Source organism: Sorex fumeus, unplaced genomic scaffold (assembly GCF_029834395.1).
Source record: "Sorex fumeus unplaced genomic scaffold, SorFum_2.1 ptg000007l, whole genome shotgun sequence".
Classification (NCBI taxonomy): domain Eukaryota; kingdom Metazoa; phylum Chordata; class Mammalia; order Eulipotyphla; family Soricidae; genus Sorex; species Sorex fumeus.
In genome coordinates this window covers 29,917,184-29,989,272 of record NW_026606064.1, presented here as the reverse complement: position 1 = coordinate 29,989,272, position 72,089 = coordinate 29,917,184, and positions in this window count along the sequence as shown.

Below are 72,089 nucleotides of genomic sequence, written 5' to 3'. Positions count from 1 at the left end.
TTTTTAATCTTATTCCAAACACAAGTATCTATGATAAGGCTTAATTTATAAGTCAGAAAAGTAAAAAAAAAAACACTGTTAATTATAATACCATAAAAAATAACCATATAATTTAATGGAAGCTATCAATATTTCAAGATATATTGACATTTTATTTAAAGATACTTATTGTTTATTTGAATATTTACATATGCATAATATTTTACATTTTACACACTGTTTTTGAAGAACATCTAACCACTGCTAAATAAAACTTCAGGAAATGAAACCTCAGCTGAGAGGATTGTATTTTTTATTTGTTACTATGTCAGCATTAACTTTCTGTTTTTAGAATCATTTTAATTTTGCTACCCTTTGTATCTGTGTTTTTCTGTAAATATATCTGTTTAATAGTATAACACACATCTTTGATTTTCTGTTTGAACAACAGAGAATTCTGGGGTTTTTTGGTTTTGTTTTTTCATTTTTATTTAGTACTGTAATTTACAAAGCTGTTAATAATATTTTTTTCAGGCAAAGTTCCAACTGTAATACCACTGCAAGTCACAGTTTTTAATCCATCAATATCCACAGATTTCTTCAATCTGCCTTATGTTTAAAGTTTGGGTCCCTTCTTACAGTAATGTTGGCTCTTGTAATTACAGCAAATTTATTTCTACATCCACATTGAAAATTTCTGGTTTGTAAGAAAAGCTGTTGTAGGCAGTGTAAGCTCTTGCTTTAGACTGCCACAAAACTATATTGAGTGCTACCTTGGGCTTCAGTCATCTCAAAGTTTATTATTTTCCAATATATAATGTGTTCTATGATAATATTAAGTCCCTAGAAAACCATTGCATTGAGAGTATCTTTTGTTTACTGACTCTAGGGCCAGCATACATCATCTCTTTATAAAATTCAGCATTTCACAAAAACAGAGACATAAAAGGAGAACATGAGGCAGACATCTACCATCCTCATTGATAACCTGCCATCAGAATGTATTTTTCATCATTTCTTCTAGATAACAGTCAGTAGAATTGAGTCAGATCACACAAAGGTAGAATATTATAAATTCCAGGGATAATTGGAAACAACCTGAAAAGTTGTCACCCCATATGTACATCTTGACCTGATTTTTCTTTTACATAAAGTAAACATAACTATGTACATAGAAAATTATGTAGAAGCAATAAAAACTTGCTGTAATTACAGATTTCAATAGGTTTATGAAAAATAGAATCATTATAAGAAGTAAAAAATGTTTTCCTATTGAACACTAATATTAATATGTAAATTATCTTTTGAAATAGCATGAAAATAGTAAAGTCTAACAAAATATTTCCACCATTTATCATTAGTAACTGAAATGTGTGCTAAAATCTTAAATAACTTTAAAATAAATGGAGAGATACACCATATACATTAATTGGGATATTCAATAAAGGTTATCTGTCCCAAATTCAATCCGAGTAGGCCTGGAGATCTCAGCCCTGGGACCCACGTGCCTTTGTTCCTCTGCCGATACTTTCATGTGTACAGAGAGTGGTCTCAGCATGGTGGTGGCTGGTTCTGGAGGTCGTCAGCTGCTGGAGCCCTGCTCGGGGTGGGGAAGAAAACTCAACTCGCTCGCCTTCAAGGGGCCCGGTGAGGACAGCCAGGCACGGGGGCAGGAGACTCTGCAATGTTCTCTTCCGGGAGCTGGGTTTTATAGTCTCTGAGTCTTGGCCGTTGATGGGATTACATGGCGCCAGGGGGCCAGTTGGTGGGTGTGAACCCTGCCTACTGGAATTTGGAGGACCTGGGTGGAGGATGCTCAGCCCCGATCCGAGTAGGCCTGGAGATCTCAGCCCCAGGACCCGCGTGCCTTTGTTCCTCTGCCTCTTCATGTGTGCCGAGAGTGGTCACAGCATGGTGGTGGCTGGTTCTGGAGGTCTTCGGCTGCCAGAACCTTGATCAGGGCTGAGCATCCTCCACCCAGATCCTCCAAATTCCAGTAGATGGGGGTCCCACCCACCAACTGGTCCTCTGGCCGTGTAATCCCATCAACGGCCAAGACTCAGAGACTATAAAACCCAGCTCCCGGAAGAGAACATCACAGAGTCTCCTGCCCCTGTGCCTGGCTGTCCTTGCCGGGGCCCCTTGGAAGGGAGAGGGTTGAGCTTTCCTCCCCACCCCGAGCAGGGCTCCAGCAGCCGAAGACCTCCAGAACCAGCCACCACCATGCTGAGACCACTCTCTGTACACATGAAGGTATTGGCAGAGGAACAAAGGCACGCGGGTTCCAGAGCTGAGATCTCCAGGCCTACTCGGATCAGGGCTGACATCCTCCACCCAGATCCTCCAAATTCCAGTAGGCGGGGGTCACACCCACCAACTTCCCCCCTGGCACCGTGTAATCCCATCAATGGCCAAGACTCAGAGACTATAAAACCCAGCTCCCAGACATCTTATTATCTCATTTCTACTTTGGACAAACTGGCAAGCTACCGAATTTAACTGCCCACACGGCAGAGTCTGGCAAACTCCCCGTGGCGTACCCAATATGTCAAATACCAGTAACAATGATGGGTCTCATTCTCCTAACTCTGAAAGAGCCTTGAATATGGCACTTTTTAAAAAATCTCAGGGCTACGACAAAGGAGACGTTACTGGGGCCTGCTCGAGGCAATTAACGAATAAAAGGATTGTCGTAATTGTGATTGTGATCGTCCCAAATTCAATCTTAAAACTTACTATAATATAAAAAGTTGTAGTTATTGGGAGGAATTAGCAGAGTAATTTGAAATAGTACACAAAGTACAAATAATATTGTTTTTAAAAATATTATTTTAAGAAAAATATTAGAGATTGCATTATTACTGGGCTGGAGCTATAGCACAGCCGGGTAGGGCGTTCGCCTGACAAGCGGCCAACATGGCCGACCCGAGTTCGATTCCTGCGCCCCTCTTGGAGAGCCCGGCAAGCTACCGAGAGTATTCGATATGCCAGACACAGTAACAACAAAGTCTCCAATGGAGACGTTACTGGGCCCGCTCGAGCAAATCGACGATCAACAGGAGGGCCTTTACCTTTACCTTTACCTTTTTACCTTATTACTAATTGAATTAAAAATTACTATTATGCTAAAGAAGTTTTCCAGCACTTACCCAAGAACATAGTTAACAATATATAGTATTTAAGTTTCTTAATTTTTGCTAATTTTTTAAAATACAGATAATCAAATGGTAAAAATAAAACTTTTTAAAAAGTTCATTGTATCAATTATGTATTCACCTATTGAGACATTTAAAATTAACTAAAACCTTGCCTTATACTATTCATAATATTACTTTTATGCATGGAACTAAACACGTAACCTAGAACAACAAACTATTAGACAAAATATGTAGAAAAACTACTTTTACATCGATTGGTATAAGAAACAAACTATTAGACAAAATATGTAGAAAAACTACTTTTACATCGATTGGTATAAGAAACTATTTATTAGGACATAAAAACCATAAACCACAATTAATATTTATGCATTCAATTTCTTTTAAATTGAAAGATTCCATCTTTAAAAGATAGTACTAAGGAAGCTCAAGGCAAGACATAATTGGATGCTTGATGTGCATTAAGTGTGTTTAATCAAAACATATTAGCAAAATGTATCAAATTTGTAAGTATAGTAACAGGAAGTCAAAAGTACTCAAAAGTACTCATTTAAGCATTTTATACAAAAGAGCATTTTATGCAAATACATTTAAGCATTTTATACAAAAGAGATCAATGGCCAGTAAGCAAAAGACATATGCAAAAACCGTTATCATAAAATTCAAATTAAAACTGAAATGTAGGCATCTAATATTTATTAAAATAGATGATTTAGGACATTGAGGATATCATGAGCTGGTAATGATGTAAACTAAGTGGATTATTTATCTATATTGGTTGGAAGAAACAATGGTAGTTATACTTTGAGTTTAAAATTTTCTTAAATATTAACCACAAGCATAATTTGTGCTATTACATTTTTTTCCCAAGAGAATGAACTAATTTAGTATAGAAAAAATATTGGTTCACTTGAAGAATTTATATAACTATTTTGCCTTGCCTGCTCTTACAGTTCTTCCAAACTGGAAATAAGCAACCTAAATTCCTTGACAAATGAAGCATAAAAAATTGTGTATATAAACATGTCTACAAATATATATGTGTACATATATATACATGCATATACACATAGAAAAATTCACATACATAATGAAATTCTTACATTTTCTAGAACAACCAGACTAAAATACTGTAGCCTATAAGAAACATTCACTTTATTGTCTATTTATCTACTCAGGCTTAAAATTTATAAATGTTAAGCTAGAGCTGACTCACTTTGCTTAAACTTAAACTGTCCTTTAGAGGAGTAAGATAATGGCTTCTTCAATGTGAAGTATTCTCTCCAATAAAACTTAAAAAAAAAATTTTTTTATTGGCTGGAGCGAAAGCACAGTGGTAGGGCGTTTGCCTTGCACGCAGCCAACATGGCTGACCCGAGTTCAATTCCTCTGCCCCTCTCGGAGAGCCCGGCAAGCTACCGAGAGTATCTCGCCCGCACGGCAGAGCCTGGCAAGCTCCCCGTGACGTATTTGATATGACAAACACAGTAACAACAAAATCTCCAATGGAGACGTTACTGGGCCACTCGAGCAAATCGACGAACAACGGGAGGGCCTTTACCTTTTATCTTTACCTTAGTAGATCACCATGAGGTACAATTACAGAGTTATAAACTTTCGTGCTTGGGTTCCAGTCACACAATGATCAAGTACCCATCTCTCCATCAGTTCCCATTTTCTACCACCAATAATCCCAGTATCCTTCCCAATACCCGCAGCCTAACCTTTGCCCCACCCTCTGTGGCAGGGCATTCCCTTTTGTTCTCTCTCTCCTTTTGGATGTTGTGGTCGGCAATAGAGGTGTTGAGTGGCCATCATGTAAAGTCTATAGTCTACTTTCTACAATAAAACTCATTTTAGATAATCCTTCACTTCTACGACCACAACTTCCTGTTTCAATGTTATGTATTCCAACAGTTGTAATGCATAAATTTTACTTGGCTTGCAAGGGCAACTGCTGTCAAATGTTCTGATCATGATGGATTATATTTCTAATAAAGCAGTGGGCCACACTGTCCTTAATGTTTTGTCAAACTGTCATTAATGTCCTTAATATTTGGAAATTCTTCTATAAGATTTAGCATTATAAGAGAAAGTTTTTCTAAAGACCTTTTTCAAGGCAAGTAATTATTATGCGTGGCATCAAAAGACATTGAAATATTTTCAGGGAACCATTCCTCTGTCTATAGCATCTTCTCAATGAGCTGTGTCATAAACAGACGGTTGACAGTGCATTTTCCCTATGGCCTATACAGATCAAGGCTTCTTATCTTTATTTTCAAACAGAATTAATTGATTCAGAGATTATTCTCAAATAATGAATTCATTTCTATATCTTTACATTTTAAAAAATATCCCAAAGCATAATATATTACCCATATTTACTTAATTTACTTGCTGAGAAATGTTTTGTAAGTATATTTAAATTAAGATATTAAATTCTGTTGTAATTACAAAAATTAAAATATTTTTTAATTTGGAAAAAGTCAGCTAATAATTCAAGATTACTAGATACATGGCCACTTTTGCTTATTTTTCTCTGTCTAACAAAAGGTCTGAATTAGAACACAGGATAAATGCTGACTCCTGTATAGCACATATATCTCTATTCTTCAGGAACACGTAGAAATTCTATATATACAGTCTGACCTAAGAGAAAACTTAATTAAATTGAGGGGGATTTAGGAATGCATTCAGTTGCCATAATTTACATGAAGTGTCAGTGATATCCTGCTATATTTAGAAAAGGGATGTATTATACTACCATTCAGCCACATCACTTTATATATTTGAGAGAAACCATGAGATTGGGAAAAGATAATAAAAAGACATGCCTTTCATTTTTTAAAAATAAAGAAAAAATAAATAGACAACACCTCTTTTTGAAAAGACAAGTAGACTAATAACATAATAGTTAAGATCACCGACATAATTAACCCTGAACTGATTTTTCTCTGCTAGAGTATTTAAGCAGTGACTTAAATACGTTCATCTGATGACCAGATACTCTTTCTGCTTGAAAAATTCAAGCAGTACTGATGATTATGTTATGCTGATTAGTGACGAATTTTAAAACTGCATGAACTTAAAAAAAATTTAGTGATATGTGCAGAAAGGCAATTTTTAGCAAAGACCAAATTGGAAGGACATGCATAGAACACTTTGACTAGGATGGTCAAAAATGGAGTTTTAAAAGATCCAAACTTGCTTGTCTAATGCATTTTCTCTGATGTATATTTCTAACTGAAGTCACCCTTAGAATGTTCAATTATTTATTATTTTTTAATTTTTATTTCTTTCTTAATTGAATGACTGAGAGATACAGTTACAAAGTTGTTCATAATTGGATTTTAATCGTATCATTTTCCAACACCCATCCCTTCATCAGTGTGCATTTTCCACCACCAATGTCCCCAGTTTTCCTCCCAGTACTTAAATTCTCTGTCTTTCTCTGTCTCTCTCTGCCTCTGTCTCTGTCTCTCTCTCTTTTGGGGCATTAGGTTTGCAATATAAATGCTGAAAGACTTTTATTTACTCTATTTACACTTACATCAATTCCTCATAATTATGGTTAGATTATCGGTGTAACTAGAAAGAGAATTTTTGGTTCCTTTGAGATAGTATGCACTTGTCTTACATGCAAATGACCCAGGTTTAATCTTCAGTTCCCCATGTGGTCCCTGAGCATCACTAGGAGTAACACAAAGTGTAGAGTCAGGAGTAAGCCCTGAGCTCAACCAGGTGTGATCAACCCCCAACATAAATAAATAAATAAATAAAAACACAAAGTAAATATTTTTATTCTTCATTTTCAAGTGAGTAATTTGTTTTCCTTTGTATTGCACTATGCTTAATTTTATATAAATAACCCGAATTTATACTGATTTTAATTGCAAAAAGCAATTATTTTAATTTCATAATATATGTATATTAATTGACATATAGACAAGAAAGACCAGCTATTTTGCTACACTATAGATATAAATGAAAGGGTACCATGCTAGGTGAAATAATTCAGAAGGAGAGATAATTACTCAACAATCATTTGTATGTGGAATAATTAGAAACAAAGTAAGGTTACATTCAAAACCAAATGAATAAAAACAGTTGTACTCTCTCTTACTCTTGGATTTCTAGAAATTAATAGGTAATTTATATTTAATAACAACCTGACCAAGAATGTCTGAGTGTCTGATGAATCATGCTATGGCAATTGAAGATGACAAATTAATACACTGAGACAAAATAGTTAATGTTGCTACCTTGGTAAAAAATTCATCATGTTCCTTTAAAACTAAGTAATTCATAGACTGAGAGGGATATGAGATGCTTAAGTTTAAGAAAAATATAAAATGAGAAAGCATCACTTCTAATAAGAGGGGTGATAAATACACTGTTGAAGTGCCTAAATATAAACAGGTGTTTAATTTAGATTTTATTACTAATAAAACATTTGGTGTCTAATGATCATTAAATACTAACATAAATATACAGATTGCATATAAATACTTTTGCTGACATTTCTAGCCTATAAAATAGCACTGTAGCACTGTCATCCCATTGTTCATAGATTTGCTTGACTAGTAACGTCTCCATTGTGGGACTTGTTATTACTGTTTTTGGCACATCGAATACCTCTCTGGTAGTTTGTCAGGCTTTGCTGTGCAGGCGGGATACTCTCAGGAGCTTGCTGGGCTCTTCAAGAGGGGCGGAAGAATCAAACCCGGGTCTTCCCCCATCTGCCACATGCAAGGCAGTTGCCCTACCCACTGCACTATCACTCCAGCCCGCCTATAAAATATTAATAAAATTTTATTAATGTTATATTTTAAGCATAGTATTTAATGGTTGTTTTCTACAAACTAATTTTTGATTATCAAAAAAGTAGTTCCTTATTCTCAAAGTATATTAGAAAATAGCAGACTTCAAAATACACAATCTCAAACATTTTTCTTTTTGTAGTTTTTAATTTTGAGAGTTATCTTTTTGTTGATATGGTTACTGGAAAAGTTGATGAATATTTTCCTTCAACTTTTTAATTTATATAATGTGATTTACAATATTGTTACCAGTTATGACCCAGTTATGCTATGTTTCTATACCACACCTGCCTCCAGGCTGTTAGCGTCCCTCCACCATAATCTATGATTCTCCTACCAACCACTCCTAAACCTTTTGCTTAGCAGAATCAGTTTTATATCCTGATTCCCAAAGTCTGTTATTAGTCTTTTTTTTCTGTTTCCTTCTTTAGTTATACCCCTGTAGTAGTAAATTAAAAGATTTAAGTTTTTCTTATAGTTGAATAAGTATTCCATTTTATATGTATATATATATGTTTATATATTTATGTATTTAAATATATATTTCTTTATTTTATATATTATATTATATTATATGGAAATATATTTATATAGAATGCATATAAATACACAAATAAACATTTATACACAAATGTATATATAGTATGTATTACTTAAAATATTTTTAAAAATTAATTCAGAACATTCACTTTATACATTTACACCAGATCATTCTCATATTGTTTATAAAAATAGTTAGCACATTAACTATTTAACATAAATAAATTTCTTGTGACTTTAAAATTAAATTCATGGAATTGTATTTTAATGTCCCCTCAAAATTTTCTGTGAATTATGACAATTTTCCAAACATCCAAAATTAAGATTCATGATTGGTATGTAATACAAAATACAATTCTATTACTGCATCATGTAAGCGCCTGAGTTTCTGATTTTACCAAGGTAGCTATTGTGCCTGAATCATCTCTCTCTGTTCATATGTATATATGCACTCATATGCATATATGTGTATTTATGTATGCATATGTATAGTCTCCTTATGTTATATATATATATGCCAAAGTATATATAAAGTCTATCTCTTTATGTATTTGTATCAATACATATGTTGAGTGCTCACACACATGCTCTGATTGTCATCAGACTTTATTTATAAATTCAAGTGTAAATATAGAACTATAGTATTAAAAATTCTAAGAGAATAGAGATGGTATGATAGAACAGCAGGTAGGAAGCTTGTCATTCATGTGGCTGTTCTGGGTTCGATCCCGGCACCGTATATGCTCACCTGAACATTCAGGAGTGAATGCTGACTTCAGACATGAACAAGCCCGGTGCATCACTGGGAATACCCACATCCCCATCCCATCCTTGTAGACAAAAATTCTAAAACAATTAGAACAAAGAAGCATGAAACATGACACTCTTCTAAAATTGCTGGCTCTGAAAGAGTATCTAGCACCCAGGCCATTGAAGTTAACTTAGGTTTCCAGATTGCCGGACCAGCCGACAGTCGAACGGGTCAAGAGGAAAGGTGGGAATCAAATAAACTATATACAAGTCGTTGAGAGAGCTGAGTTCTCATGCAATAGCCACATTGATCTTTATTTCAGACAGCCTCTTATACATCTCTATCAGGAACTTGGTAGGTAAAATCATCCACTGTAACTGCAAAAAAACATATTCCCAAGATCATACATTTCCTTGATCATAACAAATACAGAAAGCATAAGATAATGAAAACAATGTTACTTAGATGAGTAACTGGAAATAAGAACAAAGTGGAAATAATAACAAAGTACACTGAAGAACACTCTGACCGTTCCTGTATTCATATGTGATTTGTCAAAGGTGTAATTTCCTACATATGCCACAAAATCACAATACATCCATTTCTCATTAACTTCTCTTGCAAACTGGAAGTGGTGAAGTATTAACTTCTCTATAGGCTTGGGTTGGCAACATAATGACTACTCCACGTACTAGGGATAGTGGGACAGAGAACTATGCCAAGTATTCTTGGCCCTCTGTCTGAGGCAGCTCCTAGGGCTACATCCACTTGAGGACCCTGTATAAGCAGGCAACTCCCCGCACCAGATAGAGGAATTCCTGATTTTAAATATAAGGTGCTTTAAAGCTACAAATGTGCCTAGACAGATAAGTTAAGAAAAGTCAAGAGGCCATATACTGTATGCTTACAAATGTATAAGAAAAAATTGTAGAGAATAATTCAATCTCTTAAAATAAGGCCTTAGGAGAATTTACAATTGCAGAACTGAGGTGATTAACTGGATGTTCCACTACCTCCAAAACTTATTGGGACAGGTAATAGTTGAATGAAACCTTATCAGAAATTATATTTTAGAGAATTAGTTTAGATAGTTTCCATCCCATAAGAAGGAATTAGCGGCTTACATATTATAAAGCAAAAATGAAGTCAAGTATTAAATCTAATTATCTCCATATTCTAATGTCAAAGTAATGGCAAAATGACAGCAACCTTTGTTAATTGAATGAGGTTATTAAACTACATCGTACTGATATAAATTAGCAACAATGGAAATAAAGTGTTTTCTATTTTCTGTTTTAGGAGGGTTATATCTGTTAATGTTAGGAGTCATTCCCAAAAGTACTTGATGGAATAAATAGTTTGGGATTGAAATCAGGAGTCCTAGAGACAAAGCACACATTCCAGTCCTTTGAGTTATATTCCAAACCTTAAACAGTGCCTTCAGGAGCAAGGCAAAAATGCTCTGTTAGTATTTGTGGTTCTTTCATAATCGAATAATCAAAAACAAAATAAAATGTAAGAAAATCAGACTGGAAAGGAAGTGCAGATAGTGTTACTTTATGCAGATGTATTATTTAATACATAGAATCCCTAAAGAACACAGTTAAAAGAACCAAAAAAATCAGTTTTAATAAATTAATTTGTACAAACTGCAGGGGCTGGAGCAATAGCACAGCGGTAGGGCATTTGCTTTGCATGAAGCCAACATGGCTGACCCAAGTTCGATTCCTCTGCCCCTCTTGGAGAGCCTGGCAAGTTACCGAGAATATCTTGCCCACACGACAAAGCCTGGCAAGCTACCTGTGATGTATTTGATATGCCAAACACAGTAACAACAAGTCTCATGATGGAGATGTTACTGGGCCCGCTCGAGCAAATCGATGAATAACGGGAGGACCATGGACCATGGACAGTGTACAAACTGCAAATATATTTCATTATTTCAAATTAATGTAGCAAAGTTTCAAGATATGACACAGAAAATATTACCACTTACCACAGCTTAAAAATAACAAAAAACCTGAATATATTTCAGTATAGGGTAGACACTTTAGGTACTGAATACATCAGAAAAATAAATACACAAATTAGATAGAAGCAAATAAAAAGTTCTTATTTACAAAAGAGTGGAAATTAAAATATTGTTAAAACCCAAGCTAGCTAAAGTAATCTAAAAACTCAATGAAATCCATAAAAAACCCAGTGACATTTTAAAAAACAGCTTTCTGTCGACAACTTTGAGCATATCATCAAACTTATGTCACATATGTCAAATTCAGAATCTTTTTCTGAATTTTAATAAGAAATACTATTGACACCTTTGCCTTCATTCAAAAGAATGAAGAATTCATGACATTTAAAATGTCTAGTATATAATTGTCAATCTGATAAGGCAGGTTTTCCTTCATCTTCATAATAAGAAATATTATTAGAGAAGGAGAAATAAAAATATATTTCCCCCTTATCTTCCTTTCACATTATCTCTTGACTCTTTTTCTGCATGTTTTGGGGGTCATGGTCAGTGATGCTCAGGACTTACTCCTGGCAGGCTTAGAATACTGTATGGGATACAAGCAATTATTTTGGGTCAGCATTTGGGAATAATGGGCCGCACTCAATGATTCTCAGAGCTTACTTCTCACTGTAGTCTAGATAAGGAATCATTCATGATAGATAGCTGAGAAGGATTGAACCCTGGTTGGGTGCTTGAAAGGCAAACACCCTGCCTTTTGTATTATCTTATGGGACTCTAGGAATGTTAGGGGTTAAACTTGGATCAGCAGAGTACAAGGCAAGCATCTTACCTACTGACCTCTCTTTCATTTCTCTTACTCATTACTCTCTTAGTCTTCATTTCTCATATCTCTTAATAATTTTCTATAATTCAAATTGCATTGTGTTAATATTTTCCAAAATATTACTTGTGGAAATTAAATTTACTCATTCAATCCTGTACTTGATAAAGATTAGGTTTGTGCTATTTCCCACTGGGAACCAGATATCGGACATCAGAAGATTTTTCCTAGCTACTAATATGTGGCAATTTGTGTGGTAAATATGTGGTAAACATGTGTGTAATTCGTACCCCTAACAACAACAACAACAACAACAACAACAAAAATCCAAGAATGAAATTTCCTTAGGTAAAATAGTTTTGATATTAGAATGCAAAGGGTTTCTGAAAATGCATCGAGGGAAGAATAATATAGCAGGAAAGAATAAAATAGATGACAAATATATGTTGGCCATAAAAACATACCGGGAAAATATAGAGAAAAAATGTTTAGTTTCTTTTAGATGTAGGGACTAGATGAGCAAGAATAAACTATTTTAAGCATATCCTCTGATAGCTATGTAAAATATCCCTGTCTCAGATCTGTGTGTATCTATGGAATGTTGATATTCTTATTGACAGTCCTTAATGTCTCTGCCAAGAATGGCTCACCTGTAGGGGAAAGTGTAGGGTAGTGGATAGGAGTCAGGGGAGGGTGAGGAAGCAGGTGTAAGTGGCCTACTGAGAGACCACTCATGGCTTCCAAGGCTACCGAAAGTCTGAGAAATGTGTGCATGTGCTTGGCTGTCTCCTTTTATCTGCTATTGACGCTGACCAGATTGCAGTTGAAAGTGCCAATCGGGTTGGCTTTTGGTTGACATTTTCAAACTGTACTGTCTCTGTGAGTTTCTAACTTTTTGTCAAAATGATCTTCTTTTGTACATATACTTATAATAGAATTCAGATACATCTTAAATATTTCGTTTGCTTGTTTGCTTTTATAATATTCTGTCTTAAACAGGGTTCAACTCTCAGATACTGGAAGTCAATGTTTTTTATAAGGGGGGGTCAATATTTCAATGCATAATAAGCACTGATTTTATTTGAGACACTTTTTAAATTTTTTTTACTAATAAAAGACATACAACTGTAAAAGCATAGATTCATTTAATTAAAAATGCAACAGTTTTATTGGGAAGCATAATTAAATAAAATGCATTATATGATAATGAATCTTACATATATGTATCTTAACCTACTTGTTTTGATTCTGTTACTGACAAATTCATTTATTGTGGTTAAATTAGCATTTAGTTCTTGCTTCTCTAAAATATGCTCACTACTTAAAATGTCTTTATAACATAATTTTCTTTCATTTATGCTTATTTAGTATATAGCTTCATTAATTTTAAATTATTTCTTACATTTTAATTAGCTGATTTTTTCCACTTATCTATTTTAAGATAAATAATACTCCTTTTATTTTCAAATTTATATTCAAATAAATTTAAAACTGCTGTTATGACTTTCTTTATGTCAAGCTAAAAGAAAGAGCAGTACACCATATAATTTTAGCAATTACTTTTCTGGATACAGTTCTAGAATTTGAGTGGATCCTTGATGCCAATATTATACAGACCTATAAATCCTTGTGTTTAACAATCTACTTAGATATAATAACAAATTCAAATGCAGTTTTCAAATATCACTTCAAAAATAAATTTAGGCTTATTTCCATAATGCTATCCCCACTTACTTCTGAAATTTATTTTTCATCATGTTTCTCATATTTGCTATTCATAAATAGCACTTTGTTATTTTCATATTTCATCTTGTTCATCACTTTATTCACTTTTGAATCTAATCATAAAATATGTTATATTTTATATTCACTTTCTAAGATATTATTTCCATTTGTACATATTTATGCAATGGCTCATAGGAATTAAGTATAGTTTTATCAGGCCAAGTGTCTTACAACTATGAAAACTGTGATGATTATTTTATTTTACATATAATAACAAAGTATTTCTCATGTACCCATACAGTGTATTTAGTCAAAATTTTAGGGACCTCAAGTGGAACTCAAACACTTTTTAAAGACAATTATTTCCAGAATGACTTCCCTTAATAAAATCTAATGAATAAATTAAAGAACAGTTACTGATTGTGGGCCTAATTTCTTCTTTGGTTAGCATTTAAAGACTGGCAGAGGTTGAAAAATGAGAGAAAAAATTAACCTACAGTTGCAGACTGTCCATATATTTAATTTACGTGAAGACTCCACGCCAGGCTGTGGGGCAGGTGAGAGCCCTCCCCACCCCAAAGAACCCAGTCCTGGCAGTCGACCTCCACTGCCCAACCACTGCTACACTTTAGGACACATTATAAGACACTTCTTACCCATTTATGCCACTAGAAGAGCCCAGCAAGCTACTGAGAGTATCCCGCCTGCACAGGCAGAGCCTGGCAAGCTCCCCATGGCATATTTGTTATGCCAAATACAGTAATGACAATAGGTCTCATGCCCCTGACCCTGAAAGAGCCTTGAATCATTGGGAAAAGACAAGTAAGAAGAGGCTGTTAATGAAATAATTAAAACAGCATGGTACTGGAACAAAGGCAGAACTGCAGACCAATGGAACAGGGTTGAATACACTGACATCTCCCCTCAATCATATGATCATCTAATCTTTGATAAAGCTGCAAGTAATGTGAAGTGGAGTAAGGAAAGCCTCTTTAACAAATTGTGCTGGCATCACTGGATGGCTACATGCAAAAAAATGGGCTCAGAACTCTGCCTAACACCATGTACAAAAGTAAGATCAAAATGGATTAAAGACCTCAACATCAGACCAGAAACCATAAGGTACATTGAAGACAAAGTTGGCAAAACCCTCCATGACATTGAAGCTAATGGTATCTTCAAAGATTCCACACCACTGGCCAAGCAAGTGAAAACAGAGATAGATAAATGGAACTATCTTAAACTAAGAAACTTCTGCACCTCCAAAGAAACAGTGACCAAAATACAAAGAGAGTCTACAGAACGGGAAAGGATATTCGCAGAATACACATCTGACAAGGGGTTGATATCCAGGATATACAAAATACTGGTTAAACTCCACAAGAAGAAAACATCCAACCCCAGCCAAAAATGGGGCAATGAAATGAACAGAAACTTTCTCAAAGAAGAAATTCGAATGGCAAAAAAGCACATGAGAAAATGCTCTACATCATTAATCATCAGGGAGATGCAGATCAAAACCACAATGAGATACCATCTCACACCTCAGAGACTGGCCCACATTCAAAAGAACAAAAGCAACTGATGCTGGCGCGGATGTGGCAAGAAAGGGACACTCCTTCACTGTTGGTGGAAATGTCAACTGGTTCAGCATCATTTGCAGCTGCCCAAGACTTGATATAACACACCCTACCCATACTCTGTGCCATATTTGATGGAGTTCATAGTAGAAGGCAACCAATCTTAGAGGATTTATATATATATATATATATATATATATATATATATATATTCACACAAGGTTTAACTTTTAACATTTTAGTGATCTCTTATAGCAGGACTAGGTGGCATTCCTAGAAACATTGAATGACAGTTCATTTCTCCTGCATCGGTGCTAGCACTGGTTGTTCTTCATTTTTTGGTGTTTTCTTGATGTGTACCAGTCTCTGGTATAAAGATGTTGTCTCATTTTAATTTTGATTTGTATCTCCCTGAAGATTAGCAATGTGGAGGATTTTTTATGTGTCTTTTGGCCATTTGCATTTCTTTTTTTAGGAAGTTTCTATTTATTTTTTTCTCCCCATTTTTTATGGGATTGGAGTGTATTTTTTTTCTTGTAAAGTTCTATCTAGTGTCTTGGATATTAACCCCTAATCTGATGGGTCACTATCACTGTCACTGTCCTCCCGTTGTTCACCTATTTGCTCAAGCGGGCCCAGTAACGTCTCCATTAGAGACTTTGTTGTTACTGTGTTTGGCATATTGAGTACATCACGGGTAGCTTGCCAGGCTCTGCCGTGCGGGCGAGATACTCTCGGTAGCTTGCCAGGCTCTCCGAGAGGGGCGGAGGAATCGAACTCGGGTTGGCCATGTTGGCTGCGTGCAAGGCAAATGGTAGGGAGTTTGCCTTGCACGCAGCCAATATGGCCGACCCGAGGTCAAATCTAATGGGTATTGCGTAAATACTTTTACCCATCCCATCCCATCGTCTATCTCTGTATCATGGCTATTGTTTCTTGTGAGGCTCAGCAGCTTCTTAATGTAGTCCCATTTGTTTATCTTTGTTTCCATTTGCTTGGTCAGAGGTGTTCCAGCTTTAATGATGCCTTTAGCTTCAATATCATGGAGGTAACAGCCTGTGTTTTCCTCCATGTACCTATGGATTCAGGTCTGATATTGAAGTCTTTAGTCCACTCTGACCTAACTTTTGTGCATGGCATTAGAAAGAAGTCCAAGTTATTTGTTTTTTGCATGAACCTGTCCAGTATCTCAACTAGTAGCTCAATTTGTAGTTCAACCAGTAGCTCAACTAGAAATTGAGATTCCATATGACCTAGCAATACCACTTCTGGGAATATACCTCAGAAGACAAAAACACACAGCAGAAATGACATCTGCACTCGTATGTTTATTGTAGCACTGTTCACAATAGGCAGAATCTGGAAACAACCTGACTGCCTGAGAACAGATGACTGGTTAAAGAAACTATGGTATATCTACACAATGGAATACTAGACAGCTGTTAGAAAAAAATAAAGTCATTTTTACAAGTGGATGAACATGGAGAATATAATACTATTGAGTGAAATATGTCAGAAGGAAAGGGACAGACATGAATGACTTTACTCATTTTTAGGATATAAAGTAACATTGTCTGAGAGTAATACCCAAGGAGAGTAGAAGAAAGGGACAGCAGGATTGGTCCACATTTGGAAGACTGTATGAAGGGCTGAAGGAGAAGGGTACTGAGATAGAAAAAGGGACTATTATGCCAATAGTAGTTGGAAGGGACTGATCTCTACGAGAGATGTATTTTGAAAGTGAATAAAGGACTAAACATGAATGCCTCTCAGTTTCTGAATTGCAAACCCTAATTCTCCAGAGAAGAGAGGCGGGGGAAGAGACAGGGACAGAGAGAGAGAGAGAGAGAGAGAGAGAGAGAGAGAGAGAGAGAGAGAGAGAGAGAAGAAAAGTGTTTACCATAGAGGCAGGCTGGGGAGTGGGAGAGGTGGAGAGAGGGAAGGATACTGGAGATATTGATAGCAGGAAATGTATACTGGTAGAAGGACAGCTGTTGGAACATTGTATGCCTGAAATTCAATCATGAAATCTTTGTAACCACATTTCATGGTAATTCAATTAAATAAATGAATGCCTGTTAAGAAAGTTATGCTAATAAAAATATCCCAATTAAAAATAGATAAATCCTGAGGCTATTTCACAGTTTGATGACCCTAATTTGCTAAGGTATGATAAGGGTGGAAAATTAGAAATTATTCCAAAGTACTTTTTCTCTCTCTAGAATTGTCATACTTAGTGACATAGCCCTCATTCACTGTGCAACTTTGAAACAGTCACATATAGTCTTTCACTCAGAAACTCTGAAAGACTATGCCAGTTGCATATATCCTCCTAAGATTGACTGACTATGGTAAGGCATCTGTTTTAAGGTTGATTATTACCTCCAATAGTTAATTTCTTTTGGAGGTGCTTTAGAAATACTCATTCCTCATAATCTTGTGCAAAATATTTCAGTTACACTTCCAAGGAAGATAAAAGCTATAGTTTTTATTAAATTTTAACATACATAACATACACATATTTATTCTCCTGTGCTACCTAAGAACATTACTGCAAGAAATAGAATTTAGTAATATACATTAATTTAATGGCAGTTTATGTAAGATGAAAGAAAATCAAGAGTAAGTTAATCAGTCAAAAATTGACTGTGTAAGCACAACAAAATTGAAATAGCATCTTATTTCAAATTAATTCTGCTCTACTGACTCTAAATAGCCAGCCTACATTTCAAATACCCATTTTGACCTCAACTCAATTAAAGATAAACTCATACCTACGACCAATTGATTTTCACCTAAGGAGATAATTTAACTGTGGTGAGAAAGATATCCTTTCAAGAAATTCAACAGGCTATGCAAAAGAAAAATATATTGGACCCTCATCTCGAAGTCAAAGTAAAATTAATAAAATAAAGTGACCAAAAATAAATCAAAGTCTTAAATGTAAGTCTGAGTGTCTAAAAATATTTTTAAAATGACGGGGTAATGGTTTACATATATTGGGAAATACATCAGAGGGCAAAAGATCAAAAACAAGTTTTAAAAAGTCAAAATAAAAACTTTTTCTTTATAGAAAAACAGTAAGAAAGTTAAAAGAAAAAATATAAATTAGAGGTATTTACAACCATCATATATAATAAGGTCCATACATCCCAATTATATAAAATTTTAAAATTTCATGCGTATAGAAGCACAAAATATTAAAAATATAGCTTCTAAAAATAGACAAAAATATACAAAGATGTTTTTGAAGAACAAAAATCATAAATATGCAAAATAAAATATGATTGAAAGTACTTGTAATTTGGTAGATGAGAAAATAAATTGCACAAAATTTTTAAAAACTACCATTCTTAAAATAAAGGAGCAGAAAGCAATTATTAATTAGAGTAGATAAAATTACCCTCTCGGAGAGCCTGGCAAGCTACTGAGAATATCTCGTCCGCACGGCAGACACTGGCAAGCGACCCGTGACGTATTCAATATGCCAAACACACTAACAACAAGCCTCACGAAGGAGACGTTACTGGGCCTGCTTGAGCAAATCGATGAACAACGGGAGAACCATGACCGTGACCGTGACCATTATCTTTTAAACTGATTAGAAGTTTCAAAGAACTAGAATAAGAAAGAGAAATGTTGGGAATATGGTGCTGCCATTCAGGGGTATGGTGCTGCCAACAGGTCAATCTGTACCTGTGAGGCGAGTGCATCAGCGGCCTGATGGCGCCTTCAGACTTCCAGATACTCCAATATTGCTGCTGTGCCTTTGGCCAGACCCAAAAAACTTGGGGCAAAGTTTACCAAGAAAGTAAACAGCCAAAAGTTAGGTATGTGGGAGACCTACCCACAAACCACCTCCGTCTCAGCTATATAATTGGAGGCATGGCCTCTCTGGTTCCTGATCAGACTGCTTAATGGCCGTGATTCCAGAGACTCAAAACAAATCTTGAAACTCAATGGCTTTTGGCAGAAGTGCATCTGGTCCCTGCAGTAGGTTACCAGCTCTGGACCACCCCAGGTCGGAATAGGTTTCATACCTTGGCTGTTTCCCCTGGCAACTGGTGGCCACCATCCTCCAGAGGCCACTGGACAGTCAGGTTTGGGCCCGCAGTGACGAGACATGACATGCAGGGCCTCACAGGATGGGGGTGGAGCCGGCCCTTTCCTCCCCATCTAAATGAGACCCCAAGTCACCGTCCACAAATAGCCTCTCTGCCTCCTGATCAAGCTGCTTAATGGCTATGATCCCAGAGACTCAGAAACAAATCTCAAAACCCAGCAGCTTTTGGTAGAAATGCGTCCAGACCCCGCAGTAGGTTACTGTCACAGGGCCACCACAGGGGGGAAAGGGTGCTGTCCCTCCACCTGCTCCCCCTTGGCGGCTCAGTGGCAATCATCTGCCAGAGTCCACTGGACAGTCAGGTTTGGGCTCGCAGTGATGTGACATGTGGGCCCTCACAGGATGGGGGTGGAGCCAGCCCTTTCCTCTCTACCCCAACAAGACCCCAAGTTGCTGCCCATGAACCACCTCTCTGGCTCCTAATCAAGCTGCTTAATGGCCATGATCCCAGAGACTCAGGAACAAATCTCGGAACCCAGCAGATTTTTGGAAGAAATCCCTCCAGATTTAAGTGTTAAAATATTAGAATTTCAAAATTCTAATATTCAGCTGCACGACATCATATGTTATTCATAACCAGCAATAGAAAACAAATTGTCTACTATTGCCTTTTCAGCAGATCTGAGTGTTGGGGTAAAATCCCAAACAATAATGGTGGGTCTGGTGTCAAAATATTGAATATAATCAAAGTAGAGAGAAAGAGTAATGTGGAAATCATTTCCAACACAGGTAGGTGGAGGGTGTGGAATGGGGGTATACTGGGGTTTTTGGTGGTGGAGAATGGGCACTGGGTGTTTCAATGTATGAACGAGACTTAAACCTGAAAGCTTTGTAACTACTCTCACGGTGATTCAAGCAAATGAAATTATAAAAAAATGGGAAAAAAAAGAGAAATGGAGAATAACTAATAGTCTTACATTTGTTTCTTTTTTTTATTAGTGAAACACCATGAGGTACAGTTGTAGACTTACAAACTTTCGTGCTTGGGTTTCAGTTATACAATGATGGAGTGGAACTGTGGGAGGAGCCCATCCCTTCACCAATGATCCTAGTGGCCCTTCCTCCTTCCCACCCCATCCACCCCTCACCCCACTCCGTCTATATGGTAGGGCATTCCCTTTTGCTCACTCTTTCCTTCAGGATCTTGTAGTTTGCAATGGAAGTATTGAGTGGCCATTGTGTTTGGTCTATAGTCTACTTTCAGCATGCATCTCACATCCCGAGCAAGTCCTCCAAACATCCTTTACTTGATGTTCCCATCTCTATCTGATCTGCCTTCCCCCCCCCACCCCCCACCCAGCATGTGCTGCCAGCTTCCAAGGCATGGAGCAGACCTCTTGGTACTTATCTCAACTATTTTTGGGTTTCCGACTCCCATTCTGTTACTTTATATTTCCCAGATGAATGCAGTATTTCTATGTCTGTCCCTCTCTTTCTGGCTCATTTCACTTACCATGATACTTTCCTTGTAGAGCCACATTTGTTTCATAAGTAAATTTAACGTAATGTTTTTACATCTCTGTTAAAGAGCTAAAATACACTGATTGACTCAAAGTAAAAATTTGATGATTTTAGACTTCAACTACATTTTTGTTTCTGTTTTGTGGGCCACACTGGTGCTCAGAGGTTACTCCTGACTGTACTTTGGAATCACTAGGGGGAAACCATTTGTGGTGCCTGGCATTATAACTGAGTTTTGTAAAGCTTCTATTGAATGGGAAACTGTTAGATTTTATGAAAATACTGCGATAACCTGTGTAAACATTTACAGAATATTCATGCAGTGAATCACAGTAGTTTAGGAATGTTTTTAATTTGATGGTGATTAAATGTACAGTCAGGAAATAAACTCAGAGTACCTAATGAAATAATGAATGGTAATTTAACTGTTGAGGTGAAGTTATCTTTTTGATACAGTGTTTTGTTGACTAATTATTTGGATGATTGTGCAATGATTAAAGTGGAATTTAGCAGCTAAATTTCCCCTATTTTTACAACCTTATCTCTTTTTACATATCTATTTTATGTATTACAAATAAGATCATTAAAACTGATTAATTCTAGGATAACATAGAAGTAACTGAAGATTCAAAAATAATTAATAAAACTAAGATGAGCTAATCTAATATACTCAATTAGCTACTACACATTTTATTAAAATTTTTAAAATGTTAAATTAAGGATTTTGACAATCTTCCAATGACTAAAAGTCACATTTTGATCTAAGTAAAATTTTATTTCCAAATACATAGTTGTTGTAATATTCCAAATAATTGCTTCTCACATTATCATAGTTACTTGTGAAAATAGCAATTAAAACTAACCATAAGTAAATATCTTTTTCAGGACCCATACCACATTACCATTTTCTTATATTCCATTTTTATGGCTGTCTAATGTTTGAAACATATGAAACATCTTCATATTGACAGAATTAAGGATAGTATTGTTTCAATTTGATCCACCTACTAGAGCAGCATGATACCTTGCATATTCTAACTGGATTTCTAGTAATTTTATTGTTTTAATATATTTTTGAGGTAATAGTTTACAAGAGCTCAAATGTTTGTTTTAAGAATACCAGGTCACCACACCAAGCCCACAGCCAAACTGACTTTCTCTACAGGTGTTGGTAGACTCATTTCTATCAGTGCATTCTAACCTCTTATTCTCAGTTCTACAGTGAGAGAATAAGGACATAATTTCACTGGACATTAACCTTAAAATTTTGTCTGTTACCTTGTTTTGCTTCTTTATAGACCACATATAAAAAAGATGACCTGGTATTTATCATTCTCTTTCTAAGTTGTTTTGCTTAGAATGCCACCCTCCAGTTTCTTCAGTGTTGCAGCAAAAAGTAAGCTGATCTTTTATATAGTAAAAATGAGTGAATTTCTTTACATATATAATATATATTATATATACATATAATATATATATTATATATATACACAAAATTTTTATCACCTCATCTGTTTGTGGGGAAAGTGGGCTAGTTTCAGATCTTGGATATTGTAAACAGTGCCATACTGAATTTGAGTGTGTGTTTGTGTGTGTGTAATGCCATATGTGTATATATAGATATATAGGTACATATATAGTGGTTTTGTGCTTTTACAATAAATACTATAGTGGTTTTGTGCTTTTACAATAAATACTTTGAGATAATCTCACTGAACAATACAATGGACTTTGAATTTTTTGAAGATTGTCCATACTGTTTTACATAGTGGTAGGTGGAATGAGTTTACAGTCACGTCAAAAAATAATGAGAATTTCTTTTTCTCCACTCTCTAGAGATATCACTTGTTTCTGTTTCTGTCTTTTTAAAAAAAAGTTAAGACACTCTCATCATGTGATTTGCTGAATTTCCCTCATAATGAGTAACAATGAACTTTTTTTATGTGCTTGCTAAAGATCTGTCCTCTTCAGAAAAACTTCAAACCATTTTCTTGAAGAAACTATTTATTACTGACATTATTTTAAGAGTTTTCTATCTCCTATATATTAAATTTTTGTAAGAATTACAATGTAACTATTTTTCCCATTCAGATTGCTGATATTTTTTTCTCAGTGATAGTTTCTTTTGCTCTGTGCAATCTTTTAACTAAAATATAATACTATTTCTCATTGTTTTCTTTGCTAAAGGATTGAATCACAAAAGATACCACTAAAACCAGTAGGATAAAACTTATGCCCGAGATTTATCTTAGTATTTTATGCACTTAGGTCTAACATCTAAGTTTTTAACCCATCTGAGTTAATTTATGTTCATGGATTGAGATAACATTCTTATGTGCGAACAAAGAAATGGTATAATATATTTTCATCCTGATAACTGCAAAAGTAAATAATGAAAAGCACTGTTGGAGTTCTGTCTCAGATGGTGAAGATCTTTGGTGAAGGGATGGGTGTTGAATCATTGTATTACTGAACTCAGTCATAAACAAATTTGTAGATGTATTCAATTCAAACTGTGATTCAATTAATATATATAAATATATGTGAAAATATTTATATTTATATATGAATACAATTTTCCTTCTTCCCTGAAATGTATCCTTAATCTCCTCAAATATATACACATTATTTTTATAGCTGAGATCAGCACCAGGAGGATTACTCCATAACTTAGAGGCCAGCTGGGTATCCTAGAGGAAAGGGCAGTTCAGATAGAGAAGGGAGCACCAAATAAAGGATGTTTGGAGGATCCTCCCAGGAGGGGAGATGCATGTCGAAAGTAGACTATGGACTGAACATGTTTGCCACTCAATGCCTCTTTTGCAGACCACAACACCCAAAAGGAGAGAGAGCACACAGGGGATTGCCCTGCCACAGAGACAGGGGGGATGGGGGGATGGGGGTGGGAGGGATATTATCCATGGTGGTGGAAAATGGGCACTGGTGGAGGGATGGGTATCTGATCATTGTATAATTGAAACCAAAGCACAAAAAATTGTAAATCTACAACTTAAAAAATATATATATATACACATTATTTTTAATACTCCCAAATATTTATACATATGTTTACTTCTCAAAATATAAAAATCTAATGTCTATCCTGTGGTTTGTAATGACCTGATTTAAGTAAAACAATTTTCTTCAGGAAATTGCATCCTTGCTACTTAGTATTTCTTTTTCTACCAGGAAATTGTGTTTGTGTCTTTAAGCTGTACACACACATATCACACCTGTTAATATTTACACAACACTGTGAGCAATCTAATTAACTTTAAATAATTAGTATACCATTGCCTTTAAGTACTATTAACATCTATTTTCTTTACTACTATACACAAGATATTAAAATTTATTCTTACTAAGATGCTTTCATACCAATACTGCTTTATCTTCATGTTCACATAAGTGCAATGCCAATGCTAGTCACTTTGTATTAAAAGGTTTTAGAACTTAAAAATAGTTCAGGATTTTGGTGGTTCCAGAGCAGCAAAAACTGCTGGAACTTTAACCTGGGTCCTTCACTCCAAATTAATTTTTTTCATTCAATGTATAGATTATGAAGATTATGTCCTAATTTTAAGTTATTACTAATGTAAATCAGAGGTAGAGCACCTGCCTTGCATTTAGATGACCTGGATTCAATTTCCAGCTCTGCAAAGCAAGTAATCATCAGTCCTATACTTCTGTGAACAACACCAATTAACCCTTTGAATGAAACAAAACAAGAATCATACTTATACAAGATATTTATATAAATAATTATTTTTGAGACATGGAATTTTGATGGGCGCTACTCCTAGCTCAGTTTTCAGGAGTTGTTCCCTGAATTGCTTAGAAGACTTCACAGTGCTAGGAATTGAACCTGGGTCTCCTACATGCTAAGGAAAACTCAGCCCTTTGATATATTTCTTTGTTTCCAGGATATTTCATAACTTTATATTAATGCTGGCATTAGCGATGGAGGTGAGAGTGGGAAATGAGGATAGTATCCTAGAAAGACGATTTTCTAATTTGTCTGCAAACCAGAATCACCAAAGAGAGTTTTTCCATTTAAAAATTTTGATTGTACTACATACACAATTAGTAACTTGTAATAGTAATTTTAAAAAATATTTTATATAAATATAAAAGAAGAAATATAAAATATTTCTTATATAGCAACGTAAAGCAATATAAAATATAAGAAGAAATTATATGGATTTTTAATGTCTCTTTCATAGTTTCACTTAAATTTTAATTCCAACTTTTTTTTTTGCATTTCAACACAAAACACCATGTATCATATAATTGTGCTTCTTTTTATTTGTTTTCCTGTAGAAGTCTCATAATTGAAGGTGTCTCTCCCAACAGTGTTCTTCCCAGTAGTCCTGATAATTCAGTTCTTAGACCTGAAAATGGTACTAACGTTCATTGGGGCTACTCACAGTGGTAGTGGTGGTGGGAGGGTCATACTTTTCTAAGCATCAGATTCAGAGTTTCACTTTCGCAAGTCATCTACTCCACCTGCTTGAGCTATCACTGGCACCCTAATATTTCTTAAATAATTAAAAAAGTATAGGGTATATTTATTGAATGTTACATGATAGAAAATCTAGTCATTCCTTTCCAAAATTGTCATGACTTTATCTATAAATAACAGTCAACAAATGTGTAATGATCTTATATTAAATTTTAAACTATCAATTCAGTCCTGGAGCGATAGCACAGCGGTAGGGCGTTTGCCTTGCACGCAGCCAACATGGCCAACTCGAGTTCGATTCCTCCGCCCCTCTCGGAGAGCCCGGCAAGCTACCGAGAGTGTCTCGCCCACACGGCAGAGCCTGGCAAGTCACCCCGATGTATTCGATATGCCAAACACAGTAACAACAAAGTCTCCAATGGAGACGTTACTGGGCCCGCTCGAGCAAACTATCAATTGACTATCTACTCCTCATCATCTTCTAAACTTATGTTCCCTACATCCAACAACCATAAAATGTAAAGCTCTAGCACAATCTATTAATTGACTAAATAGAAATGTTAGATGTCAAATTTTTGACATTCAGAAAGGCTTGCCATTCTACCCAACATTATAAAAGCCAAGTTTTTTATTTTTCAAAAGTGGTTCAATCTGTAGAAAACGTGTACTTTCTCACTTTTAAAAAATCAACTGCACTGTATAGTACCAGGCAGAATCACTCTAATTACTATAGTTTTAAGAAATGGCAAAATGGTTTTGTGATTCAAAAATATGCTCTGAGATGGAGTTTCTAGCATTTGTTCTCAGAGTCAGCTCTGGAAATTATATATTCATAGCAAATGCTCTTCAGACCATAAATTCTAAGAAGTGATTTCTGCTTCTCTACACAAAATCACAAGTTACAGAAGTGCTAATAACATTTGTTAGCTGATTCTGCTTTAAAATAATTTTCATTCTCATGGCATTAATAGCAAAGAAACAGTTTTGCTTTTGTTTTTATAGGACTCTTATGAAGAGGGAATTTCACATGTTCTTCTAGATATTTTCCTTTAATGTTCTTTCAAATATTTGTACAAGATCAGGAATAATTTATTGTTCACCTAGGCCACAGTATTGAGCAAATTTAATATACCATAGCTTGGAAGAGATAGGAAAAATGCAACACTTTTTTCTCTAAAGGATAATAAATTGATAATACAGGGTCCCATGAGATATATAAGTAATTTCAAGAATTTTATTCTACATATGTGAACAAAACACATTTATTGATCCCTCCTGATCATGCTCAGAGAACCATATGCAGTGCCAGAGATCCAACCTGGGTCGTGTGTGTACAAAACAAATACCCTGACATTTATATTATCCTTCAGGCCCCAAATTATTAAAAGCAATAGTAGTTCATGTGGGAGAAATTGTTGTTTACTATTTCATGTAGTATATTTCCATAGGGATCGCACCCAACAGTGTTGAGGAGTCATAACAAACACCGGTAGCACTTGGAATCAATCTCAGTGTTTCAATGTTCAGCCTGGTAGAATGGGTGGGAACCATGCATACTGTGAGCAAGTTTAAGCCTCATAGTTATGCATTCTGTCACTTGGGTTATTGCACAAGTCATTCATTCATCATTCATTCATCATCCTGTTAATCGTCGATTGCCTCGAGCAGGCCCCAGTAACGTCTCTTTCATCCTAGCCCTGAGATTATATTCAAGGCTTTTTAGGAGAATGAGACCCATCATTGTTACTGGTATTTGGCATATTTGGTGCGCCACGGGGAGTTTGCCAGACTCTGCCCTGTGGGCAGGCTATATTCGATAGCCTGCAAGTTTGTCCAGAGGAGGAATGGGATAATGAGATATCATAAAAAGATGTTTTGATAAGATGTCGCGCGGCCGCATTTGTGGCCGCGCGGTTCCGGGAGCTGCATTTTGTAGTCTCTGAGTCTTGGCCGCTGATGGGATTACACGGCGCCAGGGGGCCAGGTGGTGGGTGTGACCCCCGCCTACTGGAATTTGGAGGATCTGGGTGGAGGATGCTCGATTCCAATTCCCCTGCGCCTGGCTGTTCCTCACCGGGGTCCCTTGGAGGGGAGCGGGTTGAGCTTTCCTCCCCACCCCGACCAGGGCTCCGGCAGCCGAAGACCTCCAGGACCAGCCACCACCATGCTGAGACCACTCTCCGCACACATGAAGGTACTGGCAGAGGGACAAAGCCACGCGGGTTCCGGGGCCGAGATCTCCAAGCCTACTCGAATTGGAGTCGAGCATCCTCCACCCAGATCCTCCAAATTCCAGTAGGCGGGGGTCACACCCACCACCTGGCCCCCTGGCGCCATGTAATCCCATCAGCGGCCAAGACTCAGAGACTACAAAATGCAGCTCCCGGACGAGACCAGTGCAGTCAGTCTCCTGCCCCTGCGCCTGGCTGTTCCTCACCGGGGTCCCTTGGAGGGGAGCGGGTTGAGCTTTCCTCCCCACCCCGACCAGGGCTCCGGCAGCCGAAGACCTCCAGGACCAGCCACCACCATGCTGAGACCACTCTCCGCACACATGAAGGTACTGGCAGAGGGACAAAGCCACGCGGGTTCTGGGGCCGAGATCTCCAAGCCTACTCGAATTGCACAAGTCATTATAATGCATATGAAGGTAAAAGTTGACCCATATACTGAACGTTTTCTCACTCACCACTTATTTGAACTATAACAGGTTTGTGTTGAAAGTTTTAAGGAAGGTTTGGGGAAGAAGAAAAGAGAGGGTTTTCAAGAGAGAATTCAGACTTCTCCAGACTAGAGAGAGAGAGAACCCCAGAACACATCCCAGCATTAAAGCACGAAGGTGTGAAAGTACACACCTAGAGAGGGGAGGTGCAAGTGACACATAACCTCGGGCACTACCTGCACTAGGGCCCCACACCTGCTCGTCCACAACAAATTAACAAAGGCAGCATATTGTCTTGGACAGTATATGTTCTACACTCACAATTTTTTAATATAGTCTGTGTCTAAAGTCAGTGTGACTCAATGACTTCTAGCTTCGGTTTGGGGTTTGTCAGAAGAACATCAAAAGCAAACAGAAAGGGAGAAGAGACAACCATATTTATATGCCCAAGGACAGCCTGGGAAAACCTTATTAAAGCATGATCACTCATTTATCAAAGACCACACAAGTTTTCAATTTATTATCTTCACAAATATATATAATCATCATGCTCTGATTATTGCTATCTTCCTTTGCCCATTGGCATGATGATCATGCCCTGCTATTAGATTCCCCAAAATACTGTGCTATAGATTTTACCTGATCTAATTAATCTTTTCTTTGAGTAAAATAAACCTTATTATAAACATTATCTAAAACAGTCAATCTGAGCTACAAATCAGTGTCTTTCTTTCAGGGTGACTATTACAACAGCACAGTTCTCATTGCTTAAACACCACATAATATCTATAACATCTCTTTTTCTGCCTTTCCCTATCTTCCTTCCTAGATTATCTGTCATATCATTCTATTTTACACACAACAGCAAAATCTGAAGTGGTATGTCATCCTATATTTTTAACCTCTCTACTCATTTATTTAATACCTAATCACTTATGATTGATAGATTTTTTTCCTGGCTTATAGAGATTTTTTTTTAACTTGGAACATCATTTCTTCTTTTTTTCTTAGAAAATTCCAGTTTCTATTTCAAATATTATTTTAGGTGAAATATATTTTATTAAGAGATCCTGGAAAATCTTCACCCAAGTCAGTACTAACTAAATTGTTTCTTTAATGCTTTAGAAGCCCACTAAAGCATTTTAGTACTTTGTTTACATAGCATGTTTTCATAGCCAAACAGTTCCTTGAAGACAAAAGTGCATATCTGATTAATTTCATGTCCCAGAGGTTTATCAACATACTGAAGAAGGTATAAGTGATCAGTGAATGTTAGACACCAATAACTGATTAAATATTCAACATGGGGTAATAAGGTCATGTGTCAAAATTCAGGGGTTCTGGTTTTCATTATGCATAGCCAATGTACCTGAAGGTTTTAGTAGGGGGCCTTACAGGGTATGAGGTATATATGCTGCCTCTGATGCCTCACTGCAAGTTTTTGGCCAAACAAGCTTATTTAATTCAATAGCCTAAGGATTCCATGTTGTTCTGGTCATGCTGTGCTGGGAATACCTGCCATCCTAGTGGTGGTCAAAAGAAAACAGAGCCACCCTGTGATTTGGGGAACAATGTAGCACAGGGAATTAAACCAATGACCTACATCCTAGTCCCAGAACCTTAAGTTTTTACATATGATAGTGGAAAAAAGAAATGAGAAATCTATTTTTTAAGAATTAAATCTTAAATACATGGGGGAAGAATTCTTCAAAATTACCCAAAGATGACAAAGTCTGAGTATTTTACAAAATAGTATAAAGGATTCTTGTAGACATAATCCTGATTTAATACCTTGAGTGTTATTAAGTAAGCACAGGGATGAGAGTAATAGTACAGAGAACAGGGTGTTTATCTTGCATATGGCTGTTTGTCCCAGCACCCCACAGAACTCCACTTTTCCCTTCATCCTCCTTAGTTTCCTCCCTGGTCCTCACCCCACAAACTTCCAAGAACGAGTCCTGAGTGCAGAGCCAGAAGTCCTGAGCACCACAGGGTGTGGCCTTCCAAATAAATCATTAAATATGTGCCCATTTAAAAGTCTGCTGTGTCAAATAAAGTGTCCCCAACTTGGAAAAGATGCATTCAACTGTATACATAGCCATTTTCACAGTCCTGATTGATTTTACTGAATCCTGTTTCTCATGTCATTTTCTCAAAATATTACAAGCTGAGTTAATGACATTTTGTCTATGGCATAATGTATTTTGGCAAAATGCACTCTTCTTTGATTCTATATTCTGCATGTTCTGTGTAGATCCCATGCTCATGGAAAGTAAGATATTTTACAGACAGATTTATGATCTAGTTTGAACTTTTAAAATATACGAGTTCCAAATTATTAATTTAAGTAACTTATTTAAGTAATTATTTATTAAGTAATTTAATTTTAACAACTAAAGATAATAACCTAAAAAAAACTGTTCCATACCCTGTGTAAAATATATAAAATCATCCTTATTTGTAGATGGGTCACATTTATCTATGACAGTCCAATTACCTCTTTCTGATTCATTCCCAGTACTATAGTATGCATTTTGAGTTTATCCTGGATGAGACATTTCCTTCTTCTTTTGTATTTAGGTTTAAGTTAAGGTATTTGTGTAAGTTCCTTTCTTCTGCTTCCTGAATTGAGGTAGGTGTGATTTTATTGTATGTAATATTCTCCAATGTACGAAGTAATTATAGCGATCATATACACACTCTTGCAAGTAATTGGGCCCTGAAGTGCTCAGTGGCCACCGTTTTCACAGGCTCTGGGGATTACGTGGTGTCTTTTCTCTCAATTATTTCAGTCACTTCATTTTTACTTTATTTTTGAACTCTACTTAACTTCTAGGTTATTATTTCTTCAATACCTTATTTCTGTTCTCAGTATAAGCTTTTCACCTTCATCTACCAATAGTTATGAATCTTTAACTATCCTCTGCTTAATGTCTGGGCACAATATTAAACATTTTTGCACTTGTTTTATAACCAGGCATATTACTTCTGCATTGGATCTGATTCCTTTATTTCTTTCCTATAGAATGGTATTGCTCCAATAACTACATTTTTTAAACTATATCACCAAATTTTTACTTGTTTCCTCTGCATTCACATTTAGAGTTGTTATAGTATTGAATAAATACACCTCCACCCTTTGTTTTTCCCCTTATAGTGAAACAGAGTTACATTTTTCTGAATCATTGCCTATACTCTCTCTCAGTGAATTCTTTAGTTATCCTATTAAAATTGCCATTGGGATTTTTCCCCTCTGGGAAAACTTCTGTTCTCTCTCTGTCACTCTCTTTCACAGCTTTCTAAATTTCTGAACTTCTTTAGGTCAAAATATTTGCTTCCATAAACAAACAAACAAAAACTCAACATTGTCATAAATAAATAGGTCACTGGGACATTGCCATTTATATTAATTTTAATTTTTATCTTATTCAGACTCAACTCCAAATTCTAAGTATAGATTCCTGGCATGTAAATTATATCCCAGTCTCAACTCTAAACGTATTCATATAGGTAATTTCAAAACCCAATGATTTTATTATTCTAACATTTCCCCCATATTGAATATTAATTTTATCTCTAATGCTACTGTCATTTGTTTGTATCATCTCAGTTAAAGATTTATTAAACCAAAATGTTGGGAATCATTTTAAGTACTCTCTCTTCTCTTCTCAGTTTGGAGTAAAATCATGACATCTCAATCATAAAAATATGTCATTCCTTATTACATTATAACAAACTTTCTTGTTCAAACTCTATATTTTAAGATCATCATTGTGTGTTTATACAGAGCATCCATTATTATGCTAATATGCAAAAGTTTTGAATTTATAAACACATCATTTGAGGGGCAACTGGATAATGTCAATCAAAGCAAACAAAAATTGCCATATAATGATGCCACTAGGCTCAAAAGAAACTAACTTGTTAAAAACAAGTGTTACTTTCAACAGAGTTTGAGTAATAAGAAGGAATATATGTTCTAAATCGTCACAACTAAACTAATTATTATATAAATAACCAAGTATATATAGACTAAATACATATATTTATGGGCTGGAGCAATAGCACAGTGGGTAGGGTGTTTGCCTTGCACGCAGCCAACATGGTTGACCCAGGTTCGATTCCTCCGCCCCTCTCGGAGAGCCTGGCAAGTTACTGAAAGTATCTAGCCCACACGGCAAAGCCTGGCAAGCTACCCGGAATGTATTCGATATGCCAAACACAGTAACAACAAGTCTCAAAACAGAGATGTTACTGGGCTCGCTCGAACAAATCAATGAACAACGGGAGGACAGTGACAGTGATAGTGACATATATTTGTGTACATAAATATATTTAAATTTATACATACATATGTTTATCTTTGGCCATGTTTTCAAAAGGTTCACAAAGAAACCTCTGCATTTATTTCTTTTTTTATTTTCTGCTTAAAAATAAAATAAAATTTGGAAAATTCTCATGTTGTAGTAGAATTTATAGTACTTATTTCCATCAAGTCTTCTAATTTGACTGGGCAGATAATTTGCACAGGATTTTGCTGACAGTTTGGAAACTCTGCACGTGTGATTGATGCAGAGTTCCACTAATTTTTCCCTCTATGCATAGCACCGACAATTGTGAGTGAATTGACATAACATACAAATGTGCCAACAAGGGACTGACAATAATATATTTTAAAATTGCTGTCACCCAATTGAAATGTATTTGAAAATTTGTATCATTATTATGAAGAAATATATTTTATAATCAAAAACTTCTTCAAAATGGAAAAATAAAGGATTGGACGGCTTGACTCTAACTGTCAAATTTTATTGACATTAAATATAAACTATAATTGGTGAGAAAGAGTAGAATTGAAATGACTGTTGTCAAATTTTTTCAATGTTAAAATATTTGAAGTACTTATTACTGATTATACTTGGGTTCATGCTGATCTGAACAATACAGTATAAAATAGGTTAAAAAATAAAATAATGCTCCCTGAATAGCTGAAAAATGAATAGAAATAAATTAGATGATAAAAGCAGAAATGACAAAGGATAAGACAAATGATTAAATAATGATGAGAAATTACGGAGAAAATATCAAATTATGAGCTTTGCTCTTCAAGCCCGTGTTCTCCATTGAACATGTATCTCACATTCTTGTCTCTATGTCTCTTCGCTTTTTCCACTCCAGTGATGCTTCTGTACTCTTTTAAAGACTTACCTCCTCTCTTTTTCTCCTCTCACATCTAAGGAAGTTTTAATAAAAATTATCTTTCTTCAAAGACAAACACACAGACACAAACACACACGTGCACGCACGCCAAATCATGAACTGTAATAAGGAAATAGGAGAATTGCTGGTCTAATTTTAAAGAAATATGGGAGGTCAAATTTCTATTCTATAAGGGATCTTGTCTTAACATAGACATTTTTCTTTTTTTATTTTATTAAAACACTATGAGTTACAATGTTATTTATAGTTGGGCTGTAGTACAAAGTTCCATCACTGATCCCATCACAAATCTCAACTCCCCTCCACCATTGTTCCCAGATTCCTTGTCCAAGCCCCAAACCCTCACCCCAGCCCCAGTCTGACATCTTTTTTTTTACTTTTTCAAAATGCAATTTTAATCAACTTTACTTCTACAATACATTGCATATTTTTCATTTAGTACTATTGTTCTTTTTGCTTAACTTTCAGAAAGAATATTTTTATTTTATATTTTAATTTTTTTTTAGATTTTTATTAGTGAAACACCATGAAGTACAGTTGTAGATTTACAAATTTTTGTGCTTGGGTTTCAGTTATACAATAATTAAATACCCATCCCTCAGTCTGACATATTTTATTATATACAAACATCTTGTATTTTTTTATTTATTCAAGTTTGGGTCTCTTGATTTCAGTAATGTTGTCTCTGTGTTTTGGATATTTAGCTTTGCATTTTAATGATATGCTTGAATTCCCTTGAGCCCTGCCCCTGTTGTTCCTCATCTATCTCTCCACTCCCCCCGCCCCCCCGCCCTTCACACTATTTCCCTCTCTTCCCTATACTCTGGAGCCAAGAGTGACTTTCCCCACTATTGCATTTCCTCATCCAACTACTCTATATAGGTATATTACCTATATGTACATGATATAGGTGATATATGCCACATACAGATGATATAGGATGATATAGCCCTATTTGTTCTTATATTGGCTTACTTCATGTTACATGATATATTCCAATTCCATCCATGTTGCAGCAAATTGCATGATTTCATCATTCTTTATATATTTCTAGTATTCAATTGTATATATTTCCAACACATATTCCACTGATACCTGGTTGATTAAATCATAGCTATTGTACTGACTACTACAATAAATAATGGTGTGTATATGTCCTGAGTGAATATTACTTTTATCATGGGGGTAGATGTCCCAAGTGGAATATCTGGGTTGTATGGGACCTCAATTTTAAGTTTACTGAGAACCCTCTACATTGTGTTCTATAGTGATTAAACCTGACAATATTCCCACTAGCAATGATGGTATCTCATTGTGGTTTTGATTTAGACTTCTCTAATAAATTATGGTGAGCATTTTTTCATATGTCTACTGTCCATCTGCTGGTCTTCCTCAAAGTCTTACTTCATTTCCTATCCCCATTTATATGGGGTTCTTGTTTATTGCTGTTGTTGTTGACCTTTGTGTGTAATTTATATATGCTGGATATCTATACATTATCTAATGTGTTAACCACAAACCCTCTCCAATTCAGTTAGCTATCTCTTAGTTTTAGATCATGTTTCATTTGCCATGCAGAAACTTTCTAACTTGATGCAGTCCCATTTGCTTATTTTGGATTCTATCACATTGCCAATATCATTGTATAACTTAAGACACCCTTGAAATCCATATCTTTCAGAGTTTTGCCTATATTTTTCTCAGTATATTTTATAGATTCCATTATTATCTACAGGTCTTTGATTCACTTGTATTTACTTTTGCATAAAGTGTGAGATTCGAATCCAGTTTTAAATTTTTACACATGGTTATCCAGTTTTTCCAGCATCATTTAATTGAAGAGGCTGTCTATGCCATTTCTTGCTCTCAGCATCTTTGTTAAATATTAACTGACTATATGTATGGAAATTTGTCCTTGGATGCTTTATTTTGACGATTGGGCAAAAATATTTTTTTATTCCAATACCACGCTGTTTTGAACACTATGACTATACAGAATAATTTCAAGTCAGGTAATGCATGACATCAGCTTTCTTATTTTTAAGTATATTTTTAGTTATTTAGGGTCTTTTATGATTTCATAAAAACTTTAATATGGAATATTCCAAGTCTTTGAAGAATGTTTTCTGAATTTGGATAGGGATTGCATTAAATCTATATAGCAGTTTAGGTAGGCAGTCCATTTTGACTCTTCCAATTCAAGAGGACATAATATATTTTTTATTTTGTATGCTCTTCAGTTTTGTTCTTAAGAGTTGTGAGGTTTTCATGGTATAAGTGTCCTAACTGTTTTGTTGATTCCTGAAACCTTAATGTGATTGGACACTATTTTGAATGGGATAGATTATCTGATCTCTTTCTCCTCTGATTCACTATTTGTGTATAAGAATGCAACCAATTTTTGTGTACTGATTTTTGTAGCTGGCCACTTTGCTTTATTGGCTTACTGTTTTGTGGATTGTCTTAAGTTTTCAATGTACAACATCACTACATCTGAAAATAACATACAAAAGTAACATATTAAAAATATTTATTTAATAGTCAACTCATAGGGAAAAAAAGAACAGAAATTTGTTACTTCTGGATAAACTTCACTCTGAATTCAATAATTTAGAAAATTGTAATCACTAAACTGGAAAATCTAGGCCTGTGATTTGGAAAATTATGCTTATTGTATCCTTTCAGCAAGAAAGCTGTTGAACTGCCTGTAAGTTATGGTCTAGTGCCCCCGCTAACAGTTTCCATATTTTAGAGATTATAACATACTCCAAAGCCACTGGACTGTTAGACCTAGAATAAAAATCTAGCATTACTATAGGTATACACTGTCACCTTGACTTCTGAGTCACCAGAGAGGGTATGATTTTCAAAGTAACTGTTATTATTTGAGTTCATTTTGTGCAATGAAGCTGATTTGTCTTCAATGGTTAAAACAAAATTTATATTCCAGTGATTTCTGCCATATCCCAAGACAGATTGCAGCTGTTTAAGATAATACAGATAATATTTATAAATATTAATAAATTCAAAGGAGAGCCTTTGCTTCAGTTCTTAGATTTTTTTTTTTGGCCTTTTACTTTCAATACTTGCTGTTATGTATATACAATATTTGTAAGAGTTCAGTAAGAATAAAAATTTAAACCATCACCTCTCTTTCTATCTTCTGAAACTGAAAGATGGAATAAGTAAGGCAAAGTGGCCATGGACAGAAATCACTTGAGCACTCGATCACTTGACATCCAGTTACTCATCGATTTGCTCAAACAGGCACCAGTAATGTCTCCATTCATCCCTGTCATGTGCTAATGTAGCCCAATGCCATCTGCTCATTCCAGGAACACGAAGAGCCTCAAACTAATCATTCAGGGTCTTGACAAAGAAATCTGACCATATCATAAGTGGGCGCCCACATGATCTTTTGATTTCTGGTGGAATCCAGACGGTAATGGCTCCAGGCCAGGGGTCGTCTCTAAATTTCATTATGTGTCCAGCTCATCTGATTTTCGACACCTTGGCAAAGGAGACAGCATCCCTGATTCTTGACTGTGGATGGAGGTCAGAACTCTATATTCTTTGCTCATTTGAGTGAACTGTGATACTCCAAGCATAGCTCTTTCAATTCCTCTTTGGGAGACCAGAATAGTGTTCTCATCCTGTTTTTGTAGGGTCAAGGTCTCTGAGGTGTATGTTAATGCAGGAAGAACAGCGGAATCAAAGAGATGTGCCCAGAGCCGAAGGTTTTTCATCCTCTTAGCTATTTCTTCGACGTTCTTGAAGGCGTTCCAAGCTGCTCTTCCCTCCTGTGCAACCTAGTTGCCAGGTTATTTGTCATCTTGACTTCTCGACCTAGGTACACATAGCTGTTGCATTCAGAGATGGTCGGTCCATTGAGAGCGAATGGGGCATCAGGAACGAGGCTGTTTCTCATAAACATTGTCTTCGTAAGATTCAGCTGTAGTCATACCTTTCCACACTCATGGTCAAAGTCGACCAGCATTTGTGCCGCTTGGCTGATGTTTGGTGTTATTAAAACAATGTCACCAGCGAAGTGGAGGTAGTATAGTTGTCGACCATCTATCTTCACTCCCATTCCTTCCCATTCCAGTTGTCACATGACATTCTCAAGGGTGGCACTAAAGAGTTTTGGTGAAATGCTATCACCCTGCCAAACCCCTCTCTTGACGACAATGATCACCTCCCTGTAGAATGGTGAGATCCTGGTAGTGAATCCCCAGTACAGCTCACAGAGGACCCTGATGTATTGAGTTTGAACGCCCTGTTTGGCTAGGGCCTCGATGACTGCTTCCATCTCAACAGAATCAAAGACCTTGTTTAAATCAATGAACGTTAGACAGAGTGACATCTTGAACTCCAGAGAAACCTCAGTGAGCTTGGTTATTGTGTGGATATGGTCGATGGTGGTGAATCCTTTGCGGAACCCGGCTTGCTCGCATGGTTGTCCTTCATCTAGTGTTCTGCCAATCCTATTTAGGATGACTCGAGTGAACAACTTGTAGATGACAGACAATAGGCAGATGGGGCGATAGTTGCCAATGTCATGGATGTCTCCCTTCTTGTACAGTAGTACAGTCCTGCTGGTTTTCCATTGGGATGGAACCTTGCATTCAGAAAGATAGCGTATGAAGAGCCAAGCCAATGTGTTGATGAGTAATGACAGCAGGTTCTTCAGGTGTTCGGGTCTGATCTTATCTGGGCCAGGTGATGTTCGCTTCTTTACTGACGAGATGGTGTGTCAGATTTTGGAAGGGAAAAGGTTGGAAATGACATATCCATCCTGAAAAATTTAGTATGTGGGCAGGTGGATGTGGCTATCAAACAGATCAGAGTAGAAGTCATGGACAATCTCCATTGCCCTTCTGGAAGATGTGATAGATCCATCAGGATGCCAAAGGGCAGTCATCCTGGTCTTGTAGTTAGCGATGGACAGGCGGCATTGTGAATGCTTTTCCCAGCTTCTGTCACATCTGCCAGCACTGCTGCTCTTCTCTTTTTGAGATCTTCCTTGATCACTTCTCTGCACTGCTTTGTGAGCTCGGATGTTTACTTGTGGTTGCCTGAGGCTTGTGCCAAGCCACCTTGGCGAATGAGCTCAAGAGTTTTCGAAGACGGTCGTCTTTTTGTGGCTATCTCTCTCTTGGCGTTCCTTGCACAATCATGGAGGTGCTGAAACAGTCAGTTGTACTCCTCGTCAATGTTGTCAACGACAGCATCTTCCCATGTTGCTGCAATAATGCCAAAGAGCACCCAGTTGGTGGTGATTCTGGGAGTTCTCTTAAACTTTGCAGCCCTTTCTCCCCACTCTGTGAAGTTTAATTTTGCACGAAGGAGATGGTGGTCTGATCCCGTTTGGAATTTTGGGGCAACAGCGGCATCGGTAAGGCAAAATTGTTGATTGAATACGATGTGGTCAATTTCATTGTGGAATCGTCCACCAGGAGACTCCCATGTTCATCATTTAGATTCTGCCTTCTGGAACTGTGAGTTACCATGAATGGTCTTGTTCGACATGATGAACTCAGACAGTCTCTCACCCTGGTCGTTCCATTCTAGGCCATGGTTCCCAATGTGGAGTTATTTCGCTGATCTTCTCGGTCCTATCTTGGCATTAAAATCACCAACAATTATCTTGTAGAAGGTGTGGTCTTCTTTATAGAACTTCTCTAGCTCCATGTAGAACTTCTCAATTTCTCCTTTATCATAATTGGATGGTGGTGCGTAGACAACAAAGATAGAAACTGCCAGTAGTGAGCCACATATATTCAAGTGTAATAGTCTTATTCGGGTTGTTAGGCATTCGAATGAATCAATGTTTATGGCCATGTTCGTGTTGACAAGGACATTGACACCACCGATGCCTCTTTTGTCACATGTTCCGAAGAACACAGTTCTTCCCCAGTGTCAAACACGTTGTGATGTGATTGATGTCTTCTCGTCTCAGTCAGACCAATGATGTCATACTTGATCTTTCAGGCTTGCACTATCAGGTCTTCAATGGTTGGATCAGATGCCAGCGGATGTGCATTGAAAGTACAGAGAATCATTTTTGTGGACAGAAATACAGATTAAAAAAGAAACACCTTTTTAAAAGAAGAAATACAGATCAATCTCTATTAGTCCAGTATATTTTCCTTCCGAAAGTTAAAATAGGCTCAAAAAAAAAAAAAAGATTGCCCAAACAAAGGGGAATAAAGAATAAAATTAACACTAGAAATGAAGAATTAGAATAAAATATGGTCAATAAAAATAAAAACACTCAGAATTTTTAAGAATGCTATGTTGAGTCATAAAATTTATACCTGTATGGGAAGCTGATCATATTTTTGCTTAATCAATACTCTTATGGCTAAGAAAGCTCTTATCTCCACCCAATAATGAAGAGCAGTGAGTAAAATAATCTTAGTATATCAACAAAAATTTAAACAACTGTACAAATATGTGAAAAGATTAATCTCAGTTTTCATAAAACAAATTTAGAGTATTTATAACCTAATTACTACTCATGGTTTTAAAATGAGAATCTTTCAATATGCAAGCAGAACTGATAATGTTTGAGAATATTTTTGAATAAAATAAATCCACTACTTTGTGAAACTTTCAATCCTCCTCTAGGATTAATAATAATGTTATTAGTCTACTTGAGATTAAGAATGTCTGAGATGAGTAAAATGCATCTAAAAGTATAGGAAGATCTTTTCACAACTTTCATTTTTCATGCAGTTCAGGCTTTTATATTCTAACATGAGGTAAATTATCTTCCACTGGCAAGATGGTTTGTACAAGGCAATCAGATAAAATATAAAATCAAAATGTATATTATTCATTTTATTCATAGTAATGCATAAATGTTCATTTTTCTCCAATTTGTTTACTAGATTATTTTACAAATAGTAAATGATTTTTAATTGTAAAAATCATTTAAAAATAGCAAATGATTAATATTTTCCCAATGTTTTTACTCTATTTTTTTCTGGAGTTAAAATTTTATGAGGTCAACTACTAATGAGGAAGATATAACTTCATAAAATATTGTGGAGTAACTTGGGAACTCAAAAGTATTGTTCACATATTATCATAGAAAAATAACTCAAAAACGTAATTTTGCACCTGTGAAAATTGTTTATATCAAAAAGACCAGAAATAAAGAGTGTTAGTGTTGGTGTGACATTAAATTGAATCAATCTTTATAGAAAGCAGAATGAAAATTTCTCAAAATATTTGAAATATTAAAAAATGATCAAGTATTCTATTACTAGCTATTTAAAGAACATTAAAATGCTAATTTAAAAGATAGATGGAAACAAATATTGATCCCATACACCAACTTTGTCTAACTTATTTTCTGGACTAACTTTCTTATCTGAACTTTCTTCTTTCCTTTTTACTCTGCTTGGTAACTAATCTAAGCTGGTAACAATTTTGCTCATTATTTCATTTAGCTAATATGTTTCTATTATTGAGTGGCATGTATAAACCTTATTTGGATAATATGCGATATATCAAGGTAAAAATAAGTGAATTTGAAAAATGATATAGTCATGTAGTCATTAATGAAATTGTAGTACATAATTATTCTAACACCCCAATTTTTCCTTTGATATATCTAGATTCGAGGAGTTAGGAAAAATGTTGTCTAATATCTTATCAATGCTAAGAATTCTTTTAGTGTGATAAAAAATGACTTTTTGTTCACTGCTTAATAGGACTGCAAGGAGTGGAGAGATTTACCACGTTTCTGACTTTAGAGGAAAATACTTTCAATCTAAAAGCTTTCATGTTGAGACGAAGCTCAACAGGATTTTTTGAGTATGGTGTAAAGTCTTTATTAGGTTTAGGAATGTTCCTTACATTTCAACGTTGAAAAATTTTATCATGGAAGGTTGTTGAATATTTCTTCTTATTTTTTCCAAATGTTAAGAAAATCATATGATGTTTACCTTCAATTCTCTTAATGTGATGCATTCTGTTTATTTATTTGCATATATTTAAACATAACAGAATCCCATGAATATATCCCACTTGGTTATCATATGGGATAATTTTTATATGATTCCCACATGTAATTTTGGTATTATTAATTTCTTAATCCACTTTCTAACTACACAGTCTTTAATTAACCCATAATATACGTAGTTTTAGTAGTTTTATTTTATCAACATATTTTCTATATGAAATTGTATTTCTATATATTTTACTTCTAATGGCCGACCCGAGTTCGATTCCTCCGCCCCTCTCGGAGAGCCCGGCAAGCTACCGAGAGTATTCGATATGCCAGACACAGTAACAACAAAGTCTCCAATGGAGACGTTACTGGGCCCGCTCGAGCAAATCGACGATCAACGGGAGGGCCTTTACCTTACCTATAATATTACTGTTATCATTGAAGTAATAAAATTTGAAGCCCATTTAGGTATAGAAGTAAAAATGTTTAACCAAGCAATCCTCAATTGCTCCTTTGTATTTGTAATATATAATTATATAGAGATAATATATCTGTATAGATGTAGTATACATATGCATATGTTTATGGAGTGTTTTAAACATGATCATTTTATTTTGCCACTAGACAGTTGTATAGTATAGAGATTGCTAGTAGGATTCATGCATTAAAAACTATTTAGCTCTTCCTCTGTTCTCTGGCACTCAGATTTTTTCCAGATTCTGGATATTATAAATAGTGCTGCAATAAACGTACAATTGCAGATGCCATTTCTACTGTACTTTTTGCATTTCCGGGATATATTCCAAGAAATGGTATTGCTGGGTCAAATGAGAGCTCAATTTCTAAGTTTTTGAGAAACACCCATATTGTTTTCCAAAAAGGTTGAACCAGTTGGCATTCCCACCAGCAGTGAAGGAGAGTCCCCTTCTCCCCACATCCATGCCAACATTGATAGCTTTGTTCTTTTGGAGTCTGCCAGTCTCTGTGGTGTGAGATGACATCTCATTGTTATTTTTGTTCTGCATCTCCCTGATGATTAGTGATGAAGAACTTTTCATCATGTACCCTTTGGTCATTCGGATTTCATTGGCCCATTTTCTGATGGGATTGGATGTTTTCTTCTTGTAGAATCAATCAGTCCCTTGTACATCTACACATTGGAAAACTATGCAACTGTTAAAAAATTGAAATCATGAAATATCCAGATAGGTGGATTGACATGGAGAGTATCATGCTAAGTGAAATGAGTCAAAGAGAGGATAGACATAGAATGAGTGCACTCTTTTGTGGAATGTAAGGTAACATAATGGGAGACTAACACCCAAGGATAGTAGAGATAAGGGCCTACAGGATCATTCCATAGCTTGGAAGCTGGCCTCACATACCGGGAGAAAAGACAACTGGGATAGACGAGGCACCACTACTTAAATGACACTTGAAGGGCTCGCTCAGGATGGGAGATGTGTGCTGAAAGTAGACTGTGGACGAAATATTATGTCCACTTATTACATGTATTGCAAACCATAACACCCAAAAGGAGAGAGAGTAAAAGATAACGTGCCTGTCAAAGAAGCAACGTGGGACATAGGGTATGGGTGGCTGGAGGGATACTGGGAACATTGGTGATGGAAAACGGGTACTGGTGGAGGGATGTGTACTGGATCATTGTATGACTGAAACGTAATCACAGAAATTTATAAGTCTGTAACTGTATCACATGATGATTCATAAAAAATAACAACTATTTAATCACTGTACTTTTTATTCTTATGTTGTTATAACAATAAATATCTCTAAATCACTGATAAACATTAATTATGTTGTACTTCAAGTTAACTATAATGTATTGGTCTCAATTTATAATCAGTGAAAACAGAAATTGTGTTAGTTAACAAATCAGTTGATAATTATGGAAGGTACAAGATGCATACAAAGAAGGCTTTTAATTTAGATATATTGAATTGATTCTTGTTTGAGTTCTGTAAGGTTTTTGTTACTTCCTTTAACCCTTTCTCCCCATCACACAGTAATTTTGCAATAAGAATTTACTTTTCTAGAACATAATATTTAGAGACTATAAAAAAGCAGGTTGAAAATAGATTGGGATGCATATGAAATAGGTAAAGGTAAAGGTAAAGGCCCTCCCGTTGATCGTCGATTTGCTCGAGGGGGCCCAGTAACGTCTCCATTGGAGACTTTGTTGTTACTGTGTCTGGCATATCGAATACTCTCGGTAGCTTGCCGGGCTCTCCGAGAGGGGCGGAGGAATCGAACTCGGGTCGGCCATGTTGGCCGCTTGTAAGGCGAACGCCCTACCCGCTGTGCTATCACTCCAGCATATGAAATAAACATCTTAAAAATGTGAGGCTACTTCTGGATTACTTGTCATTTTCCTTGAGAATCATATTGAAGATTTTTCCTTTTTATTCGCTTTCAAAAGCTTTTTACATAGTGAGCATCAGATAAAAGTCACAATTTTTTTAAATAAGAGGACAATTTTGATAATATTTTTGACTTTAGAGAAACAAGTTTAAGGTAATTAAGTCTATCATTGAATTATAATTTAAATGATTTCTTGTAAATTTATTTGAAATATGTTTTTTGCATATTAAATTTTATGTTACTTTTTTGGTCTGCAATTTTCTTTGGCCCTAGTGCTGGATTTTCCATAATGTCACTTGAAGATCATTATGTCATCTGAACCAGTAACTAAGGCAGGTGTAGATGCATGGAAAGTGAGTTATATCATATTTTTCAATAGAAAATATGCAAGTAATTTTGTGTCATTTTAGTTTAACATAATCATCAACCAAAGCAAATTTTGCATTTTACAGTGGTTATTTGCATTGTGTTCAAAGCATTCCTTTTACTATTCAATTTGAAGTTAACATTTTTCAAGAGATAAATGAATCAGGGAGAAAATCTTGACGTTGTGAAAATAATAGAGAACAACAAAGCAATCGCGAAATCTTGGCAAAACCTATTCAGTCATCTCTAGAAATCAACGTTTAAGGAGAAGAAGAAGAAAGGAGTGACAAATAACCTAACTTGTGAGCATCAATCATGTCCTGAGTGGGTGGGGAAGCAAAAGCAATCAGGGATTCACATATCACACTTTATATTCTTGTTCCTATCATTACATATAGGATAGGGACACAATGGAAGGTGCTTAGTTCTTTCCAACCATATTATGTATATCATGCATCTCTTTATTTGAGTATGAATGTATATCGTGACTTAAATGCTAAAATAAATGATAATGTAATTAAAGTAATTGATAATGGCAAACTCTCCTACTACACCACAGAGAGGTTACAAATTTGGTGGCAATATTTCATGGTTCTGGAAAAATATATAATATAGGCTAGTAAATTCATGAGTAAGAAATGGATAAATTACCTAGTTAGGCTCAAATTTGAATGAAAATTAAAGAGAATAATTAAGCTACTTTGAAATAAACCCAATTTCTGTTTCTAAGGACAAATGTTATGGAATTTATAGAAGATGTATGATACAGGACCAGGGACAGGATAAATATTAATCTATTGGGAACTATTGCCGTGGGTTATCTTTTAAAAGTCGATTATTTTAGGTATTGAAAAAAACTAATTTAGTCAAACATCTGTATTGTATGTTGGAGATCTTTAGCCAACCTACATAGATCAACATAAAATAGCAAGTTCTCAATTGCCATTAAATCAAATTCATAAAAATATCAAGAACATAACTTTTATTTTCTTACTGCATTGATGAAAGTGACAGCATTAGGTAATAACCAGATGTTCTGTGTTTAATCTTACAGCTAACATAATTAAGACAATAAGTTCCAAGAGAACTATAAACTCTAGTGTGTTCTTACAAAGATTTTACACTTCAGTACAAAGAGTAGTATTTCTGAGATAAATCTTTTTAAGTTTTATTTTGATTTTAGACAATACTGAGGGGTTTTCAGGAATTCCTACTGGCTCTAGAATCATGGATTAATTCTGGCATTTATCAGGGCAAAATATAGGGTTCCAGGACTTGAACATATATCAGAAACATGAAAATCAAATGTCCTACTTACTATACTATCTACTATCTCTCTGAACCACTAGTGAGAAATAATGAAGATCAATTACAATGGGCAAAAATGTTTCTTGGAATAAGTGATAGAGATGGAAATGGAAATATAATAACTGGTTATTTTGAGAGATAGAGCTTCATATATACTTTATGTTTTCTCCATAGTTTGGACTTTAGGAGTAACTAACAAGATGCATTGGTCATCAGAGTAGAATTTTCCTCTAGAAGTATTTAAATTATTATATCTTTTGAAGCCATCTGTTTACTTGTGAAGAAAAATCCACTCATACCATTGATATTTTCTGTACTTTGTTTTTATCCCTTATTGGATAATAGTCATAAGGTGGCATCATAGGTATAAAATAAAATTAAAATAAAATAAATATTAACTATGCTGCTGAAAAAATTAACAAGTTTCAATGCCCCCGTGCCTGACTGTCCTCGCTCGCCGGGACCCCTTGGAGGGGAGTGGGTTGAGCTTTTCTCCCCGCCCCGACCAGGGCTCCGGCAGCCAAAGACCTCCAGGACCAGCCACCACCATGCTGAGACCACTCTCTGCACACATGAAGGTACTGGCAGAGGGACAAAGTCACGCGGGTTCCGGGGCCGAGATCTCCAAGCCTACTCGGATTTGGGCCGAGCATCCTCCATCCAGCTCCTCCAAATTCCAGTAGGCGGGGGTCACACCCACCAACTGGCCCCCTGGCGCCGTGTAATCCCATCAGCGGCCAAGACTCAGAGACTATAAAAACCAGCTCCCGGAATCGCGCGGCCGCATTTGCGGCCGCGTGACATCTTAGTATGACATCTTAGTATCTCATTCCTACTTTGGACAAACTGGCAGGTTACCGAATATAGCCTGTCCACATGGCAGAGTCTGCCAAATTCCCCATGGCGTACCCAATATGCCAAATACCAGTAACAATGATGGGTCTCATTCTCCTAAAGAGCCTTGAATATAATCTCAGGGCTAGGATGAAGGAGACGTTACTGGGGCCTGCTCTAGGCAATCGACGATTAACAGGATGATTTGTGATTTGTGATTTTGTGAATGTAGATTGGAGTCAGACAGACACACATTTGAATGCTAATTTCTCTAATTCTTTATTGTCTATTGCTTGAAATGTCCCTCATCTATAAAATATGTACAGTAATAACGATTTTTTCTCTAAGATATGTGCATTTAATGAACATAAATAATACAGAACATGATACATAGAAGTCCAAGATGATACCCTTTGTGTTAGTAGAATAGATTTTATTAAGATTACCTATATCCTCAATGTATACAATTTGATTTGCTCAAAAATTTCTTTCTGACATTTTTCGCAGGTGAAAAAAGGATGACAACATCCAGCAGAGCTTAAGGTTTACTCTGGGCCCTGTGCTCAGAGATCACAACTGGAAGAGCTCATAATACTTTTTGCCAGGGATTGAACTTGGATATGCTGCATGCAAAACAACTGCCCTCCCTCTTGTCTATTGCTCTGCCCCCTTCCCTTCTCTTTTGACATTGTATTACTCAATATTCTTATTTATTTATATATTAAGGAAGAAAAATAGCACCAATTTTTTTTTAAAAATCAGTTACTTTCTCGTATAACTCCTGTTGATTTCAATCTTCCCCATTCCCCATTGTGTTTTCTTCCAACAAGGCACATATCAAAACTTGCAAGGAATACTAGCTATTACCCCACCAAAAAAATTTATAAAAGACTTGATCACTAGATAACTTGACATCCCGTGAGTCATCAATTTGCTTAATCGGGTGGCAGTAACGTCTCCATTCATCCCTGCTGCGTGCTAGTGTAGCCCAGTGGCGTCTGCTCATTCTAGGAACACAAAGAGCCTCAAACCAATCATTCAGGGTCTTGACAAAGAAGTCTGACCATCTCGTAGATGGGTTGTCACACGACCTTTTGATGTCCTGTGGAATCAAGTCGAGAATGGCTACAGTCCAGCAGTTGTCTCCAAATCTCATTACGTGTCCAGCCCATCTGATTTCTGATGCCTTGGCAAATGAGACAGGGTCCCTGATTCTCAATTGTAGACGGAGGTTGGAACTCCGGATTCTTTCTCTCACTTGAATGAAGCATTATACTCCAAACATAGCTCTTTTGATTCCTCTTTGGGAGACGTGACTACAGTTCTCATCCTGTTTTCGTAGGGCCTAGGTCTCTGAGGCAAATGTTAATGCAGGAAAAATAGTGAATCAAAGAGATATGCCCGGATACAGAGGTTCTTCTTCCTCTTGAATGCTCTTGAAGGTGTTTCAAGCCTCTCTCTTCCTCCTCCACAACTCAGGTGCCAGGTCATTCGCCATGTTAAGTTCTTGACCTAGGTACACATAACTGTTGAATTCGGAGATGTTCAGTCTGTTGAGAGCAAGTGGAATGTCAGGAACGAGACCATTTCTCATAAATATTGTCTTTGTGAGATTCAACTGTAATCCGACCTTTCCACACTCAAGGTCAAAGTCCGCCAGCATTTGGCCTCTTGGCTAATTAGAACGATGTCGTCAGCAAACCCGAGGTGGTATAGTTGCAGACCGTCTATCTTCACTCCCATTCCTTCCCATTCCAGTTGTCACATGACATTCTCAAGGGTGGCACTAAAGAGTTTTGGTGAAATGGTATCACCCAACCAAACCCCTCTCTTGACGACAATGATCACTTCCTTGTAGAATGATGAGATCCTAGTAGTGAATCCGTAATACAACTCACAGAGAATCCTGATGTATTGACTTTGAATGCCCTGTTTGGCTATGGCCTCGATGACCACTTCTGTCTCAACAGAATTAAAGGCCTTCTTTAAATCAATGAACATTAGACAGAGCGGCATCTTGAACTTCCGAAAACCTCAATGAACTTTTTACCGTGTGGATATGGTCGATGTTGTTGAATCCTTTTCAGAACCCAGCTTGCTCACAGGGTTGTCCTTCATCTAATGTTCTGCCAATCCTATTCAGGATGACTCCAGTGAACAGCTTGTAGATGACAGACAACAGGCAGATTAGGCGATAGTTGCCAATGTCGTGGATGTCTCCTTTCTTCTAGAGTAGTACAGTCCAGCTGGTTTTCCTGGGGTCTGAACCTTGCATTCAGACATGTAGCATGTGAAGAGCTCAGCCAGTGTATTGATGAGTACTGACAGCAGGTTCTTCAGGTGTTCGGGTCTGACCGTTGCTTGGCCAGGTGCTGTTGGCTTCTTCACCGACAAAATGGCGTGTTGAATATTAGAAGGGAGAACATTGGGAATGACATATCCATTCTGCGGAATTTGCTATGTAGGTAGGTGGATGTGGCTATAGAAGAGATCCAAGTAGAAATCATGGATAAACCTTCTCCATTGTCTTTCTGGAAGATGTGATAGATCCATGAGGACGTTGGAGGGCACTCATCTTGGTCTTGTAGTTGGCAAAGGACAAGTGGGCATTGCAAATGCTTTTCCAGGCTTCTGCCACATGTGCCAGCACTGCTGCTCTTCTCTCTTGAGGTCTTCCTTTATCGTTTCTCTGCACTGCTTTGTGAGCTCGGATGTTCGCTTATGGTTGCCTGTGCCAAACCACATTGTATTTACCTGTCACCGTCACTGTCCTCCAGGTGTTCATCTATTTGCTTGAGCGGGCCCAGTAACGTCTCCATTGTGACAATTGTTATTGTGTTTGGCATATCTAATATGTCACGGGTAAATTGCTAGGCTTTGCCGTGCAGGTGAGAGACTCTTGGTAGCTCGCCATGCTCTCCGAGAGGGGCGGAGGAGTCAAACTCAGGTCGGCGATATTGGTCGCTTGCAAGGCAAATGCCCTACCCACTGTGCTATCGCTCCAACCCTGTATTTAACTAAAGATAATAAATTGTTTCTCTCTCTCCTTTTTTTTTCAGGAATAACCCTAGCTTTAGATTCTATGGTTTATATCCACATATTTTCAAACTAAGAGCAAGTCTGATAGAATTGGTTTTATGATCATTAAAGAATCTAATAAAACTTCAAATATTTTAGGAAGAGGATTCCAGATATGTATTTCTATATCTTCATGTCATTGTAAAAAATTAAAAATAAAGTATTAAATGAAAATTGATTAAGTCAGTTACTTACTTTTATCTGAATATTGGACTTTTAAGGAATCACATTTATTCTTCTGAGAAATAGGAAGTTAATTCAACAGAATATAACTGGGAATTATTCAAGAATCTTTTCAATATAAAATTAGAAAATAATAGCCTCTTATATTTCCTTTTGTAAATTCTATAAATTTTTATCTTAGCATGAGAGTCTAGCATGAACTTTTCAAATTAAAAATTGTTGATTGCATAGTCATTATATGCATAATAATACTTGTCAATAAAAAGTGAAATGACAGAATTATAAATAGGTTATATTTCCATATACTTAGTGTGTTTAATGACTATCTTCTATACCATAAAAATCAGCATAATTAACTGAATTACAGTAAAGAATATAAAATAAATTTATTTCTTCATAATTTTTCTAGAGAACAATAGGTTAATAAATTATGAGTACAATTAATTTATATTTTTCTAATTTGGGGGGAGGGGATCACACTCGGCGATGCACAGGGGATACCCCTGTCTCTGCACTCAGGAACTACTGCTGGGGGACTCTATTGGATGCTGGGGAATGAACCCAGGTCATGCAAGGCAAACACCCTACCCACTTTACTATGGCTCTAGCTCCATAATTAAATTATTTGAGTATGATCTTTATCTCTCTTGCCAGGAGATAACTGCTAGAACAATTTTTTCTTTTGGTTTTATTAATTTCTGGGTAGGTGATATGATCTAATATTTTAAAAAATGAACATACTAAGTCTGGTCATTAGTTCTTTAAACTATAAGGCACTAAAATTCCCCACTATTAAAAATTGTATTAAATGTTATTCTCTAAGAAATGAACTCAAGGTCCATATATAAATTATATCTTAGTATTACTACTGAACTAATTTCTGTCTGAATATATTTGTTTATTCTAAACATCTACATTAAGTGACAGATAATATGTGTTCCTCGTTTGCTCCGTGCAATGTTTTAAGGATGCATATTTGTAAAATTTATCACTAATATGCACTTTGCATTCTCAAACAATGTTATAATGTGCCCATTTTATTTATGTTCATCAGCTAGTGATCTTTTGTTGTTTTACTTTTTGACTTATCTTTATATATATTTTGCAGGCGTATATGCTTTCTTTTATCTTGAGTGTATATATAGAAATGTCTATATTTATTATAGGCATGTACTTAGGTATTGCATTGTTGGGTATAAAATAAGTTTCTATTTAGTCACTTGAAAAATATACCACAATTTTCCAAAATATTCTGAACATCAGACAGTGCAGAGGAAGATTGTGATATAGCAAAGGAACTGAGAACTAAGTGCATGTGCTGCAACATCTTTGTCCCTCCCCAAAACATTTTCCCTTATTTTCACTTGTCATCATTTTCCTTGTTCCATTTGGATTTCTTTTAGCAAAGCAATGTTTGGTCTTTTCACACTGAAGCTATGGGAAAACTACACTCTCTGATTTGTATTTTCTTGACCTTTCCATTGTGCAGTTGCTGCTTTAGAAAAATATTGATAGCGGCCACAGAAAAATATAGTAATGTCAAAACACTTATATTGAAGACTAAAAATGTCTCCGATATTTAAATAATATGAGCCAGCTCTGATACTGACTGTGATTTTTACTTTATGAAGATATGACAATGTAGTTGATTTAAGATTGATTTATTTATATCTACAAATACAGATTTTGATACTAAGTTAATAAATACTAAATTTTAATTAAAATTTGAACTCCCGAGAAACCTCAACGAGCTTGGTTATCATGTGGATATGGTCGATGGTGGTGAATCCTTTGCGGAACCCGGCTTGCTCGCATGGTTGTCCTTCATCTAGTGTTCTGCCAATCCTATTTAGGATGACTCGAGTGAACAACTTGTAGATGACAGACAATAGGCAGATGGGGCGATAGTTGCCAATGTCATGGATATCTCCCTTCTTGAACAGTAGTACAGTCCTGCTGGTTTTCCATTGGGACGGAACCTTGCATTCAGACAGGTAGCGAGTGAAGAGCCGAGCCAGTGTATTGATGAGTACTGATGGCAGGTTCTTCAGGTGTTCAGGTCTGATATTGTCTGGGCCGGGTGCTGTTTGTTTCTTTACCGATGAAATGGCGTGTCGGATTTCGGAAGGGAGAACGTTGGGAACGACATATCCATCCTGTGGAATTTGGTATGTCGGCAAGTGGACATGGCTATCAAAGAGATTTGAGTAGAAGTCGTGGATAATCTTCTCCATTGCCGTTCTGGAGGATGTGATGGATCCATCAGGACGTCGGAGGGCAGTCATCTTGGTGGCGAAGGACAGGCGGGCATTACGAATACTTATCCTGGCTTTTGCCGCATCTACCAGTACTTCTGCTCTTCTCTCTTTGAGGTCTTCCTTGATCGCATCTCTGCACTGCTTTGCGAGCTCGGACGTTAGCTTGCGGTTGCCTGAGGCATGCGCCAAACCACGCTGGCGAATTAGCTCAAGAGTTTTCGAAGACGGTCATCTTTTTGTGGCTATCTCTCTCTTGGCGTTCCTCGCACATTCATGGAGGTGCTGAACCAGTCGATCGTATTCCTCGTCAATGTTGTCAACAATGGCATCTTCCCATGTTGCCGCAATAGTACCAAAGAGTTCCCAGTTGGTGGTCATTCTGGGAGTTCTCTTTTTGCATTTCCTTACAATAAATTGTAATTTTCCAGGAAAAGATGCGTGGGTGCACGTGCAACTCCAGTGTTCCTGGCTGAGAACTGTTCCCCTGGCCAGGCATGGCAGAGATGGAGGGACGAAGGACCAGGGGAATGAAGAAACTGGTCCCAGGACCCAGAGTGTTCACTAAGATAGTTTATTTCTCTCTACAGCATAGCCCAGTCTCTCCCCTTATGGTGTGATAGTACTCATAGTTTTGGTCATAGTCCCAGTCGTTGCAGTATCATCATCCTAGTCTTCACATAGACCTCAAAATCCTCTACTTCATTATGTCTTCTTTATTATCCCGTCGTAATCTCATAGTCCTCTCCTTCTAGTCAACTTTGTCATCTAGTACACATAGACCCTCTAGTCCTCAAAGACCTCAAAGTCCCAAAGTCCTAGTCTCAGATCTCATCCTCCCCTCTTTCCACTTACAGCATAGTTATACAGCAACCATGGTGGGTAGAGTACACATAGATGGGATTAAACATTGTCATAACAACAACAGAGGTAAAGCCACTCCTAGAGGGGAAGTTCTACGAGATTAATTTAAGGACAAAATCTCATCTGAGTGTTCAGCACTCCAGATTACTATAGGAGATCTGTTAAAAGGTGGGATTCCATCCAGGGTATATTGCTTTATCCTTTCCTCAGCTAGTCACTGTATCACTGTTATCCCATTGTTCATTGATTTACTCGTGCAGGCACCAGTATTGTCTCCATTAGACCCAGCCCTAAGACTTTAGCAGTCTCTCCTTATTCGTCCTTCCCTATGGTGCCGTATTGGTGGATCATTCAGGGTCAGGGGAATGAGACCCATTATTGTTACTGTTTTTGGCATATTGGATATGCCATGGGTAGCTTCCTGGGCTCTGCCGTGCCGGAGGGATACTCTCGGTAGCTTACCAGGCTCTCTGTCTATGAATTGTTGCCTACTGTCTGAACCCCATCAAATATGGTGTAATAATTACGGAAAATGGGTAGGAAGAGTCTTATGATGTGTCCAGAAGTTGTTCACTCATATATAAGGCTCGACCCAATCCTGTGGAAAGCAGCCTGGATAGTGGCAGTGGTTAGGTGGTGGTCAGTTGCCTGGGCTGAGTCTCTTGGGGTGGGGAAGGCTCTCACCCATCCCCTTGTGGGGCGCTCCAAGTGAAAACAATCTGGTGCAGATTTCAGTGGCTTGGTGATGGGGGCCTCAGTTTATGCTCCCTTCCGGGAGAAGGAGACATGAGTTCTGGAGAGTGTCTGATGAGGAGATTATCTGGCATTGGCAGGGATTGGTTCATGGTTGTGAACCCTGAGTCATTGGAGACAGGGGGAAGCAGGTAAAGGATCTCTGCTCCTGGGTCCTATTGAGCCCAGATTCCAAGGTCATTCCTCAGCTAGTAATCCATTTAAATAATCATAGTAATTTTACTTTTTATAATATTTTATAATATTTCTGGGCTGGTGCGATAGCACAGTCGGTAGGGCATTTGCCTTGAAGGCAGCCAACATGGATGACCTGAGTTCAATTCCTCGCCCCTCTCAAGAGCCCGGCAAGCTACCGAGAGTATCTTGCTCACACGGCAAAGCCTGGTAAGCTACGTGCGATGTATTCAATATGTCAAACACAGTAACAAGTGTCGCAGTGGAGAAGTTACTGGGCCCGCTCGAGCAAATCGATGAACAATGGGAGTACAGTGACAGTGACAGTAATAATATTTCTAGTCATTTTGTATGAACACAGAGATATATTAAGCATAAAGGTTGACTCCTGCTGGTAACATCTTACTATATATTCCAGATCACAGTTCTTAGGCCAGGTTAGTCTTTCCTATCCCCAACAGGGTCCTTACTCATTACTTCTCCCTGGGTCATGACAGAGTTCATTCCATGACCATGCTATTATTATACTTACAGAACTTAGCTTGTCTCCATTTCATGCCAGGGTAGTTTACAGCTTGCCCTGAGTCCATCCAGTCCCTTCATCGGGACCCTGCTTTTGGAATGCTAGGAACTAAGGGCAACTGAGGCTTAAGTCAAGTAAATATGAATGCCTAGGAATAAATATTATTTTAGAGTCAATTAACTCCCATGTTACAAATCATAATATGATTTGTAAATCAAAGCATGAACTGTCTTTGTGTGTCTATGCAAAAAGGACATTGCTAAATGAACCATGCAAATGACATAAAAGGAAAGAGAAAAGCAATATAGGATTATTGGTGCTTGATGGAATTGGGTGTGCCTTAGGGGCACCGTTGTGGGAATAACTCAAACTTAAGCTCCATGCAGGAAAGTCAAGAACAACCCAAAGTTATTCAACAATAAATGACAATAAAGATTTTTTTTCCACAATATCTAGTTATCTTCATGGAGTCTTTGGAAAATTACTTGTTTATCTCCTCTCTCAATTTTTAGATAGGACTATTTGATTTATATATCATGCACATAATCCCTTTATCTTATAAATCTGTTTAATGTCCCAGAGCAGCCCTGGGAGTCCCTAGTGGCTCTCTCCCTGGCTACCTGGGTTTAGTGGTCTTTGGCCACTCCCCCAGCTGGGGTGGCCCAGGTCATGCGGCCTAAGAAGGAGGAAATGAGGGCCAAGCCAGTCGATTGATCAGTTTCCATTTATCCCATTCTCTCCATGTGCCTGTTCCTGTCTCTGTGAGCCCCCTATTCTAGTCTCACAATGACCCTCATTCCTGTCTCCTCCTGTCTCTCGCACTCAACTCTCTGTGCTCCATTCTACAACCCTACTCTCTCTCATCTCTCCAACTCCCCTGCACTCTGGGTCCTGCTACACCCAGTCCCCATAGCTAAATCAACATAAGAAAGTCCTTCCTTTGCTCAGGGCAAAATACCAATTGAGGTGTTTTTCTCCTTTCCTCAGTTCAATAACTTAATTAACATATTAATTAACATTTTAATTCTACTTCTTAATATTAGTTATTTTGTTTGGACACAGTAAGAGATATATTGAGGCTTGTAGGGTGGCTTTCCTGTGAACATCTTGCCACAGACTCAGACTACAGTGCTCAGGTCAGATTAATCATTCCTAACCCTAGCAGGATCCGAATCTAGGTATTACTTTATGGATCATGACAGCATTTGTCCATGACCAAACTCTTAACTTATAGTTAATCATTATGGCACTTTGGCCAGGCCCATTTTGATGCCTGGGTGGCACATAGCTCACTGCTTGTCCTGGGTCCATCCATTCCCTCATTGGGACCCTGCTTTTGGAGTTCTAGGAAGTAAGGGAAACTGAGGCTTAAGAGAATAGATTCCCAGGAGAAAAATATATTTAAGAGCCAATTAACTCCCATGTTTCAAAAGCATAGCATTTACTATCTTCTTGTGCCCAAACAAAAAAGGACATTGCTTTGAATTAACTATTCAAAGAACTTAAGGAGAAGAGAAAAACAATATTTACAAGTCAACAGAGCACAAAGAAAGAAATTACAAATAAACTCAGAGGAATGGGAGCACTCTGATGGGAGTAACCCAATAAACCTAAGCTCCCTGTGGCAAGGCTGAAAGGACAAACCAATGTTATCCTACAAGTGTACATTTTTTTCCCATTCAACCAAGATTTCTTTCAGGGCTAAAGCAATAGTACAAAGGATAGTATGCTTTCCTTGGAAATAGTCAAGAATCTCGGCATCCTATATGGGCTGCTAAAGCCACCAGACTAATTCATGAACAGAATTAAGATTTCTGAGCAGAATTAATTATAATTAGTAAGTAATTCCTGAACAGAATTCCAGATCCAGAAGTAAACCCTGAGGACTCTTGGGGGTGTCCCAGAAAACAGAACAAAACAGTCATTAGGGTCTCTTTTTACTTTAGCCTGAAAGCTTTTTTTTTTTAACTTGCAAAACCTCATTAGTTGGAGTATTCTCATTCCATGTTTGTTTGTTTTTTTGTTGGTTATAATAGACTTGAATTATTAAAGATACCTTTTAATTCTATATCCTGGAAAATTATGTCTATGCATTCATCAATATATTGTGTGTGGAAGTTATATCTTACATAGAAGTAAATTTGAACTGAACTCAATTACATTAAAAGGTATAAATTCAGATACAATTGTCACTGTCACTGTCTTCATATTGTTCATCGATTTGCTGGAGCAGGTCCAGTAACATTGTGAGACTTGTTTTTACTGTGTTTGACATATCGAATATATCATGGGTAGCTTGCCAGGCTTTGCCTTGTGAGCGAGATACTCTCGGTAGCTTGCCGCGCTCTCCGAGAGGGGTGGAGGAATCGAACTTGGGTCAACCTGGTTGGCCACGTGCAAGGCAAAAACCCTACTCTCTGTGCTATTGCTCCAGCGAGATACGATTACCATTTAAATATTATGTTAGCTACTGTGTTTTGTTTTAAAACTTAAACTGAAAAAAAAAAGTTAAACTGAAGCATTGATATTTATGGCAAAAATATTATACTTTGAACTCAATAATACTTTGAGTTTTCTTACTCAATTATGTAATTTCTCCTATAACTGCTATTGGTGAAATATTGTTATACTTTTTGGAGTGAACGGCCACCTAACAGATGCTCAGGAATTGCTCCTGCCTGGACTTTGGAGGACTGTATGGAGATGTAGGATCTAGCGATTGAATGGAGGTTAGACATGTTTCCGTCAAGTGCTTTAAACATTCCATGTCTTATCTCTTAGTAGGTTTTATTAAACAACCATGGAAATAATAAAATAATAAAAATATTGTGGGGAATCCTATAGTTCACCATTCCTGGATATCTTTCAAATAGTAAATATCCTGTTGTGATATGAGTTCTATTCAAATAAGTGCAGTCATTATGTATTAATTCTATATTATAATTTTATATGCATATACTATTTTGAAATTATCAAATGCCAAATTGCAAATTAAAGTTTACTTATACTCTCCAAATTTTGGACTAAAATTTATTGATAAAATGTGTGGTGCTAAAAGTAAATGGAGGCAAAAGTATCAGCATAATAAAAAATATAAAAAAATACAAATTATTTTGAAGTCAATAAATAATAAATACTTTGTAAAAATACTTTAATATTAATTTATAACTTGTAGAGAAACAGTATTTTTTATTTTTTTTTAAATACAGAAACTACTGCTAGCAATATGCAGTGTTATGGGAACATATCTATGATTCACACTGAAACTACTACAAAAAATTATGGGGAGGAAGGTAATAGGCAGCAAATAGTGATTATTTTATGATATATTCATATATTTTATATTATATTATATTCCTATGATGTATTTATATATTTCAATATATTCAGCAGTTACAAATTAACAGAAGGAGAAATTATGAAAGTACAGAAATGTTAGTATTACTTATTTTTTAAAAAGGAAAATATTATATTATTAAAAATTTGAATACACAATAGCATTAAATGATATAACTGAGCTTGTTTATTCAATTATAATTACTATACCTCACAAAAGAACCATAGGGTAATGTATTTATGATGCTAAATGAAATAATAAAGGTTATATTTTTATAATAATGCAATGGTTACATTTTATGAATATGTGTAGGTATTATGTTTTGCATGTAACCTTCCACATCATAATAATAATATTTACCACTTTACCACAAGTCATTATAAATGTGATCTTGAAAACAAAATAATCATAACAATTTCTAGCAAATGGTTAGCCTTCTGTCAATTCTTTGTTACAGGCTAATTAATTTAAGTCAATTTTAATTTCAACACTGTGATTACTTTTAATAGATGTGGTATTCAGCCTTAAATGGTTTTCTGAGATATTCACATACTGATATTAATTCTCTCTCTCTTTCTCTCTTTTTCTCTCTTTCACTTTCTTTTTTTTGTTTTTCAGTTATACCTGGCAGTTTTACGTGCTAGGGCTTACTCCTAGTTATGCTCAGGTTCCACAACTGATAGTGCTTAGATAATCACATGCAGTACTGGGAACCAAACCAGGGTTAACAGCATGGAAGGCAAGTGTCTTAACACCTATATTATTTCTCCAGCCCTAAAAATAACTTTCCTAAAAAGTGATGTGCATCTAGACACTCACTTATATCCAATAATATATACCAATGATGATGAAACATTACTTTTTAGTTTCTGCTAACCTTGGTATTCTTTACTTGCTCTTTCTAATTCTCTTCCCTTCCTTTTATGATAAGTAATCTAGTGACAATCAGATTACAACACCACAGTACTTGTAGAAAAGCAACCTGAACGGCTTGTTTGAGAGCATTCAAAATCAACTATGCCAAAGTGCATATGGAAGTACAATAGAACAATAGTGTTGGCTCAAAGCAAATCACTCATAGTACAATAAAGTAATTATTGGTATGCCTCACAATTTTGGTTCCAAAACTATAAGATAATATGTCATTGTCACTATCACTGTCATTCCATTATTTCTTGATTTGCTTGAGCGGGCACCAGTAACATCTGCATCCATACTAGCCCTGAGGTTTTAGCAGCCTCTTCTTACTCGTCTTTCCCAACAGTGCTGCATTGGAGGCTCTTTCAGGGTCAGGGGAATGAGACACATCATTGTTACTGTTTTTGGCATATTGACTATGCCACGGGAGCTTGCCAGGCTCTGCCGTGTTGGCAGGATACTCTCGGTAGCTTGTTGGGTACTCTGAGAAGGAGAACTAGACTATAAGAGGTCTCTATACTATACGTGACTGCTCTCTTTCAGGAACTATGTTTTACAGTCTTTGGATCCTGGCCATTGATGAGATTTCCTGGCGCCGGGGGCAGTTTGTGAGTGTGACTGGCTAGCTACTGGAAAATGGGGGATCTGGGCGGAGGAGGCGCAGTCCTGATTCAAGCAGGTTTGTAGATCTCAGCCCTGGGACCCACTCACCTGGGTTCCTCTGCCAGTTCCTTCATGCGTGAGGCTCATTAGAGCATGTGGCGAGTAGCCTTGAGCACGGCTGTGGCTGGTTCTGGAGATTTTCAGCTGCTGAGGCTCTACTCAGGATGGAGAGGGAAACTCAATCTGCCCCTCTCTGAGGGACCTCAGTGAAGACAGTCTGGAGCATGGGCAGGAGACTCTGTGTTGCTCTCTTCCAAGAGCTTTGTTTTACGGTCTCTGGACCTTGGCCGTTGATGGGATTACATGATAACATGTATATAAGGAAATACTTATTGCTTGTGGTAAGAATACACAAGAAAACTAGAAGACCAGTGGGGGAAAACATGTAATAAACAACCAAGTTCAATGAGCAAAAACAGTGTCACAGAAGACATAAACAATACCTGCAAATCCTCAGACAGTACCTTTAGCAATATCTAATGAGAATGTTCATAGAAATGATGAAACATTTTAGTGAGCAAAGCACACAAAAGCAAGAGAGTCAAAAAGGAAAAAAAATTTTCTACACCCAGAAATGAAAATCATGGTAGGTGATATAAAAGTCAATAGAAGCATTCGACAGCAGAACAACAGAATCTGAGCAAAAGATCTAACAGCTCCAAGATGAGAAAGAAACAGCTAAGATATAACAGAAGGTAGAGTAGTCTGAAAAGAAATTAACAGTATGCAGAGAACTATGGGATGAGTTCAAGATGAGCAATATAGGAATCATCAGAATCTCTCAAGAACGGGAAGGTAAATGTGAAGAAGAAACAATAGTAAAAGTAATCATTGATAAGAACTTCCAAGTGTTGGGGATTACAGGCACTGAAATCCCAGTTAAAACAGATCTGGTTAGGAAAAGTTCAAGACACATTATATTAAAAAGTGACAAAATCCTAAAATAGAGTCAAAATATTTAAAGAAAGAAGCAAGGTAAAAAGAAAATGGAACCTTCATACAAAGGAAAGCCCCTAAAATGTACAACAAAGTTATCAAATGAGAGTCTATGATCCTGAAAAATGTGGAAGGTTATAGTACAAAACACAACAAAATGAATACCTCCCTAAGAGTATTCTATCCAGCTAAATTATTCAGATGTGAAGGAATCATTCAGAGCTTCATGAGCAGGCAATACCTAGGGGATTCTTACCCTTAAAACCAGTTTTGCAAGAAGCATTATAAGAGTTCCTTTGAAGGACAGGAGAAACTTCCCATCATGTGGCGTTGAGTATGGCACTCAATAATGGCGCACTTGGGGGTCCTCTACTAGATTAAGAAAGGTTAAATACATATAGCAATTAATTATTACAAATTGATTTTTATTAATCTGTTGCCTTATAATTCTATTCGACATTCTTTCAGATTTTTTGGATCAAGCAATATGAAATGATGTTTTTATATGCCTGCCAAAGGGGCAAAAAAAAAGTTTCATTTATGACACAGAATACATAATGATTATTGCAATATGATTTAAGTACAAAATAAAATTTAATTCCAAGTATTTTATATGCCAGTGTTGCAAACTTAGCTATGTATATTAGAATAGGCAGCACTTTTACATAGATTAAAATTGTATAGAAATCAATCACTGCAAATTGACCTTTGTTGATTTATTTTCAGATAATTCCATTTGCCATTTTTTTAAATTTTGTTGGAACAAGCAATATAAAACAAGTTATATGCCTGCCAACTAGAGAGAATGAAAAGTGGCAGGAAAACTATAAATAATTTTGTAAACCATGGTGTCTTAATAAAGATTTTATTTTTAAAAAACTAAATCAGGGGCTGAAGCAAAAGTACAGCGGGTAGGGCATTTGCCTTGCAAGTGCCTGACCCAGGTTTGATTCCCAGCATCCAATATGGTTCCCTGAGCACCACTAGGGGTAATTCCTGAGTGCAGAGCCAGGAGTAACCCCTGTGCATTGCCAGGTGTGACCCAAAAAGCCAAAAAAAAAAATCCTAAATCATTAAACAAAAAATCTCATTTATAACAAAAAAAAAAAAAGAAACTGAGGTCCGAGGTAAGAAAAATCCATTTTTGTTTAATGTCAAATATATGTTTACATAATTAGTAGAGTATTTGAAAGGAAACCTTTATAGTTACAAAAGCAACTGTTTCAACAAAATTTATTCATTAAAAGGATGACTATAGAGTGACTGGCTGTGAATATGTTAATATGAGCTAAGGTTCTAAGAATTTGCTTAGAATATATCTAGTATAACACATCAAAGCGCTTGATAGACGAAAAGCTAAGAATAGCATCAACTACAATTCTAATGATGGCACATAACTATTCTTCTAATAAAGAATACTAACCAAAGGCTAACTTGTATCTGTGGAGGAATAGTTTACTATAAATAAATTAATTTTGAGAAGACATTTCGAGAAATCTATGTGAATTAATATCACATTCACTTATTCAATAAGATTATTTTTCCCAATGTTTAAACATGATTTAGTCTTTTGATAAATTTAAATATAACATAATCAGAATTGCTGTGAGGAGCAATTATTTTCTTACTTGGTGGGGAAGAACACAGTGTTAATTTCAATGTTGTTCAAGAGATAATTCTAGAGAATTACTTAGAGATTATTTTTAGTAGTGCATGGAAGGCCAAGAACTGAATCCCCTGCCAAATAATTTTCTTAATATGTGGTCTGACTTACTAAGGAATCTTACCCTCATCACTTCCAAAATTTGATTTTGAAGTTTCTGCATTTTGTCATGTCATGCACTTAAAATGGGATATTCCCAAGTAAAATCGGCTTATCCATGTTACCAGAAAGCTTTTATAAGCATGAGGTATACATTTGAACTCCATAATGCACTATACTGTTACAATAAATAAAATAATATAAAATAAAGGCCCTCCCGTTGATCATCGATTTGCTCGAGCAGGCCCAGTAACGTCTCCATTGGAGACTTTGTTGTTACTGTGTTTGGCATATCGAATACGTCACGGGGAGCTTGCCGGGCTCTGCCGTGCGGGCGAGATACTCTCGGTAGCTTGCCGGGCTCTCCGAGAGGGGCGGAGGAATCGAACTCGGGTTGGCCATGTTGGCTGCGTGCAAGGCAAATGCCCTACTGCTGTGCTATGGCTCCGCAATGTTCCAATAATGATTTAAACAATTGAATATCTGTTATCCAAAGCTTGTTAAGCTAAAGAATGCAATATACTTAGTTTTACCAGAGTAACATATTTACTTCTCACATTAAATTGTGACTTCTTTTTCAAAAAGATGTATATTAGATTAATGTAATGGATTGTATTACTTGAAATTTAATTATTAGACCTACAAAATATTACTATATAATAACTTTTACTACTCACTAAGTACTGCGCAATATTTATTCCTTTTAAAGGTGATAATAAATCAAAACTTGGGTATATCTATTAATATTTTAACTATTATGAAATTAAGACAAAGAGAAATGTGTAAACTTGTCATTCTAAAACTATTGAGTGTTAAAGAAAACATAGGCAAAAAAGTATAAGCCTCCATAAATTCAAAGACATTTCTATTATATATTATTTAGTTCATACTTCTATTTTCTTCTATTACATACATTCAAAAGAACATCATATCACTGTATCACTGTATCACTGTCATCCTGTTGTTCATCGATTTGTTGGAGCAGGCACCAGCAATGTCTCCATTCGTTCCAGCCCTGAGATTTTAGCAGCCTCTCCTTATTCATCCTTCCCTATGGTGCCATATTGGAGGCCCTTTCAGGGTCAGGGGAATGAGACCTGTTATTGTTACTGTTTTTGGCATATTGAATATGCCACAGGCAGCTTTCCAGGCCAATATTTACAAAGTACTTTATACTGTAAAGATTGTCTCATTTTCTTTTTTTTTTAATTTTTATTAGTGAAACACCATGAGGTACAGTTGTAGACTTACAAATTTTTGTGCTTTGGTTTCAGTTATACAATGATCAAGTACCCATCCCTCCACCAGTGCCTATTCTCCACAATCACGGGTCCCAGTATCCCTCCCACCCCCAAGATTCTCATTTTCAAAGACATTTGCCTCACTAGTTTTTCATTTATTTTTAAAATTTATTGTTTATATTAATCTCTTCTCTCTTTTTTAAAATAATTTATTTATTTATTGAATCATTGTGGGAAAAGTTACAGAGTTTTCAGGTTTAGGTCTCAGTCATGTAAATATCAAACACATTTCCCTTTACCAATACTTATTTTTTAACACGAACCCCAATAGAACCCCACCTCCCACCCCTCCCAATTCCTGTGAGGCAGGTGAGTTCTAGTTAACACTCTATCTACTTTGACTAGATTCATTGTTTCGATAAAAGATGCACCATTATTATTTAGATTTTACCCCCCCCCCCAAATCAGACATGCTAAAAAAGCGTTGTGAAATGATTTGCTTTCTACAGCTGGGTTCAAGAAGTAAATGTTGTCGTGCGGCCGCTATAACGGCCGCGCAGTTTTGGATTTCTGCTATTTTACTTATTAACCCTGGAAGTATTTCTACTAAAAGTCAGATAATTAAAAGACTGGTTTCTGTGCTCTGGAGTCGTGGCCGTGCCGGAGAGCCGCTTGTGGGGGGCAACTGGTGACCTGGGTAGGGCGTGAAGGATGGGCCGGAACGCCCCCCTTCCCATGAGGTTTTTGTCTCCCCCAACCTCAGGCTCATACCTGCTGTCCACAAGGCTCCCGTGCAGCTACCATCTTTCTTTTCAGAGATGAGAGGGTGAATGGGGCGACACCCTTTCCCATCCGTGCAGGCATGATAGTGGGGTTTAACGCATAGTCCGTTCGCTTTTCTGCTCCAAGCTGCTGGTTTTCTGCATTAAAGTCCTTGTGCTTCTGGGCCCGTGGCCGTGCTTGAGAGCCGCTCGTGGGGGGCAACTGGTGGCCTCGGTAGGGCGTGAAGGACGGGCCGGACAGCCCCCCTTCCCATGTATATTAATCTCTTCTCTTTCAGGAATTCCTTCCTTTTACTAGAGAGAGGAAATATCTTTACTGTCATTCTCTGAATCTCACATTAGGAAAAAATATAATAGATGACACTAGACTCTGTCAGTGTAAACTCAGTCATTATATCTAAATAATTTATCTTACAGAAATAAATGTCAATGGCACCCTCTTCTTCGCATTTTCATTGTTTTTACTAAACATATTATGATAAGGAGAGAGTAAGTCTCAGTGTCATAGATATTCAGAGATGAGAGGAAAACTGGCCAATTTTTGTGAGAGGATTCAATTTTGACAAAAGTATGCAGAACCTTTCATTCTCAACTTGTTCAACTTCAATAAAATAACATTACCAAAAAAAGATAATGCATTTTGAATACCCTACCTACTCCAATATCACTTAACTCCAAGGTTAAACCTATTTAATAGATATTTTAAAATTTAATCTAGTATTATGTTTTTTGTCTTTTTTTACAAAATATAGCTATTCTCTCTTGCTACATATTTTAGAATACAACTTATTTTCTATCTTTGGAAGAAAGTCTAATGTATGCTGTATTCTATTTTATAACAAAGCATTAAAGACGCTTCCAGAGCCCATGTGCTGCTTGTGCCCACGTGGCCAAGCACATATGTCACCCGCATCTCCCCTCTTGAGATGTGTCCTTTAATATCTTCATATCTAATGCTGAAATGTGTGTAGAAGCTCTCTCTGTACATGAAGATGTCCACATTCTCTCTTGAATGTGTTACTCTCTCGGTCACTTCTCTCCTTCCTTCCCAATCCTAAAAGCCTACAAATAAAATCTGTATTACTTTAAAAAAGTAAATAAGTGAATAAATAAGTTAAGCATTAAAGATAAAATGACACATGAGGCACTTTTACATAGAATTATATTTATAATGTTCCTTCTGTCCTTCCTATCTTTTTCGCTCAAATATTTTCAACATTATAGTGTATATTTTGAGTCATATTAGAAAATTGAAAACCAAAAGAAACCTGTATTTAATTAAATTGCAAGATTATAACTGAAATAAATCTTTGGCTTTTGAAGTTTCAGAAGTTATTAAACATAAATATTGAATATACATAAAGCTTTCCCAGTATACTTGTATTCACAAACATGATATAAAAATTATGTTCAAAAATACATAGATTGATCTGATATTGGCGACTGAGACTAAAGACCATGCTTTCAATATATTCTGTGATACTATTCTCAAATAACAATTCAATAAATCCTGAAATCCAGTAAATAAAAGAGTAAATTTTTCTACCTCTTAAAGTAGAACTATGTATTTCCCTTTTCTATGAAATTTCAATATTTTACTAAGAATATATTTTTCATATGCTATGCATAAGTTGCAAAAAAATATAATTATTATTGTTTTTATAATAAGTGGGGCAGGAGCGACAGCGGTAGGGCGTTTGCCTTGCATGCAGTCAACATGGCCGACCCGAGTTCAATTCCTCTGCCCCTCTCAGAGAGCCTGGCAAGCTGCCGAGATTAACTCGCCCACACGGCAGAGCCTGGCAAGCTACCCGTGATGTATTCGATATGCCAAACACAGTAACAACAAAGTCTCCAATGGAGACGTTACTGGGCCCGCTCAAGCAAATTGATGAAAAACAGGACAGCTATGATAAGTAATTTTTTTCATGAGAAATTAATCATGTTGTAAAATTTACAAGGTTCATACTGCCATGATTCATTTTTTCCTTTCTTCTTTGCAGCAAACTGAAGAGTTACATATTTGTCACTTTATGAGCAGCCTGCCAAACCCCTCTCTTGACATCAATGATTACTTCTTTGTAGAATGGTGAGATCCTGGGAGTGAATCTGTAATACAGCTTGCGGAGGATCCTGATGTATTGAGTTTGAATGCCCTGATTGGCTTGGGCTTCAATGACCGCTACTGTCTCAACAGAATCAAATGCCTTCTTTAAATCACTGAACGTTAGACAGAGCAGCATCTTGAACTCCCGAGAAACCTCAATGAGCTTGGTTAACATGTGGATATGGTCATGGTGCTGAATCTTTTGTGGAACCCGGCTTGCTCGCCTGGTTGTCCTTCATCTAGTATCCAGCCAATCCTATTCAGGATGACTCAAGTGAACAGCTTGTAGATGACAGACAATAGGTAGATTGGGCGATAGTTGCCAGTGTTGTGGATGTCTCCCTTCTTGTACAGTAGTACAGTACTGCTGGTTTTCCATTGGGACAGAATCTTGCATTCAGGCAGGTAGCGTGTGAAGAGCCGAGCCACAGTACTGATAAGTACTGAAGGCAGGTTCTTCAGGTGTTCAGGTCTGACCTTCTCTGGGCCAGGTGCTGTTCATTTCTTTACTGATGAAATGGCGCATCGGATTTCGGAAGGGAGAACATTAGGAACGACATATCCATCCTGTGGAATTTGGTATGTTGGCAGGTGGACATGGCTATCGAAGAGATCTGAGTAGAAGTCATAGATAATCTCCATTGCCCTTCTGGAAGATGTGATAGATTCATCGGGATGTCGGAGGGCGGTCATCTTGGTCTTGTAGTTGGTGAAGGACAATGTTTATGAGAAAGAGCCTCGTTCCTGATGCTCCATTTTCTCTCAACGGAACAACCATCTCCGAATGCAACAGTTATGTGTATGTTGCTCAAGAAGTCAACATGACAAATGACCTGACACCTGAGTTGCGCAGGAGGAAAAGAGTGGCTTGGAACTCCTTGAAGAGCTTCAAAGAAATAGCTAAGAGGACGAAGAACCTCTGGCTCCGGGCACATCTCTTTGATTCCACTGTTTTTCCTGCATTAACATACGCCTCAGAGACCTGGGCCCTATGAAAACAGGATGAGAATGCTATTCAGGTCTCCCAAAGAGGAATTGAAAGAGCTATGCTTGGAGTATCACGTTTCACTCAAATGAGAGAAAGATTACGGATTTCCGACCTCCGCCAATGATCAAGAATTAGGGACACTGTCTCGTTTGCCAAGCCGTCAAAAATCAGATGGGCTGGTCACATAATGAGATTTAGAGCCGACTGCTTGACTAGAGCCATTACCAACTGGATTCCACAGGACATCAAAAGACCATGTGGCCGCCCACCTACCAGATAGTCAGACTTCTTCATCAAGATCATGAATGATCGGTTTGAGGCTCGTCTTGTTCCTAGAACAAACAGATGCCATTGGGCTACACTAGCACACAACAGGGACAAATGGAGAGGTTACTGGTGCCCGCTTGAGCAAATTGACAATTAATGGGAAGTCAAGTGATCAAGTGAGCAGCCTACTTCTAATTTAGGGTGGACTTGTTCTAATTGCTTAAATTGGCAATGGGTTTCATTGCCATTAGTTATCTAATGAAATTATTCATTAGTGTTATTGTTTCTGGTGTTTAAGAAATTCAGAAATTTATAGTGACACCAACTGTTACTTAGTTTTTCATAGGTCAGAAATTTAGGACTGCTCACTATTCCAGAGCTGAGATAAGGTGTTAGGTCCAACAATTTTCTGTGTCTTGCCGTTCACTTGGTCCTGAAATGAATCAATATCCTAACAGGTGTAACGCTCTTGAAGGCTGAATTTTAGATTAAAAAATGAAGAATATCTCTTATCTCTTGAAGCAACTAAAACTTCACCTGAAATTTAGAAGTTCACCTGATAAGATCAGCATCACTGAATTACTTTTTTTGATTTCTGAAACTGAATAGGAGCCTTAATGCTATTTTATTATCAATATTACAAAAAGAAATTATAACATCTCCTCATATAAAGGGCTTACAATACTAAATGGGGAGGGTATTATGCAAAGGTATGTATATGTGATATATTATATATAAATATAATTAATATTAATAAACTAAATATATTTTATACATTTATATGTAGCACTGTCCTCCCCTTGTTCATCAGTTTGCTCGAGCAGGCACCAGTAACATCTCCATTCTAAGACTTGTTACTGTCTTTTGGCATATAGAATATGTCACAGAGAGCTTGTAGAAGCTATTTATAATTCTGTCTCCCATTTAAAACAAGCTTCCTAATTACTTTCCATTTAAATTCTGTCTCTGAATAGTTAGTGAAAATACTATTATATCTTTTTATTGAGGAAGGCCAAGATTGATCCCAGCTTCCCAGAGTTCCCTTATCAATACTTGGAGTAACTTCCTAGCACAGTCAGAAGTAGTCGTTGAGTACCACAAGTATGGCTTAATACCCAAAATAAACAAAGAAAAACTTCATTAATAGCATAAAATAATATCATGAAGTTGGACCTTGTTTATAAGTTGGTAGAAAGTTAATACTTTGTGCAGGTACTGTCAGTCTGTGTCTCTAGCGAAACATCTGGAGTAGCTCTGAGGTTTTTAATGCAGATGGAAGTTGCTTTGAATATAAAGTCAATAAGTTTGAGCTCTAATGGATCCCAAAGTGCATATCTGTGATAGTTGATGTGAATCTAACTGCAGTCACTTTCGAAGTGTAATGCTTGTGCTTTATATCTGCTTTCCAAATCTCACCAAAGTTATCTTTTTTGTGAAAACTTTAAACCATAAAAGAAAAGTCAGTCCTAAGAAGACACTTCTCAGCTTTAAAATAAATATTATGTAGTTTATCAAAACATCAGTCTTCTAGAAATCACTTATGTTAAAAATCAATACTAATCACCAATGAAATCAGCTGCTTTGCAAAATGAATTAAACCTCTATGATAATGCAGTTAAATGAAAATTATTTTCATGTATACATTTCTCTTTCTAATTTAATTATTAAAAGTGAAAGTAAAATCATACTGAATCTTGCACTACGTCCCAAAACTCAGTTTTGATATATTATTTCATTAAATTATAAGTGAAATTATAATTTTCTTATTTTATTTATTTACTTTAATTTTTTATTATTGAAACACCATGAAATACAGTTGTGGACTTACAGGTTTTTGTGCTTGGGTTTCAGTTATACAATGATCGAGTACCAGTCCATCCACCAGTGCCCATTCTCCACCACCAATGATCCCAGTATTCTTCCCACTCCCCCACCTTCCCCCATCCCATCCCACCTCTGTGGCAGGGCATTCCCTTTTGTTCTCTCTCTCCTTTTGGATGCTGAGTTTTGTGAAAGAGGTTTAAGTGGCAATCATGTTCGCTCTATAGTCTACTTTCAGCATGTATCTTTCATCCTGGGAGGATCCTCCCAACACCCTTTACTTGATGTTCCCTTCGCTATCTGAGCTGCCTTTTCCCCTAGCATGTGTGACTGGCCTTCAAGCCATGGAGTGAACCTCCTGATACTTATCTTGGCTATTCTTGGATGTTAATCTCCTAATTCATTACTTTATGTTCCCCAGAAGAGTGTAGTCTTTCTATGTCTGTCCCTCTCTTTCTGACTCATTTCACTTTAGCATGATACTTTCCATGTGGTACCATTTGTATGTAAATTTCATGACTTCATCTTTTCTAAGAGCTACATAGTACTCCATTGTGTAGATGTACCAAAGTTTCTTTAACTAGTCATTTATTCTTGGGCACTCAAGTGTTTTCCAGATTTTGGCTATTGTGAACAGTTCAACAATGAACGTAGAAGCACAGATGTCATTTCGACTATACTTTTTTGCCTCTCCAGGATATATTCCCAGGAGTGGTATTGCTGGATCAAATGAGAGCTCAATTTCTAATTTTTTGAGAATCGTCCATACTGTTTTCCAAAAAGGTTGAACCAGTTGGCATTCCCACCAGAGTCCCTTTCTCACCATATCCGCGCCAACATGCATTGCTTTTGTTTTTTGGATGTGGGCCAGTCTCTGTGGTGTGAGATGATATCTCATTGTTGTTTTAATCTGCACCTCGCTGATGATTACTGATGTTTACTGATGTAAATAATTTTCTCATGTGCCATTTTGCCATTCGGATTTCTTCGTTGAGAAAGTTTCTGTTCATTTCATCATCGCATATTTTATGGGGTTGGATGTTTTCTTCTTGTGTAGTTCAACCAGTACTTTGTATATCCTTGACATCAACCTCTTATCAGCTGAGTATTGGATGAATATTCTTTCCCATTCTGTAGACTGTCTTTGTATTTTGGTCACTGTTTCTTTTGAGGTGCATAAGCTTCTTAGTTTAAGATAGTTCCATTTTTCTATCTCTGTTTTCACTTAGTTGGTGAGTGGTATGTCATCTTTGAAGATACCATTCGCTTCAATGTTGTGGAGGGTTTTGTCAACCTTGTCTTCAATGTACCTTATGAATTCTGATCTGATGTTAAACTATTTAATCTATTTTGATCTTACTTTTGTAAAAGGTGTTAGGTAGAGATCTGAGCCCATTTTTTTTTGGATGTAGCTGTCCAGTTTTGCCAGCACAATTTGATAAAGATGCTTTCCTTGCTCCACTTCACACTTCTTGCTCCCTTATCAAGGATTAGATAATCATATGTTTGAGGGGAGATGTCAGTATATTCAACCCTGTTCCATTGGTCTGCAGTTCTGCCTTTGTTCCACTACCATGCTGTTTTGATAATTACTGCTTTGTAATAGAGTTTGAAGTTAGGGAGGTTGATTACTCCCACTTTCTTTTTCCCAAGAATTGCTTTAGCTATTCGTGGGGGCTTATTGTTCCATATGAATTTCAGGAGTGTTTGCTCCATTTCTTTGAAGAATGTCATGGGCATTGTTATAGGGATCGCATTGAGTTTGTACAATGCTGGGGAGTATTGCCATTTTGACAGTGTTAATTCTCCTGATCCATGAGCAGGAGATATCTTTCCATTTTCTCTTTTCCTCTTTTATTTCCTGAAGTAGCATTTTGTAGTTTTCTTTGTACAAGTATTTTATTTGCTTAATTAAGCTGATTCTTAGGTATTTGATTTTTGGGGGTACAATTGTGAATGGGATTTTTTTTTTCATGTCACTTTCTTCTTTCTCACTATTTGCATGTAGAAAGGCCATGGACTTTTGGGTATTGATTTTATAGCCTGCAACTTTAATATGCAAGTCTATTATTTCTAGGAGTTCCTTGGTAGAGGATATAGGGTTCTCTAAGTATAGTATCATATCATCTGCAAATAGTGAGATTTCTTTCTTTCCTACCTAAATGCCCTTAATATATTTTTCTTGCTTAACCAATACTGCAAGTACTTCCAGTACTATATTGAACAGCAGTGGAGAGAGTGGGCATCCTTGTCTCATCCCTGATCTTACAGGGAAGGCTCTCAGTTTTTCTCCATTGAGTATGATGTGTGCCTTAAGTTTGTGGTAGATGGTTTTAACTATATTGAGGAAAGTTCCTTCTATACCCATTTTGGCAAGGGTTTTCATCATAAACGGGTACTGCATCTTGTCAAATGCTTTCTCTGCATCTATTGATATGATTATATGGTTTTTATCTTTTCTTCTGTTGACATGATGGATTATGCTGATTGATTTCCCAATGTTAACCATCCTTGCATCCCCGGGATAAATCCCACTTTGTCATGGTGTATGATCTTTTTGATGAGTCGTTGAATTCTATTTGCTAGTATTTTGTTGAGAATTTTCGCATCTGTATTCATCAAGGATATCAGCCTGTAGTTTTCTTTTCTTGTGGTGTCTTTGTTTCCTTTTGGTATTAGAGAAATACGGGTTTCATAGAAATTGTTTGGGAAAGTTTCTGTTTCTTCAACTTCCTGGAAAAAGCTTGAGAAGAACTGGCAGCAGTTCCTCTTTAAATGTTTGGAAAAATTCACTAGTGAATCCATCTGGACCTGGGCTTTTGTTTTTTGGAAGACTTTTAATTACAGATTCAATTTTCTTGATGTTAATAGGACTATTAAGGTACTCTAGATCTTCTTGATTCAGCCTTGGGAGATTATAGGAATCCAGGAATTTATCCATTTCTTCTAGGTTCTCTTGTTTCGTGGCATACAGACTTTCAAAGTAGTCTCTGATGATCTTTTGAATTTCTTTGGTTTATGTTGTGTTCTTCTCATTTTTTTTCTCAAAAGGAAAGAAAGAATTCAAGTCCTCAGTATTTACTGGTGACTTGATGATCTACTTCTAGAATTCTAAAAACTCTACCAAAAAACTTTAGAGACAATAGATTTCTATAGTAGAGTAGCAGGTTACAAATATCAGTACCCCAAAATCCAAGACTTTCATAAATGCAAATAATGAAATAAAAGTAATATTAAATATCAGCACAATCACAAGTGTGCCTCAGAAAATCAACTGCTTCAGAATAAGTTTAACAAAGGAGGTAAAGGACCTG